Source organism: Clarias gariepinus, chromosome 5 (genome assembly GCF_024256425.1).
Source record: "Clarias gariepinus isolate MV-2021 ecotype Netherlands chromosome 5, CGAR_prim_01v2, whole genome shotgun sequence".
Lineage (NCBI taxonomy): Eukaryota > Metazoa > Chordata > Actinopteri > Siluriformes > Clariidae > Clarias > Clarias gariepinus.
Genome location: NC_071104.1, coordinates 12,944,636 through 13,001,363, shown reverse-complemented (window position 1 = coordinate 13,001,363; position 56,728 = coordinate 12,944,636). Strand labels below are relative to the sequence as shown.

At 39.3% G+C, this 56,728-nt stretch overlaps 5 protein-coding genes across 7 annotated transcripts in view; 2 read left to right on the top strand and 3 right to left on the bottom strand.

The window, feature by feature from the left end:
• Nucleotides 1–1,069: 1,069 nt before the first annotated feature.
• sytl5 (synaptotagmin-like 5) lies at nucleotides 1,070–24,799 on the bottom strand. 2 transcript variants are annotated; one of them, XM_053495919.1, is made up of 17 exons: nucleotides 24,713–24,799; nucleotides 11,757–12,116; nucleotides 10,349–10,558; nucleotides 9,889–10,004; nucleotides 9,562–9,688; nucleotides 9,251–9,353; nucleotides 8,758–8,887; nucleotides 8,520–8,620; nucleotides 8,221–8,298; nucleotides 7,465–7,530; nucleotides 7,137–7,315; nucleotides 5,599–5,701; nucleotides 5,341–5,502; nucleotides 5,004–5,112; nucleotides 4,663–4,792; nucleotides 4,345–4,553; nucleotides 1,070–1,895 (listed from the first exon to the last, which is right to left on the bottom strand). In XM_053495919.1, exons 2-17 carry the CDS (start codon nucleotides 11,873–11,875, stop codon nucleotides 1,753–1,755), a joined length of 2,085 nt encoding a protein of 694 aa, XP_053351894.1. In that variant the 5' UTR covers nucleotides 11,876–12,116; nucleotides 24,713–24,799; the 3' UTR covers nucleotides 1,070–1,752. The 2 variants fall into 2 exon arrangements, with proteins under 2 accessions (XP_053351894.1, XP_053351895.1); XM_053495920.1 differs by lacking the exon at nucleotides 7,465–7,530.
• Nucleotides 24,800–27,819: 3,020 nt separating this feature from the next.
• On the bottom strand, nucleotides 27,820–31,112 carry asb11 (ankyrin repeat and SOCS box containing 11). Its single transcript, XM_053497125.1, has 7 exons — nucleotides 30,592–31,112; nucleotides 30,239–30,318; nucleotides 30,006–30,113; nucleotides 29,766–29,916; nucleotides 28,664–28,798; nucleotides 28,145–28,330; nucleotides 27,820–28,039 (listed from the first exon to the last, which is right to left on the bottom strand). Exons 1-7 carry the CDS (start codon nucleotides 30,686–30,688, stop codon nucleotides 27,915–27,917), a joined length of 882 nt encoding a protein of 293 aa, XP_053353100.1. The 5' UTR covers nucleotides 30,689–31,112; the 3' UTR covers nucleotides 27,820–27,914.
• Nucleotides 31,113–37,408: 6,296 nt separating this feature from the next.
• piga (phosphatidylinositol glycan anchor biosynthesis, class A) lies at nucleotides 37,409–41,383 on the bottom strand. 2 transcript variants are annotated; one of them, XM_053496578.1, is made up of 7 exons: nucleotides 41,293–41,383; nucleotides 40,493–40,866; nucleotides 39,684–40,116; nucleotides 39,461–39,593; nucleotides 38,840–38,972; nucleotides 38,453–38,659; nucleotides 37,409–38,315 (listed from the first exon to the last, which is right to left on the bottom strand). In XM_053496578.1, exons 2-7 carry the CDS (start codon nucleotides 40,835–40,837, stop codon nucleotides 38,028–38,030), a joined length of 1,539 nt encoding a protein of 512 aa, XP_053352553.1. In that variant the 5' UTR covers nucleotides 40,838–40,866; nucleotides 41,293–41,383; the 3' UTR covers nucleotides 37,409–38,027. The 2 variants fall into 2 exon arrangements, with proteins under 2 accessions (XP_053352553.1, XP_053352554.1); XM_053496579.1 differs by having other exon boundaries at nucleotides 41,283–41,355.
• A 1,829-nt stretch (nucleotides 41,384–43,212) lies between these two features.
• On the top strand, nucleotides 43,213–48,203 carry LOC128524175 (zinc-binding protein A33-like). Its single transcript, XM_053496580.1, has 6 exons — nucleotides 43,213–43,632; nucleotides 44,848–44,943; nucleotides 45,034–45,264; nucleotides 45,393–45,415; nucleotides 45,503–45,621; nucleotides 45,758–48,203. Exons 1-6 carry the CDS (start codon nucleotides 43,237–43,239, stop codon nucleotides 46,300–46,302), a joined length of 1,410 nt encoding a protein of 469 aa, XP_053352555.1. The 5' UTR covers nucleotides 43,213–43,236; the 3' UTR covers nucleotides 46,303–48,203.
• Nucleotides 48,204–54,856: 6,653 nt separating this feature from the next.
• The window catches only part of LOC128524348 (zinc-binding protein A33-like), a 4,009-nt gene continuing 2,137 nt past the window's right edge, over nucleotides 54,857–56,728 (top strand). The window contains exons 1-2 of the mRNA XM_053496884.1: nucleotides 54,857–55,525; nucleotides 56,554–56,649. Of these exons, the coding sequence (XP_053352859.1) occupies nucleotides 55,130–55,525; nucleotides 56,554–56,649 (492 nt within the window). The 5' untranslated portion in view covers nucleotides 54,857–55,129. The remainder of the gene's footprint in view (nucleotides 55,526–56,553; nucleotides 56,650–56,728) is intronic.

The window sequence follows — 56,728 nt, the reverse complement described above, 5'->3', positions numbered from 1 at the left end:
GAAATGACTTACTTGTTTTTGAGTTAGTGAGATTTGGATTTAACCGTTTAGGCCTTCAAGTCAATCCGAGACTTATGATTGCTAAAAATAACAGAGCACATTTATGAGAGTAAAAACTCCCTTTATCTCTCTTTATAAATCACCTGCTACACTAATGCACTTATCCCAGCATTTCACTAGTGTTTGGATACCATCATGGTAAAAATGGTAGACATTCTTATAATGTGCAAGTGGATTGTGAAAGTGCAATGAACGAATGTGTGTACAGTTCCCATAGAAAGATGCATCTCTTTCCAAAGCTGTCAATTTTTAAGGATTAGGCATTGCACTGAATTTCAGACTGTTCACAGGAATAACTGCAATGGTCTACGCGCCACCCTGACAGTTGTTGTTGTTCATGGATATACGGCCTGCTTTAAAACGTTTGCACAATTCAAATGTTTTACAGCAGCAAAGAGTCTCATCAGCTTGAGATTTACAGTAAATGTCAATCAGATTTACATCTTCATTTATCAGAAATTTCATCACAAGTCCTGGTTTGACTTGAATGCCCCTCATATGAAGAACACAATAATAAATGTAATAACTTAAATAATAATAAAGAACCACATTAACAAAGCAAAAAAAAAAAAAACATTTCTGGGGAGGTGGCTTTGTGAACCGTTTGTAAAGTGTGTGGGATAAGATCTTTAACTAAATTCTACATCAAAAAAGACAAAATGTTTACATAAATGAATCTTTTTTCATTTCGTTTATTAAACTCTGGTAAATATTTTATCCCAGTCAGGGGAGTTATGGATTCCCAGCACAAGGCAGGAACACTCCCTGAATAGGAGCCCATCACAAGGTAGCATCCACACATATTCACACCTAAGAGCAAAGTAGCCAATCCACCTACTGCCATATATTTGAGAAGTAGGAGGAACCTGCAGGGACATTGATTAAGACAAGGAAAGAAAAAGTAAAAGCAAACAACACTTTGTCATGTGTAGACAACAAACAATGGATAATGTAACTCTGTTTTTAACGTGTTGCTGTTTTGTTGGCAGTTTGTTACTATATATATATATATATATTGATATTGATATGTTCTGTCTATTATATAAATGTTGTGCTATGATATTTTAATCATGTCACCCACTATCACTCTGGACACAAAGACAGGCTGAGGTAGAGCAGCTCAAATCTAATGCACAATAAACACTGCTTTAGGCATGCACTACTGGAGAGTCATGTACTGAGTCATTGAGGTGTGCTTAATTTCTGTCTCATCGCTACAACACCACTGGAAACAGACTCCTCAGACAAAATGTGCACTAAAAGCAGGATTGTTTTCATTATATATATGAGAGTGGCAGTGAACGTGCTTCTCTGTATCTAATTCGTGTACACTTTGAAAAGAACTGTTTGTGCCACCATAAATGTGTTTGTTCATGTGTGAGAGCAATCTTTCTTCTGTTTGAGCCAGCCTTTGTACCGCAGGATTTGTGCATGTATGATGCATGCTTGTGCAGAGGTCAGCAAAGACACAGTGATGAAGGACAGGGTGTTCATATAGACAGCTAGACTTTTTGGTCATGTTTGTAAAATGCAGGAATCAAGCATAGTCTCGCGGATAATGTTGTCTTTGTGTATTACAATGTAGCATCTATCTATGTATGCAAAGTGCACTTTTCTATAAGGTGACAAAGAGTAGTAGTAGCTTGTGACGAATATTGCGAGATGCATTTCTATCCTTCGGCATCTCCTTCTCTACGTCTTTCTCTTGGCCATGCTGGACCTTAGCATCAGCGTGCACTCCTGGGGAACCTCTGGGTTGTTAATCATGCGTTGCCATAGTTGCTGCTCCTCACCATAGGAATCATTCCAGTCCACTTCTTTCCCATAGCTCAGACCTACAAGGGGGAACAAAATTAGCACTAAGAAACTTCCTGCATGCTGAAACAGTAATTTGCTTCACACTATAATCCCTTGTGCTTAAAACAGATTTTTAATCTGAAGGAAATTAAGATGTGAAAAAAAATTATGAAAGAAACTATACAAGAGGGAGCAGGCAGAAACCAAATCTTGAGTAATGAGTATGTGTCTGGATAGTGTGTGTGTGTGTGTGCGCGTGTGCAAATGCATCCAGCAGCAGTAAAGCATCTACATTCCTTGAATCTTATTAAATAGTCCATATAAATGAACCCATAACAGTTATGGTGTAATTATGGTCTAAATTAAGGGTCTTCAATCTTAAGCACAAATGGCAGATGTGGGTGCAGGTTGTTACAACCGGCCAGATGTCACACCTGATTTTCCTCGTTTATTCAATTTATCTTGGAACAGTCACCTAAGTGCAGCTACTTCTGTATTTGAGATACACAGAGCTTTGTGCAAAAGGCATCTTTGTATATAAAGCACAAAAAGGATTGTGCTATTTGACCGTATGTTCACATGCTTATGAATATTCTATATTTACTTTTTGAAAAGCTAGCCTTAACATTTATGTCATTTGTCAGACACCCTTCTCCAGAGCAACGTACATTTATTCTACAGTATTTCATACACCTGAGCCGTTGAGTTGCTCAAACATCTGACAGTAGCAAGTAGGTTGTGCTAGAATTTAAACTTGCAACTTTCTGATCAGTAGTTAAACTTTTTAACCACTAAACACCCATCCCTCCATCTAGGAACTGTGGAGGCCAATGGTGACCATTGTACTTATTCCCATTGTACAACTGTGGTAGGATCTCCGGTCAACATTCAATCACTATGGGAACGCCAATTAACCTAATATGCACGGCGTTGAACTGTGGGGGGGAAACCGGAGTACCCGAAGGAAACCCATTAAGCTTGGGGAGAACATGTCACTATAGTGCATAGCTAACATGGATGAGGCACTATCTGACCATTTTGATTCATACACATTCAAATTCCATACAAACTTAAATAATTATTTTAATTGTGTAAAGCTGCTTTGGGACAATGGCAATTGTTAAAAGCGCTATACAAATAAAAGTGAATTGAAAATTGAATGAGTGTAACAGCATAAAAACAGGATTGCAAAATCACCCAGTCACAGTCTAAAACGAAATCTGTGTAATTATTCCAACAACAGGTTTAGGGCCCTAGGGGAATGCTTCCCTGATATTACATAAGAATCTGGTATTAAGATGAAAGAAGAAAAGGCACACGTGACAATAGTTTAACTGGGATGCTGCTTCTTCAATTTACTGGGTGCAATTCAGCTTTTGTTATTTTACCTGTTATATGCAGCCAAGTTTTCTTTGAGATTGAGATCAATCCTTTTCTCAGAACAAAAACAAATCATTTGTTAACCAAAGAATATATAAAGGGGGAAATGGTTACAAAATAGATAATTCAAGATTCTGACACTGAAACACGTTGAGTTCTTCCCACTTATCTCCAGCTCATTGATATGTGGTGTTTTAAAAATGTAAAAATGTGTTGTAATAATACATTGCCTGACCAAAGAAAGTCACCATCTGGGTTTAACTAGGCTAATAGGTAAGAGCCTTCCACTGAATAAGTAGTGCAGTAATTAATACTACAGTAAATTTATTAAAACTGGCATTGACTTATTTTATCCTAACTGATGAAATAAGTAGCTTCTCATTTCTAAAACAACCATGTCAGAAGACATACCCTGTGGTCATGGCAAATACGTTACTCTGTTTTAGAAGGCTCTAATCATTGGCCTGCATCAAGCAAAGAAAACAACTAAGGTGATTACTGAAACTACAAAAATTTGGTTAACTGTCCAATACATTATCCAAAATTAGTGGTTAACCATTATCTGAAAGGAAGAAATGTGGTAAAAAAAAAAAGAATTTTTAAATGATCATGATCAGAGATCACTTAAATCTCTTTTTGGTGAAATCAAATCATCGCTATGTGTAATAGTGAAAGTAATAGCATTTGCCTACACATAATGCAAAAAGAACTCAATTGATGGGACTAAACTGCTGGAACAATGGAAAAAGGTCACGTGGTATGATGAGTCCAGATTAACCATGTTCCAGAGTGATGGGTGCAAACTGGTAAGAAGAGAGACAGATGAAGTCCATTTGATAAGATTAATGCGGGTTGGAATGACTAACTCGATGACTAAATGAATGGTAAGATGTGAAATTTGGTCATTTGTCATTTGCACTAGCTATTTTGTAAAGAAATCTGTTTTTAATTTGATTGCTTATATTCAATATATCTATACTGTTTATAGATCTCTTAAATTACTAGTATGATAGTAAATGGCCTGAATGCTTTTTGTTTAGCTGTGTGCATAGCTTTATACTTGTCGTAAGTCTCATGAAGGAGTGTGAGTGAGAAAGAGAGACTCACCAGTCCCAGCTCCTAGTCGCACTCCCCCAAGGAAGACGTTGCTAGCGAGTGGCTCTTTGTCCCAGACAGTAAGCTCCAGACACACGTTGTCCAGGTCGCTGTGCTGCAGGCCACAGTAGGTGAAGGTGTGATTCCAGCGTGGGTTCACAGAACGCCTCACCACTGCAGTCTTGTGTTTCGTGCTCTTCTTGTCATCAGGCAGCAGGTACCTACACCACACATGAACATTCAACAAATATTGTACTTATTTGACAGTTAATGCCCAGGTTTGCAATCATGCATTCTCTTTTATCACACGAGAGACAAAGTTTGTCTTACCCTTTGACAAATGGATCAGAAGAGCCTGATTTGACAGCTGTCAGGTTTTTGGCTTCTTTAACCAAAAGTTCTACCATACCTCCTTTTGGCAGAGTGATACTCTTCTTCCCTTTCAGAAAACCTCTTTTCACTGAGAAAGAGACAGCGGGCTCATTAGCTTCATTCATTATGACAGGGTGTTAAAGTGCAAAGCACATAATGATGTCATTACACACTATACTGGCAAGTAAAAAGAAAAAAAGAACCGAAAAATCATCAGGGCTTGATCCATCACTGCAGCAAATTAAGAAAGTAGGTTTTTATCTGTAAAAAATGAAGACATGGAATTTTCTCTGCACTACCTTGTATTTGGTCCAGTGGCAGAGAAAGGTTCTTCTCTGCAGGAATGTACTTAAGTACCACAGTCAACTCTCCTTTATACTGCATCAGAGTATCTGTGGAGCACTCAGCCTGCAGGAAACCCACTATTAGAATACATTTTAAGCATTACACTGCACACAAGTGCTAGTTTACTAGCTTAATGCGATCATTTTTATGACATGAGTATTGCTAAGCATTTCGCAATGATACCAAGCTCTATTTCTTTACCCAAGTAACTAAAGAGACAGTTTTAGTTTTTAAAATTATTTTTTAAGAAAAGGAAATCAGAATAGAAATTTGCATGTGTGTGAGTCTCACTCTGGGTTGCAAAGGAAACCAATCCTCTATGTGTTTGTCAAATTCCCAGGAGTCAAAGGTCAGCTCAGTCTCTCCTAAGAAGATGTTGTGTCCGAAGCGGTCATGATGCCAGACTGAAACCTGTAGAGTACGCGTCTCCAGCTGCGAATGACTCACCACATACTACACACAGACAGGGAGAGAGAGAGAAAGAGGATGTCACAGATCTTGGTAGAGAAACACTGACAAGCAGACACATGTGAACACGGTCTGTCTCACCCTCAGGTTCTCGTTGAATACCGGGTCAGTGGTGTTGCTTTTGATGCTGGTTTTCCGTTTACTCTGGCGTGATTTGTCTGGTAGGAGGTAGGTTTTGACATAACTGCAAAATACACGCAAGCGTTTGCAAAGGTTCGCATAATACTCACATTTTATTTTTCTTGCTGATTGCAGTAAAACAATTTTAAGCCATAAACTGCTATACATATATATATATATAAGCTGACCTTTGTGTGTATATATATATATATATATATATATATATATATATATATATATATATACACACACACTTACTTGAAGGATTATTAGGAACACCATACTAATATGGTGTTTGACCCCCCTTCCACCACATCCCAAAGATGCTCTATTAGGTTGAGATCTGGAGACTGTGGGGGGCCATTTTAGTACAGTGAACGCATTGTCATGTTTAAGAAACCAATTTAAAATTATTCAAGCTTTGTGACATGATGCATTATCCTGCTGTAGCAATCAGAGGATGGGTACATGGTGGTCATAAAGGGATGGACATGGTCAGAAACAATGCTCAGGAAGCCCGTGGCATTAAACGATGCTCAATTGGCACTAAGGGGCCAAAATGTGCTAAGAAAACATCCCTCACACCATTACCTTGGGTAACAAGGCATGATGGATCCATGTTCTCATTCTGTTTACGCCAAATTCTGACTCTACCATTTGAATGTCTCAACAGAAATCAAGACTCATCAGACCAGGCAACATTTTTCCAGTCTTCAATTGTCCAATTTTGGTGAGCTCGTGCAAATTGTAGCCTCTTTTTCCTATTTGTAGTGGAGATGAGTGGTACCCGGTGGGGTGTTCTGCTGTTGTAGCCCATCTGCCTCAAGGTTGTGCGTGTTGTGGCTTCACAAATGCTTTGCTGCATACCTCGGTTGTAACGAGTGGGCAACCCTAAGTTGCTCTTCTATCACCTTGAATCAGTCGGCCCATTCTCCTCTGACCTCTAGCATCAACAAGGCATTTTCGCCCACAGGACTGCCACATACTGGATGTTTTTCTCTTTTCACACCATACTTTGTAAACCCTAGAAATGGCTGTGCGTGAAAATCCCAGTAACTGAGCAGATTGTGAAATACTCAGACCGACCTGTCTGGCAACAACAACCATGCCTCGCTCAAAATTGCTTAAATCACCTTTGTTTCTCAATCTGACATTTAGTTTGGAGTTCAGGAGATTGTCTTGACCAGGACCACATCCCTAAATGCATTGAAGCAACTGCCATGTGATTGGTTGATTAGGTAATTGCATTAATGAGAAATTGAACAGTTGTTCCTAATGATCCTTTAGTGGAGTGTATATATATATGCTAGCTGTATATACAGTGTTAAGGCTGTCATGCTAATTGTCATTATGATGGTCAGAACCAGTGCTAATGCAGATGTTTAATGTTGGGAAGTTTGGATGAGCTGCTGTAAATAATCTTAAAATGGGAATGTGTTCTTTTTTAATGCCGTACTAATATGTATGTGTATGTTGTGCTTGCACATGCGGGCTCTTACGGGTCAGTCCGCTGTCTCCGGTCGTCTCCGGTTGCTAGGCAGCGGCACTCTCGCACTAGAACGTTGAGCGCTCCTGTTTTATAGCTGTAGGAGATGTTGAGCAGGATCTCTCCAGAAACACGCGCGTTGCCGTAGTCACCCATCTCACTGTACACGCTCATAATACTGTTCAGACTGCTCTGCAAGAGTAGGGAAACAACTGCTTTAAAACTCTGCCCTTCTGTGCGTGATCGTGCGTGCGTGTGTGTGTGTGTGCATGATACAGACAGAGGCAGCTGTCAGGAATACACAGCAAGCATACGTGGACAGACGGAGAAAGAGCACTCACAGTCTCAGCATCTGAGTCGGGTAAATTAAGGTAGCCCCACTTTCGCTGCGAGCCTGGAGTGGAAGACTAGGAGGTGGAACAGAGCACAGTGAAAGAGAAGAAAGAGTGACAGACTCAAAGTGGAAAAGTAAAGAAGAAATAGCGAAAGCTAAAAGGCTGAAAGAACAGATGGCTAAAGGAGTAACTTATTACTGTTGGTTGCTGTTTTATACCCAGTTCTGCTCTTTATTTCAGTGATTATTATAAACTCCTTTCTCTCAGCTTTTATAGCAAAAGCTTATTTCCGAGCTTCATTGTCTGTTTTGTCTTCCTCAGATCGGCTCAGTACTGTTCACTTGTTGCAGAATGACTCACGTAGGATTTATGCATGAATAGTGTGCAGCAAGATACTTCACGAGCCATTCAAACAGCCCACCTGTACTTTATCAATTCTAATTGCATGTTCTTTTTGCTTTATATTCCTATGTGCATGGAGTTTTGAAGGAGTAGGCGTGTGCAAGGAAAAATGAAAGCACTTGATTGTGTGAGGGTGCACCTGCGTCCGTTTAAAGCGAGATGAAAAGTATACTTGTAAAAATGCTCTATAACAAAACTTTCCAAAGCAGAAAGGTTAACATATATAATATACATACAAGCACATTGACATGATACAAACATGGACTCTACATGTATAGTATATTTACATCGGCTGCACTAAGAGGATAAGGAAACAGTGATGTGTGTATAAGTGTATGTGTTTGGGTATGGAGGTTATACCACGGACTGAGCACTGCTGATGCTGCGGGTGGTTTTGTAGTGAGCAGACATCAGGGCATCGATGTCTTCGTCTGAGTCCTACGAGACAAGAACTAACGTCAGCCGCACATTCTGTGAGTATTTCATTTGTCATCACTCACTAACCTGATTTTCAGCTTATTACAGTGCACTCGCAGCAATCATTTATGTCAGGTACAAGCAATGTAATGCTCCTTGATCAACAATGTGCTGTAATGGCTGTGAAAGCTGTGCTTTATGGAAAGCGTCAGAGTGAGAGTGCAGTTACAACATGAACATACTGCATCATTGAGCCCAGGGACTGAGCGGCAGCGACCAGGCAGGGGGTCATTACCAAACCCGTCACCCAGATTACTGAGATCGACTTCGGAACGACTGCGATCTGGAACCACAGAGAGAGTAAAACACACAGAAAAACAAAGTCAATGTCATGATCATGATTCATGTCTCACATGCCAGTAGCTAAGTTTATGCACATGTTTGTGTAAGTGTATTCATGTGAATATGTAATGGTAATACCTGACGAAAGGGAAGTTCTGGACACAGCGATAGAGGGTGTGCCTGAGTCTCTTCGCTTCACCCCTATGCTGATCTTTTCAGGAATACTGTCACTGCTGTGGACACTGCACACACTCTCAGCCCCATCAGGCTATGCAAACAAAAATACAAAACATCTAAAAAATGCACTTGGTTCGCATGATGTGGTGTACACCATGGACTAGGTGCCAATCCATCGCAGGGCACACACACACAGAAACACAATTTAGAAACACCAGTTAGCCTAATCTGCATGTCTGTTTAGACAAGCAAACCTATCTTAACTAATAAATTTAACTTGACGCATTGTGTTCATGTTAAATTCTCTAAATCTGTAACAGCTAAGTAAAGATTAGATCTAAATGAATCGATGCCAACACTGTATATGAGTCAGAGGTTTAACACCCCAGTGCATTTGCTGCTGATTTAGCATCCCTAATACACATATATGGAGTTGCAACAAACGCATGGTTACCCTTTTTCTCCCTTCAGCCTGTGACGTTGCTCGGCTTGTGTGCGAGCGCATGTTATTCAGTGTTGTCGGTAACCCTGATGCCTCTACAGCCACTGGTTTTGTCCTAAGAGACACAAACAGCTTTAACGTCGCAGAAAAGATGATTTCAAAATACAGAACAAATTGCAGGTACACTATGTAGCAGTGCACAGCCTAATTAAGACGATTCTAATGAGTCTAAAGTTTAGGAAAGGGTATTTTGCATATCTACCAAAAGACCAGGCACGGAAAACTATTATATAGGTTATGCACACACAAATCTCACTTCTTACCCCTTCTTCTTGCCCATATACCGGCCAGCACTCCTCTCAGATTGGGGTGAGGCGGAGCGCTCAGATTGAGGCGTTGCTGGCCGGTCCAGTCCTGATGGGGAAAGCTTCTTCTGACCAGAGCGTCCATCTGCAAATAAAACAAATAGAAATAAAAGAAATGACGGTGAAAGTTAAGTAAAGATGTTTCACAAAATCAATTTTAAAAAATGATACTTGTTAAAAGAGGGTGACAGCTATTCTATTTGCGTTATTTAAATAGTTTGTAAAGTGACTGAACACGTACATAGTGTAATTAATGTGTTGTTTAAACAAGGTGTGGTGTTTTACCTGGAACACTGTTGAGAATAGACTGTTTGATGACGTCACTGCTAGGGACTGTCGTGTGTTCGAAGCGCTTAGCCCGTTCTTCCAAAAACCACTCGCCTGTGACCACCTTCAGCTCCCTAAATATGCAAAAAGATTTAAGGTTCATTTAGTCCTAATCAGTTAAGGTATGTGAATGAAAAGGTACACCTGAGCAGCTCAATCAAGTCTGTAAGATACTAAGCACATGTAGTTCTCTTACTGCACAGCTTGCTGTGTCTCATAGTTTCTTTTTTGTGCTGATGGAAAATGATGATAGCTAAACCATCTGTTAGGTCACACAAACAGATTGAGCAGTTAACATGCTCCTCCAAGCATGATGAGCTCTTAGTTCCTGTTGTGTGACGATCGAAACAATTGTAATGGCCAACGATGGGCTGTAACTACCATTCGGGAAAATATCTGTAAAAATGTCCTGACTCACGCAGATTTGGCACACAGGGTGCACTTGGTGTTGCTGCTTTTCGGGGTCATTGCTGTGCAGTAGCTGCAGACACGACGGTGACACTCAAAACACACACTGCCCCTCTGGAGGATGAGACCCAGAGCACGCAGACACACGCCACACTCCCGCTGCTCCGGGTTACCACGCCGACCACGGCGTTTTAGCTCCAGAAGCTCGTTCTTCAGCTTTCTGCAGACAGCAATGAACATACATGAGAAAGCATCAATCAGGAATTGCTAATACCTTTTATTAAAATTGAGAATTTTAATTAAATGAGAATAAAATGAATGAGAATTGTTTAAATGTTTTTCATGAGTCACTCTTTCATTCATCCTCAGAAAACATTTTATCCTAGTCATTGTGGATCTGGGCCCTTCCCTGGACCCAGGGATCTGGGACACCAGTCCATCATAAATTACCATGCACACATATTTTATACACTCACTTACATCTACAGCCAACTGGTAGGTGAGAAGAAAATGAACAGCTAAATAGTAAGAAAATTTATGGGATCAAGAACTAAAACGATGAATGATTAAACAAGGATAAGAAGGAAATTTAATTAAATTCTAATTTTTTTTATTTTTTTTATTTAGTGACCTGATTCGCATTCTAAATGTACGTCTGTTGCTACAAACAAACGTACAATATCCAAGAGACAATATCCTCTGGGCTCGAAAAAAGGCCAACACGGAAATGTCAAAATGTGCTCAAAATGTGTTCCTCGATTATCCACTGGGCCTATGGCTCCAAAAGCAAGTCAGTCCCATTGACTGTTTAAAAAGAGGTGGACAAACCACCTCTGTGGTTTGTAAAGTCACCCATGGGTTTTCTAAAGAGCAGTTTTTGTAGCTTAAATGTAGATGCTCTAGTTGTCACCATCTTTGCTGGAGCCACAAGCTAGCGAGTTTAGCTTTGAATCCTATGGTGGCTAACATTAATTTGCCTTGCATTTAATTGCATTTGAACTCCGCTATTCTTACCCTAAACTTATACATTTCTTGTAGCAGGTTAAACTACAATGATTCCAGTTAGCTAATTAGCTAAAACGATCTACAGTATAACAGACAGCTAATGGCTAGCGGTTTGCCATACTCCAAATAATGCTTAAAAAAGTGATGGCTTAAAGTAGTTTTAAATTATGAGTAACATAAAAATTGTTATCATAAACATGATTATTATTATTTTATTTTTTTTGTGCCTGAGTCTAAACATTAATTTCTGTTGTGGATTTGAGCATTTTAACATGGGGCTTTATGGGGATTAATTTGCTTTCAGAGCCAACTTTACAACAAATAAAAGTGTGCATCCTTCCTGGTACATTTATTATTATTATCATTTTTTTTTAATAAAACAACATAAAAAAGAATAAATAGTGGCCAAATACCTGACGCGTTTTTCTTCTCGTTTGCGAAGTTTCTCGTCTTTTTGCAGGACACTGAGGATCATCTCTCGCTCATTATCTTGAAGGTAGGACAGGTTCAGGATTTCGGTTGTCTTCGCCATGGCACTTCAATTGTTTAATCACGGTGTTTAATTACTGGGCCTTCGATAATCAGATCGGCTGGCGCATAAATCCGTTAAAAAGAAATTTTTAATGCCTGCCATGAGAGTCCTTAGTGTAAAAGGCCGCTACACCGCTTGTGCCGTTTCCCTTGGATCGTGCGATTCATCATCGGGACCAAAGCTTGTAGTCTGCTGAGAGGATTTTCTGGCTCTTTTTCACCCACGCAATACGGCAGCCATACTGTTTGATCAGAGATGATTTGTTAGGACATATAATGATTCACATACAGCATGTTTGGTATTAGAGATGAGTCATTAATTTCACATACTGTAATTACTTTCAAAAGTGTAAATGATACCATCAGCATGTTGCACACACCGAAAGAGTACAGTCATTTTGTCATTTTGTTACTGTGCTTAAAAAAAGAAAAGCAGCAGTTCAGAACGCACATAGGTTGGTAGTGTGTATACGTATGAAAAAAAAACCATGATAAAAACACATCACCCCCCCCCCCCCCTTTTTTTTACTTCTTTAAATTTACACATATCTTTTATAATAAAGATGCCTTTCATTTTGGACTGTTGTTCGTGAAGTTTCATTATTTGTGATGGGGAAAAAAAGGGTTTTAATTTGTTCAGGCTTGAGGTTCAGCTCTGCTTAGGAGCATTAGACAGCTACAGTTTGTCAAAAAGCAAGACATGCTCTGTTGTTGGTTGTTAACAAGAACAGCAAACTTTTTTTCTTCCATCTTCTAAAGGAGTGAAGAAACAGTGGTTATCATTTATTTACAGTGGTCTGCAAATGTTCAGACAGACATCTTTAAAGTTGCATGTGTGGGCCTGCACTGCCATGGTCGAGAAATCGATTTCTGCCTGTCTGGTCTGTGTGTGTGTGTGTGTGGAGTTTGCATGTTCTCCCTGTGCTTGGTGGGTTTCCTTTTACCGTCCAAAGACATGAAGATTATGCAAATTATTAGAAACATGGGGAACAAATTTATTCAGTGATGTATCATGATTCTTTTGTGTGGTAATGCATATATTGCCACACTGAATCCAAAATCATTTTTTAATTTCCAAACTTTTTTTTACAATTATATACAGTCCCTTGCAAATGAATTCAGATCTCTTGAACTTTTCCACATTTTGTCACGTCACAACCACAAAAGTAAAGTAAAGTATTTTATTGGGATTTTTTATGTGATAGCCAAAAAGTGGCACATAATTGTGACGTGTAAGGAAAATTATAAATGTTTTTTTTTTTTTTTTTTACAAATAGATATCTGACGGATGTGGCATACATCATTTGTACATTTGTATTCTATCATTTAAAGTGGACAGCCATGTCTTGTTAAGTTTTCAGATGTGCCATACCCTTCCATTTTTGAATAGTGCATTATACAGTGCTCAATAAGATGTTCAAAGCTTGGGATATTTTTTTAACCTAACCCTGCTTTAAACCTTGCCCACAACTTTACCCATGACCGGCCTGGTTTGTTCCTTGGGTTTCATGATGGTGTTTGTTCACTATTGTTCTCTGAGTCACAGGTGGACTCTAACAAAGAAATACATCCTGAGATGGCAATAGGAAGAAACCTTGAGAAGAACCAGACTCAGCAGGGAACCCATCCTCATTTGGGTGATAACGGATAGAAATTATATAACATCATGTGTGTTATGCAGCTGAAAGTTAAATATAACAGAGGTTATTTAAATTAACATGAAGTCCAATTCAGCATAGGGATGAGTCAGCAGGTGCAGAGAGCAGATGGGGTCTGGATCATTGGGAGCACAGGAGCAGGATGTGTAGCTTAAAACCATCATGAAGCAGAATCCAGCTGGAGTGGTCCTTCTCTGGATGCCTCAGGATCCTCGATGGGTTTGCCATTGTCTACTGAAGCTGGCACAATCTCCAGATGCCTCAGGATGAGTAGAAAAATAATAAGCAGGTGAATAGAATTAGCGTAGTTGCATTGACGATAGATATACTGCAGTATAGTAATGCATTACAATAGTCTAGTCTGAAGGTCATGAATGCATGAACTAGCTTTTCTGCTTCAGATACGGATAAGATGTTCCTAAGCTTGGCAATATTTCTGAGGTGGAAAAAGGCTGTTTTTGTAATATTGTCTGTCTAATATTACACCCAGGTCTTTCACTGTTAAGCCTGTAGTGACCGTACATGCTTCTGGACGCAAGCTGAATTGTTGAAGCTGTTGTCTACTGTTTTTTGGGCTAATAAGTAATATCTTGTCTTATCTGAATTTAGTAAAAGAAAGTTTTCGGTCATCCAATCGTTTATATCCTGGACACACTCAGTTAGTCTAGACAACTTGGGTATTTTGTCTGGGACCCCCATAGGGTTTTCTGGACCCCATATTTCACTGGCATTACACCAGACAGTTCTCCATTTAGATCTACAAAATGGTATCGATTAGACAAGTATGATCTAAACCACTTTAATGCCTGTCCCTGAATACCTATGTGATTTTTTTAAGCGACCTATAAGAATATTATGATCTATAGTGTCGAATGCAGCACTAAGATCAAGTAAGACCAGTATTAAGATGCAGCCTTGGTCCGAAGCTAAAAACAAGTAATTTGCTATTTTAACTAGTGCAGTTTTTATACTATGATGGGGCCCGAAACCTGACTGAAAGTCTTCAAAGCTAATGTTTTCTAGCAAGACTGTGCATATTTGAGCTGATACTACCTTTTCTAATATTTTTCTTATATAAACGGAAATCGGTCTGTAATGTGTTATTTCATTCAGGTCTAAATTAGATTTTTTAAGAAAAGGCTTATTAATTGCCAACTTGAAAGGTTTAGGGATGTGACCTAGATATAATGAAAAATTAATAATGTTTAGAAGCGGCTCTCCAACTGTATGCATCACTTCCTTTTTAAATCTGGTTGGGATTGGATCTAACAAGCACGTTGTTGATTTAGCCAAAGTGATAAGTTTATACAACTCTTCCTGTTCTATACCTGTAAAGCACTGAAAATCCAAATGTGAAGCTTTAGACTGGGCTGGAGAAGCTATTAGAGGTTGAACCTCCGTTATTTTCTTAATGATACTATCGATTTTTTCATTGAAAAAGTCCATAAAGTCTTCACTTTTAAACTGTGATGGGATACTCTCTGCAGGCATCATAGGTTTTGTTAGACGAGCCACTGTACTAAAAAAGAATCTGGGATTGTTTTGGTTTCTTGCTATCAGTTGGCTCAGATGCTCATCCCTAGCAACTTTTACAGCCTGTCTATAGCTGCACATACTATCTTTATTTTTAATTTAGTTTTTCTCCACTTTTGCTCGAGGGTACGGGTTGCTCTCTTTAGGGCACGAGTATGACTATTGTACCATGGTGCAAGTGTTTTATCCCTGACTTTTTTTAATCTGATGGGAGCAACAGTGTCTAATGTACTGGTAAAAATATTGCCCATGCTGTTATCAGGAGGTGATGATCTGTGATATCATCACTTTGAGGTAAAATCTCTATATTAGAGACATCTATACCATGGGATATAATTAAATCTAGCGTATGATTAAAGCAGTTAGTTGCTCCATTTATATTTTGTTTAACCCCAAAGGAATTTAGCAAATCCATAAATGCGAGTGCTAAAGCGTTGTTAGCATCATCTACATGAATGTTAAAGTCTCCTACTATTAACACTTTGTCAGAGTCAGTCAATAGGTCTGACAGCAGATATACAAACTCTTTAAGAAAATGAACATATGGCCCTGGGGGTCTGTGCATTTATAAATGCTTAAACATAGGTCTCAGGCACAGATTCTAGTACTCATGAACTCCAATGTTCAGGTTGTTTGTGAGGTAAACATTCCATATTTTGCCCTGGCATGGATCAGCTTATCACTGTGTTTCGCTTAAAAAGGTGGTCTCAAGCTTAGTACACCATACTCAGACATGGCTCGAATCTAATATGAAAGCCAACCAAACCTTTGAAGGCAGTGTTATGATCTGGGTTTGCTTCAGTCGGTCAGGTCTAGGCTGAGTAACGTTATGTGGCACTAAAGTTAATTCAGCAGATGACCTGAATGTATTGAATGACAAGGTTATCCTATCCATGAGTTTTTCGTCATTAATGAGATAAAATATAAATTTATCTTATACATTATGTGACCATAACTAACTGTTATCTCTCCTTCTTATCTCCTTTCTTCTTTTCTCTTCTCTTTGCCTTTCTATCCACCCCCCTCCCTCTTTCTCTCGAGCTATACATGTCGCTCCTTAGCTGCCAGTAATTCACACCCCCTCTGCTCTCTGGGCCTGTCTGACATGTCCTGGTGCCCCGCTTCTGGTTGGAAATGTAGTCGCATGGATGCTCAGTGTGGTCTGCCTGGGATGCATTTGATGACTAGGGACGGTTTCACTTTACCATGAAGACGGTCCTGTACTAGGCTGATGCGGGCAGCTGTTCTTGGAAGACTTGTGACAGTAGTTGCTCCATAGTCAGGACTGGAATTTCCTACATTCTCCCTGGAGCCTCCTGGACTCCATTTTAACTTAAAGACCTCCAGCATGAACTTCCATCCGCCAAATACACAGTATCACAGTATATACCTAAATGAGGATGAGTTCCCTGTTGAGTCTGGTTCTTCTCAGGGTTTCTTCCTATTGCCGTCTCAGGGAGTTTTTCCTTTTCCTTCCAGGGACAATGGAATCATTTTGATTTATACACATTTTCACATTTCATACAAACTTATATAATTTTCTTTTGATTGTGTAAAGCTGTAACAATTGTTAAAAGTGCTGTACAAATAAAACTTAAATGAATTGGATTAAAGACACAGCCATATTCCAGGATTCAGATTGTGAAAGGTTCTGTGAGCACGAGGAATTACTTTCAACATGAACTGGCCTCCACATTGTAATCAAACCTGTGTGCCTTTTTTAGACAGGAAGTGTAGTTCAGTGTAAATAAAAGGGTAAAACATAAGCTGATTAATGAATTGGTAGATCTGAGGCTTCTGAGATGCTGTTCTGAGATCTGTTGAGAATAACCCTCTCATTCTACCACACCATCAGTGTTTCTAGCCATACTTCATTACCATGTAACACAAACGAGCCTTAAATATACACACACACTCACATTGGCACATATTGCGTAATACAGGGCTAAGTTGTGTTATTTAAATGGCATTTTATATCCTGCTTGAGAGTAAGGTTGAGTGCTAGTGAATAAGTGACTGATTGACCACATGCTCATATAAAGAGACAGTGAGCGATGTAAGAGTGTTTCTTTGCTGACAGAAATCGGATCAGATAGACCTATTAAGGGGTTTCATTTCCTGTTTTACACTGAATTAGTGCGAATTGATTTCCTGCAACTGTCTAATCTATCTGTAGGATCTCAGGGCTGGGAGGGCAGCTCATAAATAACATCAACTGTGTGCGTGCGTGTGTGTGTGTGTTTACATTTTGTCCGGTTGTGCTTATTTTGCTTGTTTCATAAACCACATCATTCGTTATTATTGTCTTAAGAGCTACTCATCATAACGAGGGTATTCTAATGTTGCTCTTCATCACATCAACACACACACACTTTCGCACACAAACCCACACACACACACACACACACACACACACACACATATATATATATATATATCTTTCCTCTTAGAGGGTTGCATTATACCCAACCAAGAACACTAAAGTGACAAATTATGTTGGCTATGGTGTGTGTGTGTGTGTGTGTGTGTGTAGGAGCTCCTGTCACATTTGGTTTCAGATTCTCTGGAAGGATTTGAAGCAAAATTAATACAATTTTTCATGCTGCAGGTTTCAACACACACACACACACACACACACATAGAGATACCATGATGTCTCTGCAGACAAAGGAAGTAAAAGTTAACTTAATTTCCCGGCAGTAATGACAGGACCTCTTTGCGACTGCAGTGTGTGTGCTTTGAGTCTGCGTGTGTGGTGTGTGTGTGTGCGTGTGTGTTCTTTATCGTTAATCGTGACTTAAACCAGAAAGAAGGAAATATTGTTCTATTTCATTACGCATGGGTTGTCGCAATGAACATCAAATGGTTTCACAAGGTGTGTTGTCTTACTGGCTTCCCACCTTGTGTATACACACCCACACCTGTACGTGTACACACAGTGCCCTGGGCAAACAGACTCACACCACCATTATCTTACCTCTTAGATGTAACCCACACAGGCCCACACACCAGACACTCATGTGCTAATTGTGACAGTGCTATGACTTAGCACCCTCTGCGCATTAGCCCTTCTGAATTTAGTGAAGCAGAAGGAAAAAAAAACAAAATTAACACATGAAAAAACCTCCCAAGGTTTACAGGAAATGAAGTTTAGGGTTAATTACCCCTAACACTGCTCCTAGACTCATCATAAACATCAACCAGGCTTTATGGAGATGAGCTTCATGAATATTTAATTTCTTCTGTTAACGTGATTAAACAACACAAGAACAAAACTGACCACTGAAAGGCAGATTAGCATAACGCTATTAGCTTCGTCTTGCATCCGCAACACAGCGTCCTTCCATTGTCTATATACCATCCATACGGGATTATGAGCAACTCAAAGAGAACACAGCTGTTTGATGGTGATGATAACAGAACGAAGCACGCACATATATGTACACAAAAAAAAGTTCCTCCTATTGTAAACCATCCGTTTTTATACGAGCTGTGCTCCATAACCCTCTTCCATACATGCGCACACGCTCAGACACACGCATGCACAACAAAATCAATAATAAATGTCAGGTAAGCACAGCGTACACCTACGGGAGACTCGCCAGGAATGATAAAGAAGCTTTAGGGGGACCTTGAGAGCAGGCTGGCCTCAGGAGCTCCAAGCAAATCGTTATCCTTTGAATGTCAATAAGAGAGTGCAGACCTGACGGGTTAGACAGTCAGGAGACTGCATTTACAATTCTGTTTACTTAGTCCATTATGGAAGAGGAAAATCAATAGGTCTTATATAAAGGCTAACATAGTTTTGTTTCTATTGCAGCACTGCAATCCCAGTCAAGTTAAAAAACAAAACCAAAAAACATTTGACCGTAGGCAGCACAGCGTAGTGGTTAGCACTGTTGGCTAGCACCTACAGGGTCAAGGGTTCGATTCTCACCTAGGTTTGTTTGCTTGGAGTTTGCATGTTCTCCCTGTGCTTGGTGGGTTTCCTCTGAGTTCTCTGGTTTTCTCCCACAGTCAAAAGAGACACAGATTAGGCTGATTGGTGTTCCCGTAGTGTGTGAATGTGTGTGTGGTTTGTGCATGTGTGCCCAGTGATTAATTGGCACCCTGTCCAGGATGTACCCCGCCTCATGTCCTGGGATAGGATCCCTGCGACTCTGTACAGGATAAGTGGTATAAAAGGTGAATGTATTCCTCCTGCAGTCCAAAGACATGCAGATTAGGATAATTGGTGTTCCCAAATCACTGGCAGTGTTGTTTATATGTGAGTGTGTGCTTCTATAAGCTGTATAGAAGATAAATGAATGAATGTTTGACAGGAATTACAGATATAATTCCACTTAATGGCATTCCATAATCTACTGTCGCAGTTTAAACAACACAAATAACATATTTTGCTTTAGTCAACACATTGCTCTTGTCAACAAATACGGGCACATTTTGTATGGAAAGAAAAAAAGCCAGAGTCTTTTTCATAAGACTAGTAAAACACACACACACATACACATACAAGCACAAAGCCTGGTTATGATACATGGTCGTCACCCATTCAGATCACGACATGACTCCTCCTATTGGAATGTTAATGAGCTTTATCAGAGAAGCGATGAAAGCTCTCACTCACTTCCATTAATTTCTGCTTTTATCTTTCAGACCTGATCTTTTCTTTGAATTAACATTAACATGTAGTCTCAATCTCAGTCATGGCAGTTAGTTATTATCACAACCCTACGATTTTTGTAATGCATTTGGTCTTTTACTGTATAAAATACAGCGATCACCCATGACATCATCCCATAAGAACCAGCGGTGACACAGTCACCACCCTTTTAAATGGTCTGAAAAGTTCCATATTCATATTAATCCTTGTCCCTAAGTGACATTTAATTTACATCCTGGTGCATTTCCAAAATGCCGGTGTGTCTGTGTAGCACAGGTGACAGAACTAGCTTATTTTTTTAAATATTGTTTTGTTGTTATTTACCATTCTAATGTTTTAGTTATGTCTCTTTTTTATATTTAACCCCTTTTGACTGCATGTGTACAAATTGATTTGTTATATCCCCAATCGTTTCCCTTAGGAGAGCTGGGTCTGGGTTCTTCTGGGTATGGGTTAAAACTACCTGCACCACCAAATCAACTCTGACCTCTAAAGGAAATCCATACGACCTTTGGCCCACGTATGCCAAAGATACTTGGTTAGACTGAGATATGGAGAATTTGGAGGACCTGCCATTTTGGAGATGCTCTGACCCAGTTGTCTAACCATCACAACACTTAATCAATTGTCAACTTAAGGAACCAGATAATATCTCACAACCTTTGAGAGGTAATCAACATTATTTACTTCACCACTCATGGTCAATTTCCTATCCACACAGAATGCTCTTTAGTCTGTGAGTTTACAGTATGAACGGTTTAGAGCACACCAGCAACATTATAGATAAATGGCAACATTCTACCACCTCAAATGCAAACATATATAAATAAAATATATATATATTTTAAAAATGTCATTCTGGAGTTAATGTTATGATACATTAATTATCAAAATAAAGAGTTGACAGCAATGTTTACATTACAACATTCATTGGTAAATTTTCCTTTTCACTTAGATTTAACTAAATCCATGGTTCAACTCATAACCATCACAAAGCGAGGCCTGAAGACACTTAAGTGTCCTGACCTCAGCCCCAATAAAGCCCTTTGGGATGTACTGCAACATTTACTGCACCCTTGGTATCCTTACCGACCATCTGTCACTGACATCACTAATGGTGTTGTGATTAATAAGAACAAATCCCTGTAGCCACGCACAAAAATCTTGTAGATATCTAAAAGAGTGGATGGACTAAATTTGAAAAAATGGATGTCCTATAGGTATATATGAGTGTTCTGGTCAGGTGTTACTTAATTTGGCAAAATAATGCAGTCACTATATTTGCAAACCTAAAAAAAAAACAATCTTCCTGCATTACATTTGCAGATTCGTGTCACTTCAACTTGGTAATGTGAATGTAGCCATAACTGATGCAGTTGTCAAGCAGGTGAAATGATCTTCTTTCACTATATCCACACCAGAGTGATCCTTGTGACTTCTTGTAATAAGAAAGCAGCAAGTCATCTTATTGCCATATTTCTCCCGAGAACTCAAATTGAGAGCACTAGAGGAAATGCCTGAGCTTGAATTCAGTCATGGAGCGGTGTAATAAATTAGGTCTGAGAGAAAGAGCCTGGTTGCTGAACTTATTTTTACAGTTAAAATAAGCGTGAAGAATTCTTCAATATATACAGATGTAACAGATATAAATATAACAACCATACAAATATTATTAGGTATTTATAACAGTATCCATTTCTTCTACTATAACAATGCTGAGTAAAATCATATATTTTCTTGTTTTAAAATGCTCAAGAATGTAAATATTAAATATCTTTATGTTGTCTTGATAAAGAATTCAAGTATCGATGAATATGCATGATGAAGAATAAATGCAGTTCAGACTGATAGATTAAACTGAGAAGACACTGATGTCCATGTCGATTCACATAGGATTCTTTCTTCATGAGGCCCTCAAAGGCCAGTTGTTTTATTACTGTTATTAAGGGGTACTTAAAATAAGTTCAATTGATAACCTTTTCTGAAATAAAATACTAAAATCTAGGGAAGAGTCAAACACTTCAAGCAGAAAAAATATTGAGCCACTTATTTCTTCATATTAGATTAAATTCAATAATGTGGAATAAAGAAATGGGAACTGCCTAAAGATTCCATATAAAAATTGGTTGTTTATAAAACAACCTCAGCAGCAACCTCATTTCCCTTCTCGGTTTGTTCCAACCACTCAGCATTCAGCCTCACCAGTATACTAATCACCAGCCTGATCATCTGTCATCATCTGCACCTGTTCCTGAAGCTGATCAAGTACAGGGACTGAACTGAAAATGAGAGGCAAAAACCTGGAGAGCAACAGAAGTCATCCAGGAAGCCTAAAGAATTATTCCTTAAGACTATTAAAAAAAAAAATTAAGAAAGTCTGGCTCTTTGGAAGAATAATATGAAGAAATGAGGAAGGCTCATGACCTTATGAAAAGTATGTACTGTAAAGGCTTACATATGGATTCATTTAAACATGAAGATAACATGGAATTACACTAGACCTTAGAACATGGTATAACTTTAAACACATTTTACACACATTTTCATAATTGTACAAGTTTGTCACCATCACCATCAGGGCAAATATTAATACAAGTAATCCAGTACATTTTTATCTTGTTTTTTTTTCCTTTGTTCATTAAGACCACAAACATAAACTGTGACTTTTGCGCTTTGTCTATTTTAAATTGTGTTCTATTAGCTTCTAATATCACCCATGGTTGCAAATGCTGCACTTTTCATAGGAAGATGGACTTCTTCTAAATTTATAGATTAAAAACTAATTTACATCTCTATTTGTCTGCCAATTCCATGTGCATGTGGGTGTAATTTAAGGTGATTAAATAAAATCCTGAACATGACTTTTTAATTAGAAAATATTGCATTTTGAGGGCAGGGGGTGTGATAAACTAATGAACAAATAAAAAAGGGAATTTACAAAATCTAAAACATACAATAATAACAACTCTATCTAAATAAGACACTGACTGACATCTAAACATCAATATTTTTAGTATTGCTACTGAATCTCTTTTATACCTCTATTTAACCCATCTCTGAACCAGTTTTGTTTCCCAAAAGTACTGAGAAATTACTTTAAAAAGTACTTAACAAATGTATCCTAAAATCAATCTAACTGGGAAAAATATCCCAAAAAAGTTAACTTAAAGATTATGGTGTTTGGTATAGAGGTACTAAAAAGAGCCTTGGCCTTAGCAATATTTTATCACTCACTCACTCTATACTGCTTATCCTGTTCAGAAATGTTGGATTGTGGGAGGAAGCAGCATTATCCGAAGAAAACACCAAACACAGGGAATATGCAAACTCTACGGACACTGACCCAAGGCGAGAATCAACCCCTTGACCCTGGAGTTCCAAGGCCACAGTGCTAACCACTACATCACCATTTTGCATCAATGGAATGTAAATATGCCTGCTAGGTGTGTTGTCATTTACAAGGTTGCCCAATCTGTTATTAATATCTTGTAAAACATCTGCCAAAAATCTTTATTGTGTCAATATCTCTAAAAGTCTACCATAATGTGAATAGAATAAATTTGGATTTCAAACCATAGCTGCTCACTTTTGTTAACAATGGATTAAAACACCACCACATACTTTACTCTATGACATTTTCACCTGTTTCCCAGTCCTTCAAATCATAGATGTCCAGGCTTTCAGCAAAAAGCAGAGCATGCCCCTTAATCCAAGCCAAGTTCAAAAAGCTTGTTCCTCTCACATGACTACACAGTCAGTCTACACAGCATAACTATTAACAGAAGGTGTGGTGCCAAATGAGACTGAAACCGCACACACAATAGCACACCTGCTACGGACGGGTACGAATGACCACTGTAACACTATAAATAACACCTTATAAACAAAATAGGCACTAATGGACATCCTGAAGGAGTCAAAAGTGTGTTTTTGAAGCTTAGTGTGTGTGTGTGTGTGTCAATGAAATGTGACTTAGTGAGTATTGGTCTGGGAGAGGTTATGTCATCTCCCTGTAGTCCTCTTAGCTGCATGATTAAGTCAGGTCTGGGTCTTTAAATCGTTTAAATAACAAATGAATGAACATGTAGGTCAATGTTTAAACCCGCAAAGCCCAACTGTGTCTGAGAGAGAGGAAGAGAGAGAAAGAGAGAGAGAGAGATACTTGGATCACTAAAGAAAGGGCAACATTAGGGTTTACGGCATTTAAATGTTCATACTGTGACAACGTGACCAAATGATTACAGCACACGAAGCACACATAATTAAGTGCGCCCCAATATCAGGGACTAAATAAGGCTTGGGATGTGTGCACACATCTTCTCCTTTATTTGATTCTAATTGATCTCGGGTCGCTACCAGACTGATTTCTAAGGTGACAGCATCATCTAACAGAGACGTTCATTTAATTTAATGTGCCTCCTGAGCCAAATCTCAAACCCACTATTGATTTACAAATGGATTGAACGAAAACAGCTCAAAATTACAGGAGGGAAGACTTATTCAGGAGAATCATTCAAATCACAGGGTCAATAAGGGACAATATGCGCTCATCTGTTTCTTCTGTAAGCATAAAAAAAGGCAATTATAAACTTGTATGCATTTAAACCGGCTGTGTGCTGCATTGCACCTGTTCAAACAGCTGTTTGAGAGATCTGTAGCCTACAGTACCTCCTCACTCCTGCTGGCGAAAATCCCTGCCTCATTTAATCGACCTCAGTCTTATGCACGGGCTTTAGGAGGATTCTGAGTAAATCTAGAAGCTTGGGGCGATTTGATACATTTCAGCGCTACGTGTCAAACACAGCCTTTGATCTCCGGAAGAACCCTCACCGATAAAAGGATGATGCTTGTTCGATTAAAAAGCCCAGCTCCTGTCTCACATCTCTGCTGCTTCACGTCTCCTCAGTCGCAGAGGGTTTCCCCGTCATTTATCACCGCTAAGGTGAATTTAAAATATATATATAGTAAATGAAGCAGATCTTACCTGCACGTCTCGCCCGTCGGTTTGTGCCGTGAACTGCGCGAGTTGAGTGTAATAAGGTCTAATGTGCATGTGTTTGTGTCTGCGTGTGTGGGTGTGTGTGTGTGTGTTCAGTGCCAGCCGTTCTGCTTACTATTGGGCACGGAGAGCACCGAGGCAACCCCCACCCGCCCCATCTGCCCCCTCACATAGGGGGCGTGGCCTGGAGTCCCCATACTGCGGCCAGGGCTGCATTTCACAGCCGTCTGTTTAATCTTTGACGGCCAGCTTTCTAAGAATGTTCATATCCTGCTGCTGGAGGGATAAGAAAAAAATACTGCAGCCAAACAATAAAAGCTCAAACGCTCAAAGATGTGGTAAATTATATTCTACTGGCGAAAACTGATGGATGGATGGATGGATGGAAGGAAGATGATGATGATAATGATAATGTTAATGATGATAAAAATACAAGTAAAGAGGATAAAACATTTGTTGAGGATTCTTCAAAGATGCCACCTTTTGCTTTGATGTCATCTCTAATGTAATTCTTTTTTTTATTTTTTTACTTTTATCAATTTTCATGAGGTTAGACTGATTTTGCAACTGTTCTGACAGCACTTTAGCACTTGTTGGCTGCTAATTGTGTGCAAAGCATTCAAGGTAAGCAGTCATAATATTTGAAGAATATTAAATGTTTACACTTTGTTTTCAATGTTATACTATATATATATATATATATATATATATATATATATACACACACACACACTTATTGACCTCACATATATATATATATATATATATATATATATATATATATATATATATATATATACACACACTTATTGACCTCACTATATATATATATATATATATATATATATATATATATAGTGAGGTCAATAAGTGTGTGTGTATATATATATATATATAGTATATAAGTAGAGGTCAATAAGTATTTGATCACCCTGTGATTTTGCAAGTTCTCTTAATTAAAAATCATGGAGGGGTCTACAATTTTCTGCATTGGTGCATTTCCACTGTGAAAGACACTAAATCACATTGTATGATTTTTTAAACTATTTATTTGTAAATTCCTGCGTCAAATAAGTATTTGATTACTTGCTTATCAGCCAGATTTTTGACACTCAAAGACCTGTTATTTTGCTTTTAAATAGTCCATATGCTTCTTACAGAGCCATTTCTTGGTTTTCCTGGCTGTGTGCTTTGGGTTATTGTCATGTTGATCCATGAAGACCCAGCCACGACCCATCTTTAATGCTCTGTGGTAAAGAGGTTTTTGCCCAATATGTCACAATACATAGCCCCGTTCATCCTCTACTTAATACAGTGCAGTTGTCCTGTCCCCTGTGCAGAAAAACACCCCCAGAGCATGATGCTTCCAGCCCCATGCTTCACTGTAGGTATGGTTTTATTGGGATGATACTCATCATTCTTCTTCCTCCAAACACGGCGAATGAAGTTAACACCAAAAAGTTCTACTTTGGTCTCATCTGACCACAGGACTTTCTCCCATGACTTCACTGGATCATCCAAATGGTCCCTGGCAAACTTCTGACGGGCCTGGACATGGGCTGACTTAAGCAGGGGAACCTTCCATGCGATGCGAGATTTTGAACCATGACGTCTTAGTGTATTACTGATAGTAGCCTTGGAAACGATGGTCCCAGCTCTCTTCACGGCATTGACCTCCCATGTAGTTCTGGGATGATTCTTCACCATTCTTAGCATCATTGATACCCCATGGTATCTACTTAGACTTTGGCAGATTGTGGGGTGCACAGGTGTATTTATGACAGCTAATGACAGCTAATGAAACTTTTTTATTCAAACAGGTGCTACTAATTGAGAATCATGAGCAGAGTGTAGCTGGACTATTTAAAAGCAAAATAACTGGTCTTTGAGGGTCAAAAATCATACATAAAATTTCTGGATTTTTCTTTTTAGATTCTGTCTTTCACAGTCGAAATGCACCTATGCTGAAAATTGTAGACCCCTCCATGATTTCTAAGTAAGAGAACTTGCAAAATCATAGGGTGATCAAATACTTATTGACCTCACTGTATGTATAATAAAATAAAATAAATAATAAAAAAATGCATATAAAAAATGCCTTGTAGTTGAATGTGAATGTGTAGTTGTGTCCAGACTTTTGTGCTGTATAGTTATAGTATAGTTATAATGATGATGATGAAGATTAACATTATTATTATTATTAGTAGTAGTAGTATTTTAAAAATCAACAATAGTAATAATAATAATAATAATAATAATAAAAGCAATAATATGAAATAAGTTTGCACTACACACAAGGTTTCTTGCCCTGTTTTGTCATGCAGCCTCAAAGATGTAGCCATTTACATTCATATAATTCCATTGCAATTATTTATATAGTGCTTTTAACAATGGTCATTGTCACAAAGCAGCATTATAAAAATAAATGTATAAGGAAATATGTATAAATCATAATCAAAAAATGTCCTTGATTAGCAAGCCGAGGGCAAGAGTGGCATGGAAAAACTCTTTAACGACTGTTTAATTAAATGCAAATTTATCCAAGAGCAACTATGTGATACTTTCTAAACTTTTACATAAGCAGGAGAGAGGTAATTACTTGAGAATACTCATCATGAATAACCCTGATGTTTCAACTATCAATCCACTAATCGCTAGATCAGCACGCACTATTTGACACTGCTCAACCACCTCACCATGGTATAATGTGCAGAAGAAAATGATTAAATGCCCTCTTGGTTAGCCATGCAAGATAATTAAATGTTGGATAAGTTAATGCTCTCCATATTTCCCATTTGCTGCCATTGCCTTAGTTATACACATCCTCACTAATAAAGGGCTGCTTTCATGACTGCACCACAAAGCTCACATTTGTAACTTCTATCTTTTTTCTTTTAACACCCGCCCACACCTCTCTCTCTCTCTCGCTCTCTCAAGGACATCAAATTTTTAATTTTGCTCTATGTCACCATCTGCTGTTTAATAAACATATTATTATTGTTATTATTATTATTATAGATAATTGTTTTTCAAATTATATTCACAAACAAGTATTATTTCAATATAGTTTATTTACATCAAATAATTTCCATATTCAGAAAGCTAGTTTTTCAGTATTTGTCCTTTGGGTATAAAATTATGTAATCTGTATACTTAGTTCAGTAAACACAAAATATGTATATGTGTGTTATTGATACAGAATATAAGTGTGCAGAATGTGTGGTAGTTCGAGAACTCTGGTTTTGTTCAATCTTTTTTGGCCCAAGGAACGACGAATGCACAACCGGCTCATCTGTGACAGAGACCGTGGACCTACAATACAAAAGACAGATAATAAATTAGACTCTTTTAATAATATAGCTTTTCAATTTAGTCACAACTATAATAATGTTTTTATACATGTATATGTTCTCTTGCCTGCTGTTTGTAGTAGCTGCTTAATGCTGTTATCTGTAGCCAGATCCAGAGGTGTGATTCCTTCCGAATTCCTACATTTCCCATCAGCACCATGTTCGAGCAACAGTGCCACTTCTTTGGCTCCACCCACTCGGACTGCAGCATGCAATGGTGTGTCAAGGCCATGCCCACACTGCACATCAGCACCTAAGCCAATATGATACAATGCTCATAAATCACATATGGAAATTATAGAATTCTATACTTTGTAAGATATTACTCAATAATATCACAATTATATTACATATATATATATATATATATATATATATATATATATATATATATATATATATATATATATATATATATATTTACTGCTGTGATGTACTGTATGTGAATTGATACTAAAATATAACTTTAGCAGAAACCAAATGAAGAACAGGATTTAACTATCATTAAGTTTCTATTTTTTATCACAAGTGTTTTTAGGGTCCCAAGACTCTATTTATATGTTGAAGTAAATGTGTGTATACTGACCTAAGATTAGAAGCCTCTGCACACACTCTGTACTCCTGCTTTCACACGCACAGTAAAGTGGTGTGCCTACTTCATCCAACTCCATATTAGCATCCATCCCATAAGACAGCAGCAAATCCACACAAGCTGTGTGACCTGAAATTAAACCACACACACACACACACACACACACACACTTCAATATTTTTATACTTTTATATACTTTATATACTTTCATGGTCATTCTTGTTGTTCTATCTTGCATGTTTGTTAACCAATCTACTAGCACATCACCACCCATGATGATCCCTAAATAAATACAACATAAACTGCCTTGACTAATGATTATCCATGTTGTATTTACACTCAGACAGGAAAAAAAATTAATACTCACTATAGCACGCCAAATGGAAAACCTACTGTCTATATGCTACATCTATATAAATAAACGTTTTGTCTGTTTCAATTATATCTTTTATACATTGGAGGACCCGAAAACAGTCTCTGTAAATTTTCTGTCTGTATGTCTGTCCAGACAGATTTTGTTACAGCATCATGCTAAGTGACTGGACAGAATTTAATGGAAATTTGGCAGTACCTAGGAATTTGCCTGAAGTGAAACCTGTGGCATAAATAAAACCAAAATGTTGAGTTAAAGTGAAGTTATGAGCAGTTATGTCGCACCATCACATTAAAATGGCTGGACACAATTTAATGAAACTTTTATAGTACTTGGAGATCTGCCTAGATATATCTGTGATATAACAGTTTTGTGCCAAATTTAATAATTTACTTATAAGCTACTTACTCAATGTAAACAAACAACTGCACCAATAGATATTAATTAAAAAAGCTAAACTGAATATTTTACTGGGATTAGTTAATAATTTCACCACTGAAAATATATAAACACCGCTGACGTGGTATAAGTGAAGTTTAACATGCTGGAGTTGTTAAAAAAACAACTCTGTGATCTCATCTACATCTACATAATAATTGATGTTCTGCCTGTGTTTGCAACTGTTCAACAATTTACTTTCTAATAATAGTATCATTCAAGGCGACTACTACCCATGATGCAATACACAATGATGTTGTAATGCAGTTATGTGAATAAACACACCTTGCTTTGCGGCAATGTGGATGGGTGAATTACGCCGGTGAGCTGGGTGATAGACAGAGCTATGCTTTAGGAGGCGTCTGAGTAGGTCCGTGTTCCCACTGAAACATGCATTGAAGAGAGGTGTGACTCCATCAACTGATACAGCGTTGGCCTGAAGGAAAATGCACACACATAATAACTTATTCACATGCGTACACTTGTATTTATTACTAGGAAATATTTAGGCAGTTCGGGACATACATCAGCTCCATGCTTCAGCAGTAGTTCAGCACAGGCAACATGGCCTCCTAGACAGGCCTCATGTAATGGAGTGATGCCATCCAGTGTGGTCACACCAACATGCATACCCTGTGCAAACACACGCATTAGAACTTAATTATATTACAGATGTTTTTCACAAGATGTAACCTATGTAATAAAGTAAACTAATAGATAAAATCTTTTTGAGATTTAGTGGTTTACATTGTGCATACCTGCAATAGGAGCTTTTTAAGTGGGAGTAGCCGGCCCTGCAAAGCTGCATCATGGAGAGGGGTCCTGTCTGCACAAGAACCTTGAACACACATACACACATGTTTGTCTTAATATCATTGTGAAGGTCTTTTGTTAATATAATTACACACAAAAAAAGTATTTTGTTGTTTTGGTAATGAAGCTATTTTTCTCATGAAAACAATTTAATAAAGATTCCTAAAATGCATTTAGTCTGCACCAAGATATCAATAAAATAGTACAATGTTATACATATGTTTTACAACAGCAACTTGCTTATGCAAAACCTAACTGTACACACAAAAAAAGATCTAGAATAAAACAACAAACTCACCTTCCATGAGTGTGTTACACACCCGTCCACCATAGACCTGAAAAATCTGCTGCCATGGCTCAATCCAAACACACATCTCAGCATGAGCAGCAGCCATCCTTTAGACGTCTTAAAATGTCTCACAAGAACAACTGGTGTCTTACAACAACAAAATCTAATGTGGTGTGTTTAGTGTGACTGTGTTTGCCAACTTAATATGGCCTTCACAATATCACACCCCCCGACGCACTGTACCTCCCATCAGTTATCATGCAAATACACACATCAGCCTCCCCCAAAGGAGAACAGCTCTTCAACATAATAATAGGACAGAGATTTCCTCACACATAAACCCACACCCACAGAACATGTTAAATATGATCCCTGGTTCCTGGCGAGAGAAAGGTTTTCAAACCAAACACAGACATTACACAACAATGTAAATTAGGTTTTGGTTTGAATAAAGCAAAGGGTTTACTTAAATCCGAACAAAGCACAGTCTCAAGTCTTTCTTTCTTATAAGTTCAATCACTAATATGTCTTTAAATCTAAAGTTTACTGACCAGGCGATGCCTCTAGACTTTACAAAAAACGTGTGTGTGTGTGTGTGTGTGTGTGAAAGCAGTTACACAAGGTGAGAACAGTGTGTCAATGAGGCTTTTTTTCTTTGGCCTTGCATGAGGAATTTCTGCATTATCAGACATGTTTGGGTTTAACTGATGTCTTGAATGTCACACCCGGGCCATTATCTTTTCAAATAACTTGAAAATGCTCCTTTCTGCCAACCCATGTGACCTTTGTTGGTCTGTTTTGTTATTTTACTTGAAGTTTTTTTTTAAATCTATCATACAAACTGAATTCTGCATCACACAGCAAAATATGAGAATTTGTTGCCGTTCAGATTACAAGGATAAAGGACAGAGTCAAGTCATTATATTATATTATATTATATTATATTATATTATATTATATTATATTATATTATATTATATTATATTATATTATATTATATTATATTATATTATATTATATTATATTATATTATATGTCAGGGTGAGTCAAAAAAAATTCGCACTTCAGTTATATTAAAACTTCTGTTAGCCTTCTCAGCGCTTTCCGTTCAAGGCTACTGTCTTCAGTCACTGCTGTGCAGGTGTGAGCATGTTACATCAGTTTTTTTGTAACTGTGGTGCAAGCAAAATTGGATGCTGAAGAAACTTCATAGATGATAAATGAAAATGTACAATACCAGTTAAAATTTTGTAAATGTACAGACATGTGTTAAATCATACAATACCAATACTATTAAAAAAAACATGCCTACATAAACTTGCCTGAACATCAAGAAATAACTGACAAATAGCAATGCAACTGGGGAGAAAGTGAGCTATTTTTTATTATGTCAGTAAAGTAGCTGCTAAATTCCTCAAATATAATAATTGGATCTGGGGAAAAGTTGTGCTATTTAGTCTAACTGATAGTAAGTTTAATGCCTAATACCCAGGAGGCCTCTGTAAAAGAACCATGCTAGAGAGAAACAGGGCCTGTGGGCCAGGCACTCAAACTAGGGAAGTAGAAAATACACAGACGGTAGGCAGAGATAGATTTCAAACAATAAATGAACAAGAAAAATATATACTTTAAATTAACATCTAAACTAACCAATGTACTAATAATACTTACCAATTTTCTTATTCTATATTATTATACTCCTTTTCTAACCTTAATCAAAGAGAAAACTGTAGAAAACCCTACAAGAGCATAACCAAATGATGACCCGTACACAAAGAGCAAGAAATAAGGAACTTTAAAGCAAGCAGATAAGATTAACAGAGATGCTTAAAAAAGTTATAGAAATAACTTTCAATTCCTTTTTTTCCGGACACAGAGCACAGATGGCCAGAAAGCATGTACTAGATTTTCTGCATCAGATACGGATGATCCTAAGCTTGGCAATATTTCTAAGGTGGAAAGAGGCTGTTTTTTTATATTGAAAATATGATTTTCAAAGGACAAATTACTGTCTAATATTATGCCCAGGTCTTTCACTGTTGAGCTAGTAGTAACAGTACATCCTTCTAAACGCAAGCTGAATTGTGAGAGCTGTTGTGTAGTGGTTTTTGGGCCAATAAGTAATATTTCTGTCTTATCCGAATTTAGTAAAAGAAAGTTATTGGTCATCCAATCTTTTATATCTTTTATAAATTACTAATCCATATATGTATACATATATTATCAAATGTCAGTGTTTAATCACATCATATAGGTTAATGATCAAGTTATGATTTAAGAAAAGAATTATCTTATTAATTAAAATTTTAATGATCAGTCTTTTTATAGATAATATAATATAATATAATATAATATAATATAATATAATATAATATAATATAATATAATCAAGCTTTGACAAAATTATTTATATTAATCTTAGCCATAATTAAGTTCAATAATTAATCATTATATAACATGTAATCTTGAGATCATAAAAGTAAAAACTATAATAAAAAATTTAGAATTTCAATACCTTTAAGCATACTAAGGACAGTTGAGACAGGACTGATGGGAAAGGAATAGGAAAATAGGAAAATGGAAAAAAAGATTATTACGCATCTTGGAACAATCTCAAAACTTTCTCTGATGGAAAAATTCAGCACTAAAGGAGAGTTACATTTTTGGGGGGCCGATAAGTCGAACAAAGGAACAAGGAGGAGCGATGAAGCACTTATCAGGTGTATAAACACATGTAAAATAAGAAAGTTGGGGACTTTGGGGACTTAGGACATCGAGGACTCCGAGGACTCTGTATACAGCTTTGTGGGGTGTCTGTCTTTCTGACCGGTTCAGTCTACGTTTGTCCTTAATAAATCTTTTTGCTTTTTCTCCACTTAAACTAAAAGTTGTTTGGTTGTTTTGTAAATTTGTCGAGATCTGAAAAAAATTTGCCACGACATATCTTACACATTTACATCTTGCAAATTTTTGATAATTAATATAATTAATTGATTTAAGTTTTTATGTAATTTATCTGTAAAAAAAAAAAAAACAATATTTTGCACAAATTGATGCTATTGATTTTTTATAAATTGTGCATACTTCGTATTTAATTAAAATCTATTTAAATATGCAAATAAATCTGCTTCAGCACTGATTCCTTAGTTACAGTGGATTTGCATATGTATATATGCCTATTTGAGTGCTTGCATGGCTCTCTCTGTAAATAGTGTTACTCTAAGACATGAATAAGGAAAACACTTAGAAATAGTGATAGTATTTATGATGTGCTTGCTATGTGTGTTTGTGTGTATAAACAAGAGAAATTTACCTTCTTAGGTGGTAGAAAATGTATGTTCGGGGAAAATATCTCTCTCTTGTCTTAATGTTCTTCCTACAAGTCTGACACTTTAATGTCTGAGGTGCTAACCTATCGTCCATATGAACAGAAAGTGATTTGGGTAAAGGGGGTTTTGGAGAATGGCCCTTTCTTGGCAGTCTATTGACTTTTGGCAGTCGAAAGTCAATAGAGTGTCTATAGTGAGCCCAATAAGCTTTTGTAGGGTGTTCCTCACCTTTAATGTGGTGATACCTCAACTGTATTGCAAATGCCTCTGGTGAGAATGCTCTCTAGTAGTCATTCATTGTAGGCCTAGGTAAGAGGTTGGTAGTTATATAAAGTAAAGGTGCTGCTGTATGCCACTGAGATGTAAGGGTTTACCTGCACACCTATTAGCTTTTACATTAAGCTTAATAAATTTAGGACAAGCAAATATTTTCATCATGTATAAATTACCAGGACTTTTTTGATCCAAATCAAATTCCAATCAAATTCAAATTTTATTTGTCACATACACAGTCATACACAGTACGATATGCAGTGAAATGCTTATACGACCGCCGGTGACCTTAAAAAGAAAATAAAAAACTATATATAAGGAATTAAATATTAATAAAAGAAATAAAATACAAAGGAAAATAAACGTAACTAGTAAAATTAACAACTGTACAAATAAGGGCATGAATATAGGAATATGGGGGGGGGATATATATATATATATATATATATATATATATATATATATATATATATATATATATATATATATATAAAATTTTAAAAATGTTTTAAAGTGGCATTAAAATGTCTTAAAGTGTCAGAGTGGCAAAGTGTCATGTGCAATGGCAGGTAAACATGTATTGTATAAAGTGACATGTGCAATGGCTTCAGATATGTAAATATGTATTGCATGAATGTGTCCATGATTGTCCAGTCAGTGTCAATGTTTAAAAGACATTCCTCCTGTGTGGTGGTGTGATTGAGAGACCTTATCGCCTGCGGGAAGAAGCTCCTCCTCAGTCTCTCTGTGTTGGCCTTCAGGGAGCGGAATCGCTTCCCAGACCGCAACAGAGAAAACAGTCCATTGTTGGGATGGCTGAGGTCCTTCACAATCTTCCTGGCCTTGGTCAAGCACCGCTTGCTGTAGATCAAGTGCAGGTCAGGGAGCTCAGTGCGGATGATGCGCTCAGCTGAACGCACCACCCTCTGTAGAGCTCGTCTGTACTGCATGGTGCTGTTTTCAAACTAGTTCGTAATGTTTCCCGTCAGGATGCTCTCTATGGTACAGGAGTAGAAATTCCTGAGCACCTTAGAGGGCAGTCTAAAGTCTCTCAAGCGTCTGAGGTGGTAGAGACGCTGCCGGACCTTTTTTACCATGGTGTTGATGTGACAGGATCATGACAGGTCCTGCGTGATGTGAACACCGAGGTATCGGAAGCTGTCCACTCTCTCCACTGGGTTCTCATTGATGATGGGGGTCTGGTAGTTCCTCTCCTGCTTTGTACTGATGTTCACTATCAGCTCCTTTGTCTTGCTGACGTTCAGGAGGAGATTGTTCCTCTGGCACCAGTTCTCCAGATTTACAATCTCCTCTAGGTGGGCCGACTCATCATTGTTGGTGATCAGGCCCACCACGACAGTGTCGTCAGCAAACTTGATGATGGCGATGAAGAACATTTTAACATAATTCCCTTTCCCAGTGTCCAGGTGAGTAAGTGATCCATACATGATTTAAAAGTTGTGCATGCTTAATGAAGAATTTTTAGGGCAAATGCTACAGAAATTATTATATTTAGTGCATATAGATGTAAAGTATACATGGCTAATTAAATAATAATAACAACAATTTTATTATTATTTATTAATTTATAAGGTATCAAAAAGACTTCTATAATATCTAGATACAAAGCACATACAAGGAAAAGATCAAATGTTAAATGAAAACTCAAAAAATATGTCAGTGTTTCGGTTTCATTCTATATTTGATCAACTGTATGTGTGTACATATAGTTTTAGTCCCTGAAGCCTGAAAGGATCACATTAATGCACCAAATAATTAAGTAAACTGGATTGTTGTAAATTGTTGTAGACATTACAGACAGAACAGACCTACTGTCTGTAAGTAAGTTCTTTGATTTCCCAGTTCAGGTTGGTGTTCTTTTGTCATCTTGTTTACCGAGCGACTGCCAGAGGACTTACTGTGGCATAAAGTAAATCGTAATTCTTATAAAGCTATTTTTTTTTATTTTTGTATGTACCTAAAACGAGTGCTGCAATGCTTGTGAGTGATTATTTAACTTTTTTTTTGTTATTTACGATTTTATTATTAGACAAAAATCTTATGTCTTTTTAAAAATATCCTAAATATTACTCTGTAATTCCAGCTACTTTTTTTTATTACTGTTATTATTTAATGACTGAATGAGTAAGTGCAATCCTGTTTACTGCCTCACACTGCCCTCTAGTGGGCTGCATGATGCATACTGAACCTAAAAAAATATTAGCTCATCTAACTCTTGGTACTGTGGTAGTTGCAGAAAGAACCAACCTGACCACATTTATCATGGTTTCATCATCTTGCAATGAAACCATGGAAAACTCAATTTTTATTCTTAATGTCTCATGGAGGAGCTGCAATTAGCCTTCTTTAAACTTTAAAAAAAAAGTATCTCACACCCTACTCCATTTGATGTTAAACTTTTTTTTTTTGTGTCGTGCTGTTTTGTCTTGTTATTTGTTTTCTGTTCTGGAAGCTCGGTCACAAATTCCTTGTACGTGCAAGCGTACTTGGCAAAAAAAAATCTTTCTGATTCTGATTTGTTGAAAAAAAAAGTGCTACAACTGATATTATTGGCTTTTAATTGGCGAGTTTGCAAAAAGAGATTTATAATAATTGCAATATTTATTTTGTAGCACTAATACAGTAGAATGTTTTTGAATTTAAAAATGATCATAACTGCTCTCATTTATTTTTGTTGTATTATTATAAACAATGGGAATTTGGGTTTGATTTGAAATTGCTATTTGGGGCCTAACAGTAGTCATAGTCTAATTTTTGTTACTCCTGCTGATTGAATGCTTTTCAAATGAACCTCTTCATAATTTGATAGAAAACATTGTGGTCTAACAAAACTACTGGGAATGTAGTGCTACTAGTATGAACTACGCCTACGCCAGTCTGGGTTGTTTTGACCAAGGTCATTTACATTTAGATTTACATTTTAACTATATTTGTGGGTAAAATTGAACAACTACAAAGCTAGGTTACAAAATAAAGTTGATCAGTATTCCAAAGGGTCATGGAATGCGCCACAGATCACACAAGAGCTGTGAAAACTTTAGAAAAAAAAAAAAAAACTGTTGTTTTACCTTAAAGTTCTCAAAGGGCATTGAGATACCTTTGACTACTACTTCATCATAGCTGTGCTGAAATTCATTATCACTTCCTCTTTTGTGATACTGTTTAATTATACACAGAATAAACAAACAAATATTGCAGCTAAGTAGTAGTGAATTCTGCACCATTTATTACTGACTGAAAAACAAAACTATATGTACAACAGGCAGCACGGTGGCTTAGTGGTTGGCACTGTCGCCTTGCACTTTCAGGGATGGGTTCGATTTCTGCCTCAGGTCTGTGTGCATGGAGTTTGCATTTTCTTTCTGTGCTTGGTTCCTCGGGGTACGCCGCTTTTCCCATGGTCTGAAGACATACCGATCAGTCTAAATGCTGTTCCCAAATTGGCCGTAGTGTGTGAATGTGCATGTGTGTGTGTATATGTGTGTGCCTAGCGATGGCTTGGTAATCTGCCTCAAGGTCCCGTCTCCTGGGATAGGCTCCAGCCCCAACCTAAACCCCCCTCCAGCGCTGTATAGAGGATAAAGCGGTATAGACAGTGAGTGAGTGTATTTACAAAAACAACAGGTTATGGTTTGTTAATAAATAAGGACGGATGCTTGATCAAGATCTTAACCACTACAGAATTTTTGTGGAATAGAGTACATCACAGTTAGATCAGATGCCCCCTTACTGGAATGTAAACAGATAAATTTAGTGCACTTATTTAAAATCTCTGGAGATTAAAATGTAACCACAACCAACAGAAGCTAAATCCTATCCACACTAACACTTCAACCGTCTTTTATCCCGAAGAGCATGCTGTGCTGCGTTCGGGTCTTTAGGTTCTTTCTTCCCAAAGTCCCGCCCCCAATGACCATCTGGTCCAGATGCATCCACTGCAACATCAATGAGGTCGTTGGGGCAGAGCCACTGCAGGTATAGCAGGAACAGGAAGTTGATGACAGCCACAAAGGAGAATATAGAGCCAGCGACAGCGCCACAGTGAGAGCGCAGCCTCCGCAGTCGAGCAGGTAACGGCAGGACAGGCTGCTTGCAAGCACGGTCATATACCTAGCAACAACACACAGAAATTATATAGTTTAGAGAGTTTGCCTGCCATCATGCATGATTAAAAATTCTCTTCGAACAACTGCCAAAATGTTTTCACAATATAGAATGCTTTAAAAATGTCACAAGTGTACATTGACCTTTTCTGTGCGTTCAGCAACATTTCTCCAAGTGTAGAGAGTTTGGACCTGGCGGTGGATTGCTGTAGGAGAGGGCACTTTGCCTGCACGTTGCCTGGCAATAACCTTTTCCAAGCCATCACAAAGGGAGCTAACTGTCGGCTCACACAATGTCACCAACTCATCAGGGAGAACCTCTGGTATGCCTCCAACACGTGTGCTAACCACCTACAAAAACATGCGCGCGCACACACACACAAGAAATGAAAAAACTACATCACTTTCTTTCCTCCCGGTTCCTGTGCACCAAACAAGCAGTGTGTTCTGTAATCAAATAGTCATGGCAGAGATATTTATTTTCCAAGAACTACAAGCACACACACTTTATTTATAATTAAACACACTAACCTGCAATCCACAGCTGGCTCCCTCGACTATGGCCATGCAGAAGGCTTCAGTTAGTGATGTGTTCAGGAAGATATGGCCTTGCACCAGCACGTCTCGTACGTCTTTGTGATCAAGAGCTCCCAGAAGACGCACCCTAGAGACACAATCATATATACATATATACAGTGCGTGTATAATATTTTTTTTACAATCTACCTACTAGTATGTGGTAGAAATGGGAATTCACAGACATCTACCGATACGAGATCACGATATATAGGTGCAGATTAAAATTGCGATTCTTTATTGCGATCATATACTGTATGAAGGTGAGCACCTGAGTGCGTGCGGCTTCTAATGCATAGGATTCTTTACTCATTTGCGTTCGCAGTGATTTGAGGCTTGTGTACACATGTCTAATAATAAAAATGCATTTCTGTTGGGCACATGAAAGGTGAAAGACTTCTTCGGGTAAAGTGTGATAGAGCAACAAAAACTTGGAAACGTGCAGGGGACATGGGCCTGAAAACCAGAGCTAAAAATCACCTGATGCTATTGATTTGCACTCTTTTGCAAAAGAATAAAAAATAATAATAATAAATAAATAGCACAGTATATGTATATGAAGCAAGCCTTTCTAACCTATCATGAAGTTGATATTTTTCTCTAACTTCTTCCAGAACAAGACGTTTAGGACCTTCTCCACCAATCAGAAAGCAGAGATCTGGATGTTTGGCACACAGCTCTGGAATGATTCCACCTAGCAGGTCAATTCCTGAAAACAGCGATAAATGATCAATGATCAATCAATCACTGCACAAACTCCCTCACCATAAAAGTCCACTTTTATATCACATTCTCCTACCTTTCCTGTAGACCAATCGGCTTACTACGACGATAGTTATTTTGCTGTCATCACGGCGAATGGGATCAGGTGTGAAATCGGTGGGGTCGACCGCATTAGGAATGACAGAGACGATGTCGGGATCAAGTGCAGCCCTCAGCACAGTATTCTCTTTGCTGGTGTAGGACACACAAACAATGTGGTTGGTGTCGCACAAAGACACAGTTAGCAGTTTATTGGTCAGCACGGAGCTGAGGTCAGCGAATCCGAAGAGCGAGTGGTCCGTGAATACGGTGTTGAGACCCATTGTCTTGGCATGGAAGAGAGCATCATGGGCCATGGCTGAGAAGGAGCTGTGTGCATGGACCACAGTGATACGCTCACGCACAAACACACACCTGAGCAGGGGTAGGCTGTGGAAGCAGGTGGTGGATGTGGATTGGTTATACATCACCTGTGGGAAGAGGTAATTATTGTTCATTGAGTGTGAGAGACTTCACTTTAGGGAACTAACTTTAGGGAACTTTGTATTGTATTTATGGCATAATACTGATAAACACTACACTCAGCAAAAGCTACTTCAAGCACACTAATACTAAAACAAATACAGCACCAGTATTTGTGTTCCAGAAGTAAAATGGTTTCCTTTCAGATCACATTTATTTTCCAAAAATGGTTTTTTAAAATATTAATTAAAAAGATGAGGGGATAAATGCAGATGCAGATCATGAACTGAAAACTTATTCATACTAAACAGTATATGATCAGAGCATGACCAAAACCAAAACCTTTACATTTCAACCTTGTGAAGTCAAGTTTAAATCACAAACCTGCAGTGGAAGGTAATACACCTTCAGTCCATTGGTGAGATACCGTACTCCACGACGGTTGCCGTAGGCGTGTGTTACTATCACCACCTTATGGCCCTTCTCTATGAGACACTGCGAGAGCTGGTAGATGTGGCTCTCCACGCCACCCATGTTGGGGTAAAAAAAGTCAGACACCATGCAGATGCTGTGCTTTCCGCTCTGTAGATATCCATGACATCTGGAAGTGCTGGAAGAGTGTGTGTGAAGAGGGATCCCACTCGAGGAATGTGTGTGAGAACCAGACGGCCGTGTGTCAGATGGACCGGGCACAGGAGTCCGGGCATCACCTCTCCTTTTCTGGACCATTGTGAGATCTGGTCATGAAGGTGGAAAAGCTGTAATGGAAGCCCAAAAAAAAAAAAAAAAAAAAAAAGTTTACAAATTTTGAAGACTGGCAAATTGCAAAACTTTCATCCACCTTTAAAACCAACAAACTACAGGCATTCTTTCTTATTTTGGTTTGTTGAGCTAAAACTTTAATTAATTCATTTGAACTTTTACACCAGAGCCAAATAATGATTAGGAAAAAGTAAAGCTACTTAAAAAAAAAAAAAAAATGGTAAAGTTTATGTATCTTAATAATCAGCTAAGTAGATAGTTTCACTATTCTAGCAGCCAGTTCATGTCAGGGGGAATTCAGAGTGGAGAGCACAGACAGGTGGTTATAAATATCTAAGCAAATACGTAACATGCCGTGACCACATAATTAATCTACAAATTATTAAAAGCAATAATAAATCAGCGCTTTTACACCAGTTCACCTGCTGCTGCCTTAAACGCGTCTCCGTCTTTCACAGGCCATTAAAATCTCCAGACATTTCCGCCATCAGTGTTCTTCTTCTGCATTACATACCTTATGACGTACAATGCAGTTTCAGTGTCACACTGCCCTCTGGTGGTCTGATCATGAACCGATCATTCATGAGAAAGCCAAGTAAAAAAAAAAAAATATATATATATATATATATATATATATATATAACAGTTATATATAGGGGCATATACTCAAAGAAGTCAGGGCCACTATGCCATGTTAAACTTAGATGACTTGAAGCTGTGTTTGGACAGGCTTAGACAAAGGTATGTTTAATGGGTATGGCAGACTTCTTTTTAGCAACAACAAAAATATTCTGCATTTATGTACATATATAACCACCATATCAATAAACAGTTTTCATGTGTAAAATAATCACGAATATATGAAGGTATTGTGTGTAATGATGTATTGTGTCTTTAGTCATTCTTGTGGGCGTCCTCATACTAAAGGCGTACTAATTAGTAATATATTAGTGAAGATAACCTCTCAGAGGAAGATATCTGTGACAAGGGGTAACTTTGGCACATAACACCATTTTTCTTAACAACTGGCAACCCAGCCAATTAGTTAGCCAGTAGCTGTGTTCCAATCGGCAGGTAGTTTTCTGAGAAGTACTATAGATTGCACAGGGAGCAGGAAGCACACTTTAAAGTACACTGCAGAACGGCCTGCACCAATCAGCAATCGATTGCTCTTCCTGTGATATCCCGGATGTCAACATTTAAATGTATTCTACCTGGCTTTTGGTAGCCTGAATTAGTGAGGTTAAAAAATAATGTATAATGTGTTTGTTTAAAATGAAAAGTGTTGTTTCAGCTTTCCCAATTCAGACTGATTTTTTTTTTTGCACCTAATTTTTCTGTTTAAAACTGTATTCTTATTCTATTCTACAACAAATGAAAAACATTATTAATAAAAATAAAATAAAAACATATGTTCAATTAATTGGGGTTAGGTGTTTCCCCTCTTATTTTCAAGGTAGAACTACTTTCCAAAACATATTCTACTGCAATGAAAAAATATATAAATAGTAAACAAAAGTGTACATTTAAAAAACACTACTTAAAATGTAGAATCTGAAATGATCATAAATATGCCGATTACATGTATGAATAGTGATTTTTTTTAACTGAAATATGTGTCAAGTTATAGTAAAAAATGCAACAAAAAAAATTATTGACGGGCTAGTTAAAAGACTGGAGGAGTGTAAATAGCACTTTCATCCAAACACAGCAGTAACTAAAAAAAAAGAAAGTCAGACAACTTTTAAAAATGTGAAAAGTCTAAATACTGTGTAATAGCAGAGTACTGTACAATATTTAGAGTGGGATCCAAATGTCAAAGGCATTACAGTATATTATTGCCGCCCAACTTAGAATAGTTTAAGTATTTAATATATTTCTATATGAGTTTCTTAATATTTATGTTCCTTTATTGGTTTAATGAACCTTTGCACTATCAATTTTACTTGATTTAAACATCATTATAATTTTCTTTATGTGAAGGATTAAATCTTTTCGGTTAGAAGGTTGTCAGGTTCCCACAAAAATGACACTTACAGTACTATACCCATGAGGCACATTATTCCCATCATAAATATCCAACCGAAATGAATTATTATTATTATTATTATTATTATTATTATTATCTTTATATATTTGTTTGTTTATTTTTAACTATTCCAGAACCTGGAAAAATGAAGTGAAGGAATGTCACAAGGAAACACTGTGGAGGATTGTTTGTTGCGAAGAAAAGATGTGGTTGCTAAGGAAAAATGTTACATTTAAACCCCAAAATTCAAATAAAATCAGGAAATGACGTGGTTACCATCTCGGAAATGAAAGTGAAACTGAGCATGTGGACATGAGGTGAACAACAGCAAAAGAAAATGGCATCTAATTTTTCAGAAGAGGATTTGTCCTGTCCTGTGTGCTTTGACATCTTTAAGGATCCTGTCCTTCTATGTTGTAGTCACAGTATCTGTAAACTGTGTTTGCAGCAGTACTGGGGAACCAAACGAGCCAAAGAATGTCCAGTTTGTAGGAAAAGATCAGGAAGGAAAGAGCCTCCCTTAAACCGGGCCTTAAAGAACCTGTGTGAGACTTTCTTACAGGAGATAAGTCAGAGATTAACAGCATCTAAAACACTCTGCAGTCTGCACAATGAGGAACTCAAACTCTTCTGTCTGGATGATCAACAGCTGGTGTGTTTGGTTTGTCGGGATTCAAAAAAACACACCAACCACAAATTCTGCCCCATAGACGAGGCTGTAACAGATCACAAGGTAAACTGGCAAACACATAGAAAGACATATTCACAGACATTACTCTCTGATTTAAAAATTATAAGAAGACACCATGCACAAGGTAAGCTCTGCTGATAAAACCTGCTAGGTTTCAAGATTTCTTTCAAACTTGGAATACCCCTAGTCTTTTCTTTAAAGTTAATTACAGTTTGCATTTTACATAGCTCTCTTAATCGCCAGGCATGATTTGAAAAAGAATGTGATGACTAACTGTTTTTTTTTTTATTATTACTGATAGCTGACTTGGTACTACATTACATTTAATATTTCTGTTGTTCTCACAGAAGTATATCCTTGTTATAGAAAAGAGGCAACATAAAGTCCTGGAGAAACTTTAATTAATCTAGCCTATCTTTGTAATGTTAACTTAAAAGGTCAAATTATTGTCCTGCATCAAGACAAGAAAAACAAACCCTATAATATTTGAAATTACTGGAATTGGGTTGAGCACTGTATAACCTGGAAGGATAGTGCTGAACCATCAGCTTTGTGAAAGAAATGTGGTTGGGAAAAATCATGAAGGGAGATTACTTAAACACTTGGTAAAGTTGCATCATAGGAAAAATGTACAGTAGAAATCACATGTGTTTAATAGTGAAAGTAATTAATTTTCACATGTACAATGTGATGAGAACTCACAGGGTTAGGTCTAAACAGCTGTGTGGCCATGAGAAAGCATTTAATGCAAAAAAGTTTGAGCTTAGTTTGTCCAAAAAAAAATAAACATTTGAGAAAAGGAAAAGGTTATACGTTGATGTACACTATTCCAGAGTGAAGCACGTGTCAGGGTAAGAACGGAAGCACATGAAGAGACGCACCCGTCATGCACATGCAACCTGTGTCCTTGTACTCCACTGTACAGGCCTCTGGAGGCAGTGTTATGATCTACTCGGCAAGGTTCTGTGGGTTTTTCTGGGTGTTTCTGCACTTACCTGTACATACTAAGTGACTACAAATTTAATTAAACACTATTGATGATATGTCATAATTTTTGGACATTTTTCCAAATATACCAAATTTTTCAGCATTTGTTATATTTTGGTGTCACTGTTAATGCTAGTATGCATAACAATAGAATATGCAATACTGACCATTCACCAGTTGTTCTATTTACATTATTACTAAATATTGAATTTTTAAAGTTACCTTCCCTCAGTGTTTCCAGACATTGTATTTTGTTATTTACTATTTCAGGAGGAGCTCAAAATTGCCCTGCAGCCCCTACAGGAGAAACTTAAAATCTTTAAATACCATGAATTGAACTGGAGTCAGACTGCAGAATTCATAAAGGTTAGAATCAAAAACATGGTTTTGATATTATAATTAGTATTCTGCATCATTGTAGAAAAGTTCTTATTATTTATTTTCTCTTTATTGCAGATTCAAGCCCAACACACAGAGCAGCAGATTAAGTTGGAGTTTGGGAAGCTTCACCAGTTTCTACGAGATGAAGAAGCAGCCAGGATCACTGCACTGAGAAAGGAAGAGGAGCAGAAGAGTCAGATGATGAAGGAGAAGATTGAGAAGCTGAGCAGAGACATATCATCTCTTTCAGACAAAATTAGAGCCATAGAAGAGGAGATGAGAGCTGAAGACGTCTCATTCATACAAGTGAGGATCATTAAGTCATTATTTATACTGTGAGAAAGTAAAACTGTTTTCCATTAACGGAAACATCACATTTTAGTGGTGTAAAAATGTAAATCATATCCACTAATGTTTGTATTGTTGTTTAACAGAACTACAAGGCTACAGTAAAAAGGTGAGTGATGTAGTTCCTGTCTCTCTCGTTCTCTGTGTTTCTAAATAGAAATAAATAGTATGTATTGACTCCTGAATGTTTTTGCAGAGCCCAGTGTACACTGCAGCATCCAGAAAAGTTTTCAGGAGCACTGATCCATGTGGCAAAACATCTGGCCAACCTAAAGTTCAGAGTCTGGGAGAAGATGCAGCACACTGTCCAATACAGTAAGACTTTTTTTTTTTTCCTTTTTGTTTATTTTTGTGTGATGTTTACGCATATTTACAAAACATATCATCATAAAGTACAATACAAAAGCTTTGAAAAACTGTGTGTGTGTGTGTGTGTGTGTGTGTGCCTCAGCACCTGTAACTCTAGACCCCAACACTGTTCATTCTTCACTCACTTTATCTGATGATCTGACCAGCGTTAGATACAATGATGTGAAACACAAGCTTCCTGATAATCCAGAGAGATTTGATGAATTCCCAACTGTCCTGGGCTCTGAAGGCTTTAACTCTGGCACGCACTGCTGGGATGTTGAAGTTGGAGACTCTATATGGTGGTTTGTGGGTGTTATGACAGAATTGGCTCAGAGGACCGGAAAGATCTTCTCCAAAAGTGGAATCTGGTGTGTGTTGTATTATAATGGTGAATATGAAGCACATTCTACACTTCACACAAAGACTCGCCTTTCATCCAAACAGACACTCCAGAAGATCAGAGTGCAGCTGGACTGGGACAAAGGAGAGCTGTCATTCTATGATCCACTTGCTAACACACACATACACACTTTCATCCACAGATTTAACAAGAAATTATTGCCATTTTTAGCTACTGGATATAAAGATTCTCCTCTGAAAATCCTCCCGCTTCAGTGCTCTGTAGCAGTGAAACAGATGAGTTAGAATCAGACCAACAGCAACTTCTTTTGGCTGCTCCTGTTAGGGGTTGCCACAGCGGGCCATTTGTCTTAATCTAACAGTGTCAAGCACATCTTTCTTTGTCACTCCAACCTCCTGCATGTACCTCTGGAACACCTCACAACTGTAACCTGTGTCCTTGTACATATCTTGCACCACCTTTACATACTGTACATACTTCTTTTGTATTTTCAAAGTCATCCTGATGACTACCATCCAATGTTATCTAGTCACACTATACCCTGCAAACACCTTACAGCCCCTAATTTCTTTCAGATTGCATCTCCTACACAGTCTACCTGAGTATATCTTCCACCACTCTTATCAGTTACTCTGTGTTTCTCTTTCTTTGTAAAATATGTATTTACTATTGCCATTGTCATTCTTTTAGCAAAATCTACAATAATCTAACTCCTGGCATACCCTTCCCTCAGTATTAGACCTACACATTTTCTCTTATTATCTACACCATAGTAAAGCAGTTTAAAAGCACTTCCAGTGTTCGTAGCCTTGTTTCCTTGCCTGGTCTCTTGTACACAAAGTATATCTACCTTTCTCTGCTCAATCATATTAACTAGCTCTCTCCCTTTACCAGTCATAGTGCCAACGTTCAAAGTTCCTATTTAACCTATATGCTTTTACACTTCTTAATTTCCCCCTCTCTCTGCACACGTCTGCACCCTCTCCCTCTCTTCATTCGTCAATCAACAAAAGAAGATATCCTGCCTACCAACGCGACCTCAGGCGGTCATTGGTAACCCAGAATTGACCGATGTGATATGGAAATCTTTTTCATAGTCCGCATAATATGGAATAAGATCACTGTCAAAAGCACACAAAATCTCGTATCTGTAAGCTGTCGTGGCCGTAGATTTTGGAATCCAAACAGAATTACACACAAATCTTTTTATTTACGCACAAATATTTTTGACAGTGATTCTATTCCATAGTGATCTTATTCCATACATATTGATTTGGCACGTTTGATCCCAAAGGCATTTCTGGGGAAATCTTCCTCCTTTATTTGAGCTTGGGACTGATACTGAGACTCCACTGGCCTGTGCAACCTCAGTGGCTAAGTTTGTCAGACAAGCAACACCAGCAAAGGCGGCCTCAAATAAGCCATAACATACCTAACAATGTGGAGGATGCTCAATACAACTCCCAGCATGCACGCTCCGACTCACCAAGTTCTAACCATTCACACCTCCTTGCAATCAACACAGGGTATAAATAGAACTCAGAATCTGAGGAGTGTTGTAAAGTATATGTTCTTGTGAGTTTTCTCTAGACAATCAAATTATGTTCTATATGAGTTTTGTGTATATCTGTCAGGATGAACTAACCTAGGCGACCAGATGACTTAGCTTTAGCGATTAGCCCAATGTAGCGTGGATGGTGAACCCAAACGCGGAAGAGAGCGAGTAGGTAGGATAACCACGCTTGTTAGTCTAAGGACTCTCACAAAAGGGGAGCAAGGGAAAAACACAAATTTAACCCGCGTCCTATAAACACACACTCAAGATCAGAAAGCGAAACCCAAATAAAGTGAGTACTCACGAACCGATGATGGACAACCAGAACCGACATGGGCTGAACTCAATGACTGAGCGCTGAATCGTGGTTTGTTTACTCCTCTTATACTTCCTGATTTGCGACCGCTTTACTTCCGGGTCCTAGTGCCGGTCGCCGATTGAGTGTGCATGACAGTACCCCCCTGTCCAGGACCGGCTCCTGACGGTCGTGGGGTGGAGGATACCTGACGACGGTAGTCCCGGATTCATTCGGGGTCGAGAATGAACCGGGACGGAATCCAGGATCGTTCCTCGGGGCCGTAGCCTTCCCAATCGACCAGGTACTGGGTGCCCCTGCCCCGAGGGCGTGAGTCGAGGATCCAGCGCACAGTGTAAGCGGGACCACCGTCGATAATCCGGGGAGGAGGAGCAGGGGGGGTGGGTGGATTCATTGGAGAGGTGGTGAAGTGTTTTAGTTGGGAGGTGTGGAAAACTGGGTGGATCCGGAGCGCCGCAGGCAGCTGGAGCCGGTAGGTGACAGGGTTTATCCGGTGGGTGATGCGGTATGGGCCGATGAACCTGGGAGATAGTTTGCGGGATTCTGTGTGCAGGTGCAGATTCCTTGTGGAGAGCCATACCTTGTCACCTACGTGGTACAATCGTCCCGGAGGGTGTCGGCGGCGATGCTGGGCGACGTAGGTGGTATTGGCACGTTGGATGGCGAGGTTGGCTTGGTTCCATAACCGCCGACACCTACGGACCAACTGTTGGGCCGATGGTACATCAACCTCCGGTTCTTGATGGTCGAACATCGGAGGTTGGAAACCATAACATACCTCAAATGGACTTAGGTTGGTGGCTGAGGAGACGTGGAGGTTGTGGGATAGCTCAGCCCATTTGAGGTAGCGGGCCCAGGAGCGCTGGCGATCCGAAACAAAACACCTCAGGTAGCACTCCAGTTGTTGGTTGGCCCGTTCCGTCTGACCGTTAGTCTGGGGATGGTAACCGGAGGACAGACTGCAGGTGGAATTGATCAGACGGCAGAAGGCCTTCCAGAACCGGGCGGTGAACTGGGGCCCCCTGTCCGAGACGATGTCCTTGGGGAACCCATGCAGGCGGACTACGTGTTCCAAAATCAGCTCGGCAGTGTCTTTGGCTGATGGGAGTCCGGTGAGGGCCACCAGGTGTACGGCTTTGGAGAACCGGTCGATGATGGTTAGGATGGTGTCTTTTCCTTCGGAAACCGGCAGGCCCGTGATGAAGTCTAAGGCGATGTGCGTCCAGGGCCGTCGGGGAACGGGCAAAGGCTGGAGCTCTCCGGAAGTAGGCTGGTTGGAGTCCTTGGCCCTGGCGCACACCGGGCACGCCTGAACGAACTCTTCAACGTCCCTTCTCATGGTGGGCCACCAGAACGCCCGTCTCACAAACTGTAGTGTGCGCCGAGTCCCTGGGTGTCCTGCGACGGGCGAGGAGTGGCCCCACTGGAGAACTTCGGGGACCAGACGCTGAGGAACAAAGAGTCGTCCAGGCGGCGCACCTGCCGGCCCAGTCTCCGCAGCCTGAGCCTGGCGAACCCTTGTCTCTATGTCCCAGTGGATGGGTGCAATGATCCGTGAGGTGGGGATGACAGGCACGGGGTCCGCCCGGGGCATCTCCTCTTCTTGTTGACGAGAGAGGGCGTCGGCCTTGGTGTTCTTGGAGCCCGGGCGGTATGACAGATGGAAATTGAAGTGTTCAAAAAACAATGCCCACCGTGCCTGTCGACCATGAACGGCTCACTGGCGCCCTGGAGCCAGTGACGCCATTCCTCCAAGGCCCACTTTATGGCCAACAGCTCGCGGTTCCCTACTCCGTATCGCTGCTAAGTGGGGTCGAATTTCTTGGAGAAGAAGCCACAGGGGTGTAGCTTCTGGTCTGGACCTCGCTGAGAGAGAACAGCGCCAGCGCCCACATCTGACGCGTCCACCTCTACAACGAACGGTTGGTTGGCATCTGGGTGAAGAAGAATGGGTGCCGTGGTGAAACGATGACAGAGTTCTTGGAAGGCGGAGATGGCTTCAGGAGTGAGATGGAAGGGATGGGAGGAGGGCCTGGTCAGACTGGTTAGTGGTGCTGCAACTGTACTGTAGCCCCGGATAAAGCGACGATAGAAGTTCGCAAACCCGAGAAACCGTTGAAGCTGTTTGAGCGTCCTGGGTAGGGGCCAATGACGGACAGCTTCCAGTTTCTGCGGATCCATGGCCACACCCTGGGACGAGATGACAAAACCCAGGAACGTGGTGGAGTGCTGGTGAAAAGCACACTTTTCCAACTTACAGTACAGCTGGTGAGCGAGCAATCTCTTAAGAACTGCCCGTACATGTTGGATATGTTCTTCGGTGGTGCGAGAGTAGATGAGGATGTCGTCTAAATATACAAACACCCATCGGCCTAACATGTCTCTCAGGACATCGTTTATGAATTGTTGGAAGGCCGAGGGTGCATTGCATAGTCCAAAGGGGATGACCAGGCTCTCATAATGTCCTGTGGGAGTGATGAAGGCCGTTTTCCACTCATCACCCTCTCTGATGCGCACCAAGTTGTAGGCGCTCCGGAGGTCCAACTTTGTGAACACGGTGGCACCAGAGAGGGCGTCCAGGGCTGAGTTGGTGAGCGGCAACGGATGTCGGTTTTTGATGGTGATTTTATTCAACCCCCGATAGTCGACACATGGGCGAAGTTCTCCTCCTTTCTTCTTCATGAAGAAGAAGCCGGCGGCCGCTGGCGACGAAGAGGGCCGGATGGTTCCATGGCGAAGGGCACTGGCGACGTATTCCTCCATCGCCTGTGTCTCAGCCGCCGACAGTGAGTACAGGTGGCCACGGGGGGGGAACAGAACCTGGCTGCAGCTCTATCGCCAGGTCGTAAGGGCGATGTGGTGGAAGGTGAGTAGCTTTTCGTTTACAAAAGACTGCAGCCAGGTCACGGTAGGCGGAAGGAATAGCGTTGGTGTCGACATCGGGAGCCTCGGACTCCGTGGAACACGTCCCAGCTGGGTCCCGTAGGCACAGCTCAGTGCAGGTCGGCCCCCACTGAAGGATTCTATTTTTTGTCCATGAGATGAGAGGGTCATGTTGTAGCAGCCAGGGGTATCCGAGAATGATGGGAGGTGAGGAAATGGAGGTGAGGTGGAATTGGATGGGTTCGTGGTGTTGGTTGATGATAAGGGTGATGGTCTGAGTCTGGTGGGTGATGGGGCTGGATGACAGAGGCCGACCGTCGACGGAGGTGATTTGCACTGGCTGGGATAACGCCTCAATTTTTACCCCCAGTTCTTTGGCATAAGTGGAGTCAATGAAGTTGCCGGCGGCACCGGAGTCGATGAACGCTGCACTTCTGACTCGTTTGTGGCCAAATTGGAGGATTACCTGAATAGTAAGACGAGAGGTGGTTGTGTTGATTGTGCTGGAGATTTGGAGGGAGCCCGGTGAGTTTCTCCTCCGGCTCACCGGGGCTGCGCGTTTCCCGGACGAAGAGGGCAGATCGCCCGGTGGTGTGCCGCGGACCCACAATAAGCACACAACCCCTCTCGATACCGGCGTGCGCGTTCTGCTGTAGTCAGGGAGGCGCGTCCTAATTGCATGGGTTCCCCGGCTCCGGTGTCAACCACGGCAGGAGGTGGAGATCCGACAGGTCCAGTGGTGGCAGCAGTGAAAATGGTCGGTGGTGGAGGTGTAGGATGGTGAGAGGTGAAAGCAGGCGGCAGGGTCCTCGGGGCTGGCTTCGGACGAGAGAGAAGGCGCTGGTCGATGCGGAGGGCTAGCTGGATTAGTCCCTCCAGCGTGGCTGGAAGCTCTCGTCCGGCAAGCTCGTCCTTTATGCGTGACGCCAGCCCCTCGTAGTAGGATGTCCGGAGCGCGGCGTCTCCCCAAGATGTCTGCATTCTGAATTCCGCGGTGTAGCGGCTCACGGACAATCCACCCTGCCGCAGGTGATAGAGCTTGGTGTCTGTCTCCACCTCGCCCGCAGGGTGTTCGAAGGTGAGTCGAAGCTGGCGTGTAAATTCATTATAACAATGGGCGGTGTCTGAGTCTGATTTAATCACTGCCGTGGCCCACTCTGCTGCCTGCCCAGTTAGCAACGAAACGAGAAGAGCAATGCGTAGCCGATCGGTGGAGTATTTGGTGGAATTAAACTCAAACACCAGATCGAGCGCTGTTAAGAACACACTACATTTCCCGTCCGTGCCATTCCATTTTTCTGGTAAAGCAAGAAAGACATCAGTAGAAGGGGGGGGGCGGGGTGATGCGGAGCCGCGACCGCCGCGACGGGAGGCCGGCTCGCCGCGCTGTCAACAGCCGCCCGGAGATCCGCGTTCTCCCGCCCGAGCTCCGCGATTTCGCGGCGCAAGGCCGCGACATCTTGGACGCTCTGGCGCAGAGTAGCAACCTCCCCGGTTAGCTTATTGATTAGCTCGGCATGCTGGTCAACCACGTCGCAGAGATGCGCGTAATCCGCTGGGTTCACCGCTTTGGGCTCAGTCATTCTGTCAGGATGAACTAACCTAGGCGACCAGATGACTTAGCTTTAGCGATTAGCCCAATGTAGCGTGGATGGTGAACCCAAACGCGGAAGAGAGCGAGTAGGTAGGATAACCACGCTTGTTAGTCTAAGGTCTTTCACAAAAGGGGAGCAAGGGAAAAACACAAATTTAACCCGCGTCCTATAAACACACACTCAAGATCAGAAAGCGAAACCCAAATAAAGTGAGTACTCACGAACCGATGATGGACAACCAGAACCGACATGGGCTGAACTCAATGACTGAGCGCTGAATCGTGGTTTGTTTACTCCTCTTATACTTCCTGATTTGCGACCGCTTTACTTCCGGGTCCTAGTGCCAGTCGCCGATTGAGTGTGCATGACAATAACCTTCATTACAAACTCTTTGAATACGAATTGTGTTTGATATTGTTAATGTTGTTTGCGAATCGCCCAACCTCGGCCTGCTTACTGACCACTGTTTATGATTACCATGTTTGTTTTGATTGCCAGTGTTAAGTGTAATAATCTTTTTTTTTTTTACCTGAAACGTTTACACATGTCTTATCCTGACAAATAGAGCTGGTTCAGAAAAAGTACAACTAGTACAAGTTTGACGGGTGCCTTGTGCCCAGTGGCTTTGTTTTCATGTAGGATTTAATTTCCCAGAGGGCACCTAGGTCAGTACACTCACCTGAGCCTAGTTGGCTGATTATTGGCATGGTATAAATAGTCATGTCCTAGGTGTAGTCGTTGTCTTCGTGTCATTCTTTTCTGTTGTCTTTATTTGTGTTACAAATAAAGTTTTATTTTTTGCACATATGCCTTGTCTGCTTCCTTCCAGTCGTGAGATCTACATGGTTTAAGAATGATCTATTCTTATTCTTATCTCCTACATCCCAGGCCTCTTGCAATAAACACTTAATAAAGTCACTTAATTTAGCCCAATATTGCAATTGCATATCAATTTGCCTTAAGTTTAATGTCCATTTGTCCCATTTTCATGAGCAGCTCAGGGACTTATAAAGTACAGACTTTATCACTGCTTGGTCTGACTGCTCCAGCAGTTTTGCTTCTTCATTACTTACCCCATAAAGTATAAGTTTAATGTATCACACTCCTCTGTAGTGGCCTGCTCATAAACACAGCACTCATGATTCAGCCAAGTACATTAAAAAATCAAGGACAGTCATGGCCATGTCATTTTGAACTTAAGTTGTCTTGAAGCCATGTTCAGAATGGCTTAAATAATAAAAAGTCAATGGTATATTTATGGTGGACTGAAGATGTCAGAACAAATAAAAACAAGCCCTTTTATAAAGCCCTATAAATTACTCCATTTACAGTATGTACATATATGGTTGCCATATAGGACCTGAGGGCTTGTTTGCATGCCTATGGTTAACTTTCCTATTGTATCCTAAAAATTCAACATTAACTGCTAAGATATAACTGTTAGATGCAGTCTTCTGGTAAGTCTCTTTTTAAACATATATTCTTAATTTATATTTTAATATAATTTCCATAAAATATAGAAACACATTTTCAGTGTCCCGAAAGAGAAAAAGACAAACTGGGACACGTAGGCTAAGCTAAGATAATGTGCTTAACACAAACCTGAAATCAGGGAGTGGTTACTTTTTTTTAAAACGTGGCTTGGCTTGAGTGAATACGAACAGAAAAACAAAATGCATCTATTTTTTCAGAAGAGGATTTGATGCACAATGAATTGATCAACACAATTTCTGACGAGATTTAAGAATTTAACGGTACTCTGAAGTAACTGATTTTTAGATGTCGATGTATAGAAATTAAAAGCCTCATTGAGACATTATTAGTGGTCTATACTTTGTTCTTGGATGGATGAATGTGTCATATTTGTGGGAACATCACAACCTTCTTCCCAGTCATATTTTATCTTTTACTTTTTTTTATTAACATGATTTTATTTATGTGAAAGATAAAATATCACTGGGAAGAAGGTTGTAATGAAATATGACACATTCATCCATCCATACATTTTCAACCACTTATCCAAAATCAAGTCGTCTGGGTAGAAGGTTCAGCAGGAACCAAACTTCCCTTTCCCCAGCCACCTCAGCTAACTCTGACTGGGGGATCCCGAGGTGATCCCAGGCTAGTCTGGAAATATAATTTCTCCACCTAGTCTGTGGCCTCCTTCCAGCTAGATGTGCCAATATGACACATAATATACCTATACCTACAAGGCACATTATGCCCATTACATGAATAAAACACATAGTTTTAAGAGTTTGCAACTTATTCTTTAGCAGCGATAAATAAATAAAAAATGCAGCTTCTTTTCAACAAAGTGCATATGAATGCATTATGGTGAATAAATAAATAAAGCATTATCGATGCAGTAAAGAGGATTTTTTTTAAATACACTTAATTAACTATTCCTTTTGTCATCTTTGGTCAGGACATTTGTTCTCACAGACACATATTGAGAGGTAATACTGGCCACTATAACAGTAGAAAATGATGTGCAGTAGTTTGAGGAAGAAGACCTGTTTAGGAATGCATGTCAGGACGAAACACCATGGAGGATTGTGTGGCAGGAGGGAAAGCTGTAAACGTGTGTGTGTAAGGGAGAATTAGTGGGAGGGGTGTGTGTCAGGAGAAAGTGTTCAGTAAATGTGTAATTTATATTTATACCCCAATAGAATTTCGAAAGAAAACAGGAAATCACGTGGTTACCATCTAGGAAATGAAAGTGAAACTCAGACTGGATCTAATAACAACAACAAAAGAAAATGGCATCTAATTTTTCAGAAGAGGATTTGTCCTGTCCTGTGTGCATTGACATCTTTAAGGATCCTGTCCTTCTATGTTGTAGTCACAGTATCTGTAAACTGTGTTTGCAGCAGTACTGGGAAACCAAACGAGCCAAAGAATGTCCAGTTTGTAGGAAAAGATCATCCAGGAACAATCCTCCCCTAAACCGGGCCTTAAAGAACCTGTGTGAGATTTTCTTACAGGAGAGAAGTCAGAGATCATTATCATCTGAACGAGTCTGCAGTCTGCACAATGAGGAACTCAAACTCTTCTGTCTGGATGATCAACAGCTGGTGTGTTTGGCGTGTCAGCATTCAAGAAAACACAACAACCACAAATTCTGCCCCATAGACGAGGCAGTAACAGATCACAAGGTAAACAGGCAAACACATCCACAAATCCTTGTAATGTTAACTTACCCTATCTTCCAAACAATAGTAGATGTAAACAAATCATGGAAGTAGCACATGTATTATACAAAAAATAGACACAGCAGAGCACTAGATAGCAATATTTACAATTATATACAATATTTTTTATATTGTATGTGTGTGCATGTGGATGTACGAGCTGAATGAGTTGGCCTCACTGGTTTTAGTGAATCAGTCCGGAAGCAAGATGATAGAAAATGGCTGTCATGTAAAGCTGTCCTGACTGAGTGAAAATCCTCAACAAAACAGAATTCACAGTCCAATACAATGGAAAACAAAATGATGTCTGTTCAAGTGTGCAGAAAACACCATGTAGCGTTGTCCCTCCCTCGCAGTCAACTGACCTCAATGCATCACGGGGATTCCCCACACAATTTAAAGGAGATTCCTTAAACACTTGGTGAAGTTGGTCAGCAAAAAACAACAGCTGTGTGCATTTCCACATGATGAAAACTTACAGGATTTGGGTAAAACAGCTGTGTGGCCACAAGACTGGACTTGGAATGATAGAAATGGTCATATGCCTATGTACCCGACTCCAGAGTGATGAATGTGTCAGAATGTACAGTGCCTCCAGAGGCACTGTACATTCTGACACATTCATCACTCTGGAGTCGGGTAGGCAGTGTTATGCCTACCCTCTGGAGGCAGTGTTATGATCTGGAGTTGCTTCAGACAGGTTTATAAAATTACCTATAAACTATTTTTTTTTAGTTAGACAAAAGTAAACACATTTAATAATTCAAATAGTTCAAATATTTCAATATTTGTTATGTTTTAGTGTCACTGTTAATGTTAGTACAGTATAACAAATGGAAATGCTATGCTGACCATTAACCACTTATTTTATTTACTTTATTACTGCATATTAAACTTTCTAAGTTGTATTTCTTTAATGAAAGGTGGTTGTAAATTAATCATAAACCCAGAATTTTCATATGTTCTTCCACAAACTTGTTTATTCCTTTCAGGAGCAGCTAAAAACTACACTAAACCCTTTAGAGAAGAAACTTAAGATCCTTAAAGATTGTAAACTGAACTGGAGTCAGACTGCAGAATATATAAAGGTTAGAATTAATAACATGGTTTTAATATTATAATTAGTATTCTGCATTATTGTAGAAAAGTTCTCATTATTTATTTCCT

What these genes read in the sequence shown, in the direction of transcription:
- sytl5 (XM_053495919.1), bottom strand. Translation starts at nt 11,875, where the DNA reads ATGGCGAAGACAACCGAAATCCTGAACCTGTCCTACCTTCAAGATAAT. An exon ending in CGAGAAGAAAAACGCGTCAG is followed by an intron (nt 10,559 to 11,756) that starts GTATTTGGCCAC and finishes TGCTGTCTGCAG; the next exon opens with AAAGCTGAAGAACGAGCTTC. An exon ending in GCGACTAGGAGCTGGGACTG is followed by an intron (nt 1,896 to 4,344) that starts GTGAGTCTCTCT and finishes TCCCCCTTGTAG; the next exon opens with GTCTGAGCTATGGGAAAGAA.
- asb11 (XM_053497125.1), bottom strand. Translation starts at nt 30,688, where the DNA reads ATGGCTGCTGCTCATGCTGAGATGTGTGTTTGGATTGAGCCATGGCAG. An exon ending in GCAGAGGCTTCTAATCTTAG is followed by an intron (nt 28,331 to 28,663) that starts GTCAGTATACAC and finishes ATATTGGCTTAG; the next exon opens with GTGCTGATGTGCAGTGTGGG. An exon ending in GCAGCTACTACAAACAGCAG is followed by an intron (nt 28,040 to 28,144) that starts GCAAGAGAACAT and finishes TTTGTATTGTAG; the next exon opens with GTCCACGGTCTCTGTCACAG.
- piga (XM_053496578.1), bottom strand. Translation starts at nt 40,837, where the DNA reads ATGGTCCAGAAAAGGAGAGGTGATGCCCGGACTCCTGTGCCCGGTCCA. An exon ending in AAATATCAACTTCATGATAG is followed by an intron (nt 38,973 to 39,460) that starts GTTAGAAAGGCT and finishes TTGTGTCTCTAG; the next exon opens with GGTGCGTCTTCTGGGAGCTC. An exon ending in GAGCCAGCTGTGGATTGCAG is followed by an intron (nt 38,660 to 38,839) that starts GTTAGTGTGTTT and finishes ATGTTTTTGTAG; the next exon opens with GTGGTTAGCACACGTGTTGG.
- LOC128524175 (XM_053496580.1), top strand. Translation starts at nt 43,237, where the DNA reads ATGGCATCTAATTTTTCAGAAGAGGATTTGTCCTGTCCTGTGTGCTTT. An exon ending in AAGACGTCTCATTCATACAA is followed by an intron (nt 45,265 to 45,392) that starts GTGAGGATCATT and finishes GTTGTTTAACAG; the next exon opens with AACTACAAGGCTACAGTAAA. An exon ending in TACAAGGCTACAGTAAAAAG is followed by an intron (nt 45,416 to 45,502) that starts GTGAGTGATGTA and finishes ATGTTTTTGCAG; the next exon opens with AGCCCAGTGTACACTGCAGC.